The sequence below is a fragment of the Scyliorhinus canicula genome, chromosome 13 (assembly GCF_902713615.1).
Source record: "Scyliorhinus canicula chromosome 13, sScyCan1.1, whole genome shotgun sequence".
Classification (NCBI taxonomy): domain Eukaryota; kingdom Metazoa; phylum Chordata; class Chondrichthyes; order Carcharhiniformes; family Scyliorhinidae; genus Scyliorhinus; species Scyliorhinus canicula.
The window spans coordinates 10772915-10845003 of NC_052158.1; the positions used below are offsets into that span (position 1 = coordinate 10772915).

Here is a 72089-nt window from a genome sequence, read left to right on the forward strand (position 1 = left end):
TTGCTCCCATCCTGGTTGAGGACACCGGGCCCAGTTCTCCTCCGGAAGCACGTCCGGACACACAAAACAGACCCGCTAGTAGAGAGAGTGCTACTACTTCATTCAAACCCCCAATACGCCTTCATTGAATATCCCGATGGCCGTCTGGACACTGTTTCCTTCCGGGACCTGGCGCCTGCAGGATCCAACCCCACCACCACCACCGCCGAGGTACCCCTCACACTACACCCCACCCAACTCCCCATGCCCTGCGCCCCTGTGCCTATAGGTTCCCTGCCCAGGCTCTGCGCCCCCGCACCTATAGGTTTCCTGCTCCCCCATCGCCCGTCGCACCAGTCAGGTATGAAGCTCGGACTGAATCACCCCCGGAGTCCACCATCGTACCCTCACCCACCATCACCACCCAGCCACCCAAAGAGGCTGCAACCCTGGTGCTCCGCCAATCCCAGAGGACGACTCAGCCACCGGACCGATTCAATTTGTAGACCCGTCACCCCTGCCGGACTTGATTTTTTTTTAACAGGGGTGAATTATATTGCATTGTAATTCACACTGTATTGCATTGCGTTGTATTATGTCCTTGTGGGCTCTGTATGTGAGCCGTTGCGCGGCTCTGCCCATAGGGGGAGATGAGGAGTTTGTACTGGGCTTCACCCTTAGCTCCGCCCATGGCTCCTCCCACTAACCGGAAGTATAAAGTGCTGCAGCCGTTAGCCTGCTCTCAGTTCCTCTGGTCGCAGGCTGGCTCCGTTGTAAGGCTATTAAAACCACAGTTTACTTCCAATCGTGTGTCTAGTGAATTGATGGTCACATCAGGTGGCAATACCAGAAACAACGGGAAAACCTTCCCAGCAAAGTCCCTCACCTGCAGGTAAAGCTTTCCACCTGCGAAAAACCCAAACTTCTCTGACAGCTCCTCCAGGCTCGCGAACCACCCTCCTCCCCCCCCCAAAAAAAAATCCTGATTCCATCCACCCCCTTATCCACCCAGCCCCGAAATCTGGCATCCAGTCTTGCTGGCTCAAACGTATGGTTATCAGAAACCACATCCTACCTAATTTTAAATTCTCTGAAATTGAGGCCAGATTTCCAACATTGCAACCACCACCGGATTACCCGAATACTTCCCTGGAGAGAATATCAGTGAGGCCATCACCAGTGCCGGCAGCCCTTTCCCCCTGCAACACCAAACAGCAACACCCCCAAATTAGCTCCCTTCTCCAACGGGGTAACTGAAAAACACTCACTCTTCCCCAGATTCGATTTATACCAAATTATACCAACACATCAAACTGCTTCAACAGCATTATGCCCTCCATTGCAGGGACCGAGCGCAAAACATACAGCAACAGATCATCAGTGTAGAGGGACACCCTATGTTCCATCCCCCCCTCACTATCCCCCTCCACTCACCCAAATTCCACAAGACGATGGGAAAAGGCTTTATCGCCAATGCAAATAAAAATGGGGACATAGGGCACCCCGGCCTAATTCTCCTATACAGCTGAAAATACTTTGAGCTCATATTATTCATGTAAACACCAGCCTTAGATTCCTTGTATAACAGTCTCACCCACAACACAAACTTGCACCCAATCCCAAACTGTTACAAAACCACAGATACTTCCACTCCACCCTCCACTCTACCCTATCGTAGGCCTTTTCCGCATCCAGCGCCACAATGACCTTCTGCTTCCCTCACCTCAGGCAGGATCATGTTCAACAGGCTCCACACCTTAGAAGGCAACCGTCTACCCATCACAAACTCTGTTTGATCCTCCCCAACTGCTCAGGAGGCTCTCCTCCAATCTGAGCACCAGCATCTTTGCCAGGATCTTTGCATCCACATTCAATAACACAGTGAAATGAAAATGAAATGAAAATCGCTTATTGTCACAAGTAGGCTTCAAATGAAGTTACTGTGAAAAGCCCCTAGTTGCCACATTCCGGCGCCTGTTCGGGGAGGCTGGTATGGGAATTAAACCGTGCTGCTGGCCTGCCTTGGTCTGCTTTAAAAGCCAGTGATTTAGCCCAGTGTGCTAAACCAGCAATCGGCCAATAGGACCCTCAATCCACCAGGTCCTTCTTCTTAAGAAGAAGCGAAAGGGATGCCTGCATCATCATCATCTCTGGGAGCGACCCCCTAGCTATTTCGTCCTCAAATGCAACAGCACCGGCCGGTCAGCAAACATTTTATAAAATTCCATCCTTCCATCCCGGTGCCTTCCCTGTCTGCATAGTTCCGATTGCCTTCTGAACTTCTTCCATCCCCCAGTGGCTCCTCTAGCCTTTCCTGATCCTCCTGCTCCAAACACTCCAACCCATCCCAAAACTCCACCATGGCCAACTCATCCTCTGATGGTTCCGACCTGTATAGCCTCCATAGTACGCCTCAAACGCCGCATTCATCTTCTCGAGCGCAGCCACCATCCCACCCTGTGTCCCGCACCCGAACAATCTCTCAGGAAGCTGCCTGCTGTCTCAACTCAACAGCCAAAAAGTGGCAGTCCTGCTCCCCATATTCATACATCACCCCCTTTGCACGCCGCAGTGGCGCATCTCCTTATTCTTCATCACCACATAAAACTGAGTCTGCGATGCCTCTCGACTAGACAATAGCTCCGGGGTGGGACCCTCCTCATAATTACTGTCAACCTTCAGAATCTCACCCACAAGCTGCTGCAGTTCCTCTCTCGCCTCCCTATCCAGCTGTGCCTTAGGTACAATTATCTCTCCTTCCACGACTGCCTTCAACACCTCCCATAACACCAATGGCGAGACATCCCTATTTTTATTAAACCTGACAAACTCCCATCACACCAACATTCCCCAACCAGCAGTCCCCACCCAAGACGGCACCAGCCCAACCCATCAGGTGGAACAAAAAACAACCCCAGTCACTATCAGCAAACTCGCCCTCCTTAACCCATAAATCCCACACCACTTCCTCTCAAAACCGTTCTTATCTCCCCCATTCACATCCCCACCCTTCACACCTCTTAGGCACACAATAACCTGCATAAACAGGATCAGCAGGCTGCAGCCCCTCCCCCACCTAGCTTCCATTTACTCGCAACTGCAGTTTGCGAGCAAGGTAGCCCCCTTCAGAGCCCCCCTTGCTCAAAAATCAACACTAAAACAATGGACCCTCCACACCCATTCTTCCAAATGTAATTTCCCCCTCCCCCATCCCAAATATGCATACCCACCCCTAACAACCACAACTTTAAAAAGGGGAGAGAAGCAACCTAATCCATCGAACAGTTCCCCAAACAATTTTCAAGTAACACTACCAAAGAAAATACAAGGTCTCAGTTACAACAAAGAAACCACAGACCACATAGCCCTCCCACATTGCCCCTTTACACGACAAGATCCCTCTTCCACCATTCTCAGTTCAGTCCAAAATCCTCTGCCTTTCGATTGAGATTTAATCTGTGGCTAACCCCGTGCAGTACCTGCCCCGAGAGTTTAATAGGGGGAATGTTTGCAGAGCTGCACTGTATCTAATCCTGTGCTGGCACAGGCCTGGAAGTGTGTGGTGCATTTCTAACTTATACCGGGTGTGTTTGATGGGGACAGGGTGGAGGAAGTTTTACTTCATATCTAAACCAATGTTGTACCTATTGTAGGAGTGTTTGTTGATGACAATGCAGAAGTAGCTTTACTCTGCATCTAACCTCATGCTTTATCTGTCCTTTTTTAAAAAAGTACAAATTTAGAGTACCCAATTCATTTTTTCCAATTAACGGGCAATTTAGCGTGTCCAATCCACCTACCAAGCACATCTTTGGGTTGTGGGGGCGAAACCCACGCAAACACGGGAAGAATGTGCAAACTCCACACAGACAGTAACCCAGAGCCGGTATCGAACCTGGGACCTTGCTGCCGTGAGGCAGCAGTGCTAACCACCGTGCTCCCTTGGTTTATCTATTTCTAACCTATACGAGGTATGTTTGATGGGGACATGGAAGTGGTAGCTTTACTCCGTATCTAACCCAGTGCTGTACTAATCCTGAGAGTGTTAGACTCAGAGCTTTACTCCGTATCAAAACTTTGTGGGATTGTTTCATAGTTTCATAGAATACAATGCAGATTGAAGCCATTGATCAAGTCTGCACTGATAGAGCACCCTACCGAGGCCGAATCCCACCAAACCTTTGGACACTAAGGGGCAATTTAGTATGTCCAATGCACCTAACCTGCACATCTTTGGTCTGTGGTAGGAAACCGGGGCACTCGGAGGAAATCCATGCAGAAATGGAGAGAACTTGCACACTCCACACAAATCATTGACCCAGGAATTGAATCTGGGTCTCTGGTGGTGTGAGGCAGCAATGCTAACCACTGTGCCACCATGGCACCCATTTGTTGATGGCAGCTTAGAGATAGCTCTACTCTTGCTTCCCCCTGTCCAGAGATTGGTTGATGGAGGTTGTGTTTACCACCACCACCAAACTGTAATAACCACTCCCAGGACATGACGCCAGTGAATCAAAATTAAGAGTGGGGATACTGCCTAAATGTTCCCATTCTTAAACTGAAGACACTGCAGCAAACTGTCGTACATCAGCTCAGGATAAATCTGGACATCTGTAACTTGGGTCTTTCAAGTTGCAGTCCGTCTGTTTCATGTCAGAATCATTGAGCCTTTAATTGAGGTGGAAAAAGAAACAACAGCAAATAATTATCAGATCAAAATACCGTGGATGCAGGAATCTGAAACAAAAACAGAAAATGTTGGACAATTCGGCAGGTTTGAAGGTATCTAGAAAGAGAAGGGAGCTAATGTTTCAAGCCTGGATGACTCTGACCACTTTCTCACTCTGCGTGACAGGCCATATGACCAATCCGCTTCCCCAGTCCCAAAACCCGCCTCCACAAACCTGCGTGACAGCTGTTATGACCAATCCGAATCGTCATTACCCAAAAGCCCGCCTTCCTCACTGTGAGTGACAGGTACTCCGACCAAACGGCTTCTCACTTCCCGGAAGCCAGCACCCTCACACTGTGTGACAAGACCACGGACCAATTCGCTTCTCCGTTTATCAGGAATTCGCCGCCCACGCTCTGAGTGACAGACAGTTCGGCCAATCCACCTTCTCATCCACAGGAAACCCGCCTCCCCTCGCTGAGTGACAGGCGCTTCGGCCAATCCGCTCCCCTAATGTCCGGAAACCCGCCTCCCTCACTCAGTGACGGACGCAAACAACATGTTGAGTTTCTGCCTCTTGGACTTAATGATGAACTGTGTAAACTTTGAGAAAAACTGTTTCTATTCCAGTGGTTCTCAGATTGTCTTGTTTTGTTTAAGGAATCATTTCACAAATTAACCATGTACCCTCCAATGTAAATTATAATTCTATTTAATAACCACAATATGAACAGGTTCCATTTACAGAGAATATTAATAATGTTTCAATAAACCGCTAATTACATACTAGTGATTTAAAGATTATTTCATTGATGTGGACAGTGATGAAACAGAGCAGACAAACCACAGGTAAATGATAGCGGCATGGTAGCACAGCAGTTAGCACTGTTGCTTCACAGCACCAGGGTCCTAGGTTCGATTCCCAGCTTCAGTCACTGTCTGTGCAGAGTCTACACGTTCTCCCTGTGTCTGCGTCGGTTTCCTCCAGGTGAACTGGTTTCCTCCCACAAGTCCGGAAAGACGTGCTGTTAGGTGAATTGAACATTCTGAATTCTTCCTCTGTGTACCCGAACAGGCGCCGGAATATGGTGGCTGGGGGCTTTTCACAGTAACTTCATTGCGGTGTTAATATAAGCATACTTGTGACAATAAATATTATTATAACTGTGACTCCACTAACATTCTAGTGCAGCGATTGAACTGCATTTCAACTGGCTAAACATTATCTGTTAATATCATACAAACCTCATCATTTCACATGTCATGTTCAATACAGACAGACTGTCAAATCAGTGTTCACAGCAGTGTCACATCATTTACATCCTTAATCTGTCTCAAGGCAGCTTCCTGTTTTAATGTAAAATAAAAACTCCCAGAAACACGTGTTTCCTGTCCTAGAATTGTATTACAGAGTATCCACTGGAACATGACATTTTGGGAAATATTTACAGACCTGTGCAAACCCAGTCCAGTTTGTCAGTGTTATTTAATCACACAAGAAAGTTACATTATTGAAACACGGTGAGAGTTTGAAGTGAGTCAAACTGACAGATTTATCACAATTACAAGAAACAAACCAACTGGAGATTAATATAAACAGAGAATGATGGAAATACTCAGCAGGCCAGGCAGCACGGTAGCATGGTGGTTAGCATAAATGCTTCACAGCTCCAGGGTCCCAGGTTCGGTTCCCGGCTGGGTCACTGTCTGTGCGGAGTCTGCACGTCCTCCCCGTGTGTGCGTGGGTTTCCTCCGGGTGCTCCGGTTTCCTCCCACAGTCCAAAGATGTGCGGGTTAGGTGGATTGTGAATGCTAAATTGCCCGTAGTGTCCTTAAAAGTAAGGTTGGGGGGGGGGGGGGTTGTTGGGTTACGGGTATAGGGTGGATACGTGGGTTTGAGTAGGGTGATCATTGCTCGGCACAACATCGAGGGCCGAAGGGCCTGTTCTGTGCTGTACTGTTCTATGTTCTATAACGGCACTTACTCACTGCCTGAGCCCAAACTGAAGACAGTGAGTATCACAGCAGCAGCTGGTCTCCCACCTCCCCTCCCCTCCCCTCCTACTGAAAGTCAATGTGAGACTCACCGCTGAAAACCATGACAGTGAAATGTCCATCACCGTGAAGAAGGGAGAGGATTCGGGAGGTTTGGGGTGGAAATATTGACAGCTGCTCAATGCAGAACTAACACTAACTCCTGGTAAGTTATATAAAACAACAGTTGAGATTTTTTCACTCAGCTTCCACTCCCTCTTGTGTTTCTCTCTCTCGCCCTCGAGAAAAATTATTTCTTGGACCCCTGAAAAGACTCCTTGGTCCCCAGTTGGAGAATCATGGAACTGATTCATCTGAAACACTGTGATGTAGCACCAAATTCCACCTATGGAGCAACATTATAGGCAGGAAAGTCACCGGCTTCCAGAATTTACAACTCATCCCATCCAGTAGGATCTCCTCCACAATTGAGCTTCTATTTGTTTCTTCTCTCTCCCTGTTTCTTTTCCCAAGTCCTACAGAGGTCCTGGCTGATTTTTCAGGTTCCCGTTCCGATACAGGGGTTATACCGGGAATGTTAATCTGATTTCTCCGTCCACACCATGAAACACTCCAGGCTGTCGAATGTTGTCTTCATGTCCAACCCCCACTTTGCATATGTTTCTGATTCTGTCTCTTTCGCTCTCCCACAATCTGTAGAAATTGGACCTCCTGGAAAGACTCCCCGGACCCCAGTTTGAGAATCACTGAACTGATTCATCTCAAACACGGTGATCTATCGCTACCTTCCGCCTGTGGAGCTACATTACAGGCAGGAAGGTCACCGGCTTCCTGCAGTTCACAGCTCATTCTACCCAGTAAGTTCCTCTCTACAATTGAGCTTCTATTTGTTTCTTCTCTCTTCCTCCTTCTTTCCCCCGGCCCTACAGAGGTCCTTGCTGATCTTTCCCATACAGGGTTTACACCCGGAATGTTAACCTGGTTTCTCTCTCCACACCTTTAAACACTCCAGGCTGTCAAATGTTTTGTTCATTTCCAACCCCTGGTTTGTGAGTGTTTCTGATTCTCCTGCCTGTTCCCTATTGATTTTGCTTCTATTTGATTTTGAATTTTCCTTTATACTTCCCTGGGTATTATTTAATTTTCCTGCCCATGGATTTTCTCCTTTGTCATTTCCTTGCCATTGGTGATCGATCTCACCCTAGTTCCTCTTCCCTGCCCCTCTTAATGTTCAATTTCCCACCTGGAGTCTCTGAGACCCTTAGTTTATTTCTGTCTGTGTTTTAATTCTCCATCGTCTCTGCGTTTTGATTATTCTCCATTATCTTGGGGATTTTAATCTATTTTCCAGGAGTCACTGGAAAAGTTACCGCGTGTTTGTTGCTCCTCACCGAGTAAGGAAACAAAAAACAAAATGACCAAAACATTATTGTCACTCAGCTGTAATCACCCTGAGCTCAGGAACCATTTGAACCATCCGCACCCCCTGTGACTGAGACCCACACCCAGCAGTTTACAGCTGGCAGGAGGCAGGGAGATGGTGTGAAATTATGGGATGGATCTGTTCGTGATCTTTAATCCCGCAGATTGTCAGTGCTGTGGAGTTTTTCCCATCGTTATTCAATCCTGGACTGAAGATGGGAAAGATTCTCTCAGTGAAAGTGTGGGTGAAAGTGTGGAGATGGGACATGTTGTCCGCATTGTAAAATGACACCTGTCCCCCCATATAGTCCAGGAAAACCCCGATTTTCCGGGGATTCACACTCGGGGTGAGGCGGGTATCAGAGGGGGATGTGGCAGCAAAATAACCAATTCCGGGAAACAGCCCCACAATCCAGAATCCGGACTCAGGGATCAGGGAGATTCTCCTTTTCCTGTCCACAGACTCTCGGGCCACTCCCAGAATCCACTGAGTCTTCCCCCCCACCCCCACCTCCCAATAATGTCTCCCTGATGTGAATCCCTCTGATCCCAGGACACATTCCCAGGGATTAAACCTCTCCGGGGTGTCAGGGAGCGGCTGCCGTTTGTCTCCGAGTCTCACACTGGTCCGGTGCACAGACAGGATGAGCCGGGGATTCGCTGTGTTCAGATCCAGAGTCAGGGAGGCTGGAGCTGGGGAAAAGTTAAAATAACACAGTCAGTGATTTAGAGAGGGAGGGGGAGGGAAGAGAGAGGGACTGGTAGAGAGGGAAGAAGTGGTAGGCAAGGAAGAGGATAGTGAGGGAGAGGTAATTTGGGAAGTTGGAGGGGTGAGGTTCAGATGAGAGAAACTAGAGTAGGGAGAGAGTAGGAACGGAGAGAAGGAGAATGGGTTCCTCACAAACCTCTTTCCTTCACCCAGCTTTCCCTCGCCCTCTCTCTGCTCCCCCTCCAGCACATGGGTCATCCCTTCGAGCTCACTGTATTGTTACTCTGTCTATTCACACTCTCCCCTACGCCTCCGAATCTCTTGCTCATCCATCCCCCGTTGTCACTCCCCTACGGTGGTTAGCACTGTTGTTTCACAGGTCCAGGGTCCCAGGTTCGATTCCCAGCTGAAGTCACCGTCTGTGCGGAGTCTGCACGTTCTCCCCGTGTCTGCATGTGTTTCCTCCGGGTGCTCCGGTTTCTTCCCACAAGTCCAAAGATGTACATGGATTGGCCATGCAAAATTGCCCTTAATGTCCAAAAAGGTTAGGCAGGGTTACTGGGTTACAGGGATAGGGTGGGTGTGGGAGGAGTCGAGCATGAAGGGACAGTTTAAAAATGAGGGATCTGACATTTGAGACTGAGATGATGAGAATTTGTTTGCTGTCAGAGGGTTGTTAGTGTTTGGGATTCTCTTTCCCAGTGAGCAGTGGTGACTGGGTCATGAAATATCTTCATTCAGATCAGCCATGATCTTACTGAATGGTGGAGCGGGCTCGAGGGGCCGAATGGCCTCCTCCTGCTCCTAATTCTTGTGTTCTTGTAATGTAATTTCTGTCTGGTATCTTACAGGTTCGGATTGTGTACAACCTGTGCAGTGACATCGAAATGCTGCTCAGCAGAAATATCACTTCCCACCCGATCTCTCTCCAGCTTTTTCTCTCCTTCCCTTTGTTCCCCCTCCCTCTATCCACAATCTTGTCTTTCCCCTACAGCTCTCCTTCTCACAGTCTGTCTTCCCTCCCCTCTCTCACATTTCCTTTTCAAACTCTCATATTCTCTCTCTCATATTCTCTCTCTCCCATTGCCCTGCTATCTCACTGTGTCAATTCCCTGCCCCTCACTCACTCCCTGACTCATATCACTCCCTCTTCTCTCCATTTCCCCCCACCTGCATTTTCTCACTCCCCTTTTCCTCACACTCCCACACACTCATTCTACCTGTTTAACTTCCGCTCTCCTTACCTCTGCCCTTCCCACAATCTCTCTCTCCCTGCCATGCACTCACACTCTCTCCTCCTGCTCAACCTTATATCTTTCCCTTCCACTCTCGATCTCCTTTTCCCCTCCCACCCTCTCTCTCAGCCCCTTCCATCCCCTCTTCTAGCTATTAACCTGCTCCACCATTCACCATGGGGCTGGTTTAGCTCACTCAGCTAAATCGCTGGCTTTTAAAGCAGACCAAGCAGGCTAGCAGCACGGTTCGATTCCCGTACCAGCCTCCCCGGACAGGCGCCGGAATGTGGCTTTTCACAGTAACTTCATTGAAGCCTACTCGTGACAATAAGCGATTTTCATTTTTTTTTCATTCGGATCATGGCTGATCACAATGCGATTTCGACCCCACTTTCCTGACTATCTCCCCATGCAGGTCCAAAATTCATTCGGAACAAAATGGAATACTGGTCTTCATTATAAGAGGGATGGAGTATACAAGTATATGAAGTTTTGATCCAGCTGTACAGGACTTTGGTAAGAGTAAAGGTACAGCTTTGGGCTGCTTACTTAGGGAAGGGATACTTGCCTTCATAGTCTTTCAGCGAATGTTCACGAGGGAGTTTCCTGGGATGACGGAATTTGCTTATGAGGAAAGATTTAGCAGGTTAGATCTCACCTTAGGGCAGCATGGTAGTGTTGTGGTTAGCACTGCTCTCTCACGGCGCTGAGGTCTCAGGTTCAATCCCTGCTCTGGGTCACTGTCCGTGTGGAGTTTGCACATTCTCCCTATGTTTGCATGGGTTTCGCCCCCCACATCCCAAAGATGTGCAGCTTAGGTGGATTGGCCAAGTTAAATTGCCCCTTAATTGGAAAAAATGAATTGGGTACTCTAAATTTATTTTAAAAAGACTTCTCATCTTGACGTTAAGAAAAATAAGCTGGGCGGCACGGTGGCACAGTGGTTAGCATTGCTGCCTACGGCGCTGAGGACCCGGGTTCGAATCCCGGCCCTGGGTCACTGTCTGTGAGGAGTTTGCACATTCTCCCCGTGTCTGCGTGGGTTTCACCCCCACAACCCAAAGATGTGCAGGTTAGGTGGATTGGCCACGTTAAATTGCCCCTTAATTGGAAAAAATGAATTGGATATTCTAAATTTATAAAAAAAAACAAAGAAAAAAAAAAGAAAAATAAGCTGTGATCTTATTGAAATAGTTTTTAAGGAGTTTGACAGAGGAAATGCTGGAAGGATTTTTCCTCTTGTGGGGAATTTTGAACCCGTTTGCAAGTGAGGAGTCTGTCTTCTTTTAAATACAGAGATGAGGAGGAATTTATTCTCCCAGAAGGATGTTTGCCTTTGGAATTCACTTCCAGAGGGAGCAGTGGGAACTGGGCCATTGTATACAGTTGGGCTGAGGGTAGACAGAATTTGACCAACAAGGGAGTTCAGGGTTATCGAGAAGAGGCAAAAGGTGGAGTTAAGGCCACAGTCAGATGGGCAATGATCATTTTGAATGGGAAAGCAGAATCAATGGGAAAAATGACCTACTCCTATTTCTTCAGATCCTATGATCATCAAGCTATCCTAGTCCCTCACTGGAAGATCACTGGTTTTCTGCCCCCCAGCCCTCCCAACCCCACCCCCAAACCCAAAAAGGCCAACCAAGCATCTTTCCACACAATAAACCTGTGAAAGATTGTGGGGACTTTTCTCTGTAGTTCAACCCTCAGAATGGACTGGGCCTCTGAGCAAATTCACAGAATGAGCAGTGGCTTCACTAGTTCACTACCTGCTCCATCAATGGAGTCACTCAAAAAATCAACCTCACTCAATCCAAACTGCTATGTCACTATCCCTTTTCTAAATTTGATGTTGTCCTACTTTGTTGCAAACTCTGTGACTGTGTGAAAACTATGAATGTTTGTCTTCTCTGTCTTGTTTGAATCTTGAATACTTTGATAGGGTCCCCTGGTCTCCCTTTTCCAGTGCAGACTCACCTCCTGATGATTAAGGAGTCTAATTCTACATCCAATATTAGTTGCATTTTAATACATTATCCCCAAAGACACCATATCTTCCTGATATTACATTTTAAGAGCCGTCCCTGATGATTCCCTTATTTCCCCTTTCATTATGTTTTGCTGTTAGCATTTTTGATCCATGGATGCTTAATGAACATATACCTTTAAGTCAAGCAGCAGAAAGAAGGGGGAATTCAAGAAGTTGCAACATGTTATATGGTGCTGCTAGCTTTGGACAGCAAGACCCAGACTTCTCAGCACCCAAGAGATGGGTTGGGACTTGGTTCGATTGATTGGCTGGTGGTCAATGAATAGGCTATAAGGCTGTAATCTGCCTTGTAACAGGGGGTGATTAGGTCCTACACAAGTGGAATAATATTTGGAGACCCAAGGAGCTGGGTTGAATCCTGGACACTTGTGGGAAGGACCTGCTCTTCTCTCTCTCACACACACTCTCTCTTTCTCCAGAAAAGCTGTGAGTTGCTGTATTTCTGAAACTGCAGAGACCTGAATGACTCTACAGGCTGCAAACAGAGACCTGGGATGGGATTCTCCGACTCCCCGCCCGGTCGGAGAATCGGCGGAGGGTGGCGTGAATCCCACCTCACCGCTCCGACGCCGGCTGCCGATTTCTCCGGCGTCGGTTTTCGGATGTGGGCAGGGATCGCGCCGCACCGGTCAGGGGCCGTTAGCAGCAGCACCCCCTGGCAATTCTCCGGGCCCTGATGGGCCAAGCGGCCTCCCGTTTTCAACCAGTCCCACAAGCATGAAATAGATATGGTCCATCCTGGCGGGACCCAGCTTGGAGGGCAGCTACCGGAGACCTGGGGGGTGTGGGGGGATCTGGTCCCGGGGGGGGGGGGGGGGGGCACCGATCTGCGGGCAGGCCTGCACCATGGGGGCACTCTTTCCCTATGCGCCAGCCTCTGTAAGACACCGCCATGGCTGGCGCAGAGAAGAAACCTCCTACGCATGTGCAGGAAACATGCCGGCAGTCCTGCGCATGCAGCAACTCGCGGTGGCCCTTCGGTGCCGCTTGACGTGGCGCCAACTACTCCGGCACCGGTCTCGGCCCCGGAAGTGCGGAGGAGTCCGTAACTTCCGGGCGGCCCGACTGCGGAGTGGTTTTGCGCCGCTGTTGGAGCCGGTGTCAGGCCATCCCGCCAAGTGCGGGAGAATCCCGCCCCTGGATCTGGAAGCTTACCTGGAAGGAAGGTCTGCTCAAACTCAACCATCTGAAATAAACATTCTTTTCCTTGTAAGGGGGAATTGGTGCTCTATTCCTCTGGTTACACAGATCCCTTCACTGCTGTGACACACGGTGCTGATGGCTTCAATCACTCACCCAGAGGAACCCACAGAGAGTAAAATATGAGAATGGGATGGCTGCAGAGATTAATAACAGGAAATATGAAAATCTAATCCAGGACTTTGGAGACCTGTTTGTTCATTCCAAAGTGAATTTATAATCAGGAAAATTAATCTCAGCGTTTTACCTGGGTTAATTAAGTGCAGCATTTCTCTCCACGTTGTGTACTGTAACGGTCCGTTAAACTTTCCAATGGGTAGGGCGGCATCAGATACTGAGAGTGACAGCTCGGCATCACTTATCCTGTAAATAATAGTTGATGTCATAAATCATTGCTTGTTGGAAAACTTAAGAAATGCAAATAAGAAACTATTTGAATAATCTATCTGTCCCACCATTCCCAGAGTGAAAGCAAAATGTTAATTTTAGTTTGATAGCTGAGCAGGAGCAGAGAATGGAAAAACCCATGTCCAGAAAAAGATTCATAGTCTGATAACAGATTAGTTACCAAGGCATCACACACACTCAGAAGATATACACAATCCTCTGAGACTGAGCTGCTCTAATTTTGGCCTCTTGACTAGCTTTGATTTAAGTCACGCGGCTATTGGTGGCTGGGCCTTCAGATTTTGGGGCCCTAAACTCTGGAAATTCCCCCTAAAATCTTCCCCTCTCTTCTTTCTCCTTGAAGAAAGCTCTACAATTTTGCTCCGTCTTCTGTGTTAATACTTCTTTATATGGCTCGGTCTCAATAATTACTTTTTAAGTTCAAATGCTCCTGCGCATCACCTTGGGATTTTCTAATGTGTCAAAGGCATTATAAAAATACGAATTATTGTTGTTATGGTTGTTATCGGACATAGCAAGGTTGTATGAAAGTATAAAAATAGAACCCGGTTCTCCTTTAAGGCGAGGCTCTCTCAGATATAGAATATAGAGAAATATAGAGAAATACAGCACAGAACAGGCCCTTCGGCCCACGATGTTGTGCCGAACTTTTGTCCTAGGTTAATCATAGAATTTTGGACAGTAAGGGCAATTTATCATGGCCAATCCACCCAACCTGCACATCTTTGGACTGATGCTGTGAAGATGTTTGAATGACCCACATCTAGGGAATCTGGACCGTGTGACTCTCTCAGGGTCAGTGGGAAGGTCCCTACCTCACAGGGAGACTGCAGCTTGTAAATCATCACTGCGGGTCCTGGAACATGGTCCTGTTATTTACATGTCACCGTGTCACTTAATACAACATTGGAGAATAGCTATTGATCACTGTATTAAAACGTGTTATTACAATGAAAACACTCGTGTGGGAATCATAAACGAGTTATCGTCACCCGACTAATAGACCTTGGAAAATGTAATGGAACTATACGCAGGGGAGAAGTTCACTAAAATTCAAAATAACATAATTCTGAGTTATTCTTAAAAATGTCCTACCTTCTCTTCCGAGAAACTCCCACCTGAAATAAATAAATCACAACAGTGACGATGACAGTAACAGATTTCAGGACGAGGAAGACAGGATGGTGAAATGAACAGATACAGGGGCAGGTGTGATTTCACACGTGGATGTCAAGTGATGCATTTTGGAAGGACGAATGAGTGGAGACAAAATAAACGAAATATTACAATTTAAAATAAATATTGGAACAGAGAAATCTGTAGGATTGAGTTCACGAATATTAGCTAATTGTAAAAAGAGGGAAATTTATTTTGCCAATGAATTTTGATGGAACATGTTGACTGAAATGCTGGAGAAAACAGATTCATTGGTGATTTTCAGAAGGGATTTGGAGATATATTTGTGAACGGTACAATTGCCCACAATCAGGATAAAGAGCCGGGACAGTGGGACTAATCGGAGATCTCTTTCACTGACCCGGCACGACAAGATGGAGAGAATTGTTTCCTCCTGTGCTGTAGAATTGATATAATGAAGATGATCTTTGTGTCAGTTACTGGACTCAACATCAATCCCGCTCACAGACACAGTGACTCTCAGACCCACCGTATTAGACACACCCACAAAACTCACAACATGCGAATGGAACTGAATGACAATGTCAATTTCAGGAGAAAATTACACTAATGGAGCAAGGAAACAATTCCAAATAAGTGTCTAGATCGGGACAACTCATTTCCGGGAGGTTCCGTTATTCCTGAGATTCTACAATATGGAGACGGTTAGTTCAGTGACAATCTAGATATTCCCGGAAATGGGCACAATCTCAGTTTCATTCTGGCTTCATATTGTTCAGTAAATTCTATGTTAATTTCAATTTAATTTCACAGTTATCATCAGTTATTTTGTGACTGTGATGTTTCACTGAACTGACCCGCAATATATTCCCTCACCTTCAAAAATTCCAGCTCGTCTTTTTGCTCCATCTGTTTCTGCAACTTTGAGAGTTTCTCTTCAATTGAATTTAAATTCTCCTGAATCTCTCGAAGGTTTTTCTCCATTGGTTCTAGAATCCTCTCCTCTTCTTCCCTGAGATCTCTGAGTAAACGCTGCTCTTTCTCAGTGAGAATCTGGTGCATTTTACTGAACTCGGATGTGATGTGGGTCTGCAGACTGCTCGACTGTTCCTACCAAATGAAATGTGAAACATAATTGATGTCCCGCGATAAAGGGAACAAAACTAACCGAGATTCCAGAAAATCAGCACAGGGAGACCTTACCCTAACTTCAGAAATCTTCCCTTTCTGTTTCTGTTCCGTTTCTAGAACCGCCGATTTCTTCACAGTGAGAGAATCTAAGGAAGATTTCAGCTGATCCTGGAGTTGGAAGAAAAAAACAAGAAATTTGTTATAAATCCATGTTGGAATAAAATAATTTGTTGATAAAATATATCACCTTTTACCTTGTAGATTTCAACAGCTTCTTTAATCGGCAGAAAGTTGTGAGATTTGTGTTCCCGCGAATCTCTACAAATCAGACAGATCAATTTCTTGTCAGTTTCACAAAACAGCTTCAGTTCTTCCTGATGTTCTTCACAGTGAAGTTTACTTTCCCTCTCTTCCCGATTCAACTTCAATTTTCGTGCTTTCTCGGCCAGATTCCCCAAGGCCCGATTTATCCTGAGGTTTCTTTCCGGAAACTCCTCCCTACATTCCGGACAGGAGTTTATCTCCTTCTGTTCCCAACACTGGGAGATACAGGAGCGGCAGAAGTTGTGTCCACAATCCAGTATTACCGGGTCAGTGAAGTAATCGAGACAAATGGGACAAATTGCCTCCTCGGTCAAACTCTGGACCTGCTGCTTGAGAGCCATGTTCACACTCAGCACTTCCTGATTCAAACTGCTTTCAGTTTCGATGTTACTGCCGAACACCTCCAGTTCAATGATTTCTAGATTATCTACGAGTTTACGTTCTCGCGAATTTCTCACCGAAGAGATAAAGGATAACGGAGCTGAATAATTGAATTCTTTCAGGGGCCGGTTGGGTTCCAGGGAATGGTGACAGTGGAGAGAGAGAGCGAGAGAAACAGAGAAGGAGATGAGCCAGTGATGGGAGACATCAAGATTCAATTGAACTTTTCTCCAATCTTAATTCGCTGCCGATTACAACCCCTCTGGGGAAACGGTGTGAGATCCAGGTCCAAACATTGATTTGTGTGAATGTTTTCAGCCGCTCACATTTAAGCAAAAAAAAAATACCGTAAATGACAGGAAGTATTTAAAACAATGGATACAGGGAAGATATTTAGAAGTTTGTTTTTGTTTTCTAGAAAGGAAATCTTACGGATTTATATATATTTATGGACCCCTTTCGGGGATCCAGATCCAGATCTCTCCTCCAATATTTGGCGGACTTTCTTCACACAGAGAGTGATGAGAATGTGGAACCTGTTGTCACAGGGAGTGAGCACAGTAAGAAGTCTCACAACAGCAGGGGAAAGTCCAAAAGGTTTGTTTTGAATCACTGGCTTTTCGGAGCACTGCTCCTTCCTCAGGTGAATGAAAAGGTGGGTTCCTTTCACTCCTCACCTTCTGGCCTGGGCTTGCGAAATCCGACCAACTGTCCTGGCTTGAGACAATTCACATCTCTTTAACCTGTAATTATCCCTCTCTCCAGTCGCTCCATCTGGACCTTTAAAGCAAAAAGTGCAGAGGATACTGGAAGTCTGCAGAGGGATTTGGATAGGTTAAGTGAATGGGCTCGGGTCTGGCAGATGGAATACAATGTTGACAAATGTGAGGTTATCCATTTTGGTAGGAATAACAGCAAAAGGGATTATTATTTAAATGATAAAATCTTAGAACATGCTGCTGTGCAGAGAGACTTGGGTGTGCTCGTGCATGAGTCGCAAAAAGTTGGTTTACAGGTGCAACAGGTGATTAAGAATCGAATGGAATTTTGTCCTTCATTGCTAGAGGGATGGAGTTTAAGACTAGGGAGGTTATGCTGCAATTGTATAAGGTGTTAGTGAGGCCACACCTGGAGTATTGTGTTCAGTTTTGGTCTCCTTACTGGCGAAAGGACATACTGGCGCTGGAGGGTGTGCAGAGGAGATTCACTAGGTTAATCCCAGAGTTGATGGGGTTGGATTATGAGGAGAGGTTGAGTAGACTGGGACTGTACTCGTTGGAGTTTAGGATGAGGGGGGATCTCATAGAAACATATAAAATTATGAAGGGAATAGATAGGATTGATGCGGGAAGGTTGTTTCCACTGGCGGATGAAAGCAGAACTAGGGGACATAGCCTCAAAATAAGGGGAAGTAGATTTAGGACTGAGTTTAGGAGGAACTTCTTCACTCAAAGGTTTGTGAATCTATGGAATTCCTTGCCCAGTGAAGCAGTTGAGGCTCCTTCATCAAATCTTTTAAAGATAAAGATAGATAGTTTTTTGAAGAATGAACAGATTAAGGGTTATGGTGTTCGGGCCGGAAAGTGGAGCCGAGTCCACAAAAGATCAGCCATGATCTCATTGAATGGCGGGGCAGGCTCGAGGCGCCAGATGACCTACTCCTGCTCCTAGTTCTTATGTTCTTATGGAAAGATTTAATTGCCTGTAAAGACTCGCATTCAAAGTATCATCTTGCATCTTTGACTTTGTCTATATATATGTTTCTGGAACCCACCTCTTCATTCACCTGAGGAAGGAGCAGTGCTCTGAAAGCTAGTGATTCGAAACAAATCTGTTGGACTTTAACCTGGTGTTGGAAGACTTCTTACTGTGCTCACCCCAGTCCAACGCCCACATCTCCACATCATATATCTGACAGTATTGAACATTAGGTTTTATTGTTACTGCCTGGGTGTTAAACAGCTCCTGTGTGGAACACAGAAAGGACAATCTGGCCTGAGTTCACCAATGGCTTGTTTGCCACCATTACTGTTGTTAAATTCTCTGTTAGCTCAGCAATTATGACAATTATAGTGGTTTCCAGAGCGGATTTCAAAACCAGCTAACTACTATAGTATATATTAAATTAATGCCGAATGTTAATTCGTACATCCTTCCCATATTCTCCCGATAATCTTTACCACGAATAACCGTGGAACATCTCACCAAACAAGGATTGCATGAATAGAATTTCCGAATCTGGATGTTATCAGATACAAATCTAAGAATATATCACAATCCCTGTCTGATACAATACAGGAGGATGATATTCAGCCTATCGAGACTGGGGAATATGGATGCAGCTCAATTTATTGATATTAATTTCAACCAAAGGAAAATCGTAGAATCATCATAGAATCTCTGCAGTGCAGAAGGCGGCCATTCGGGCCATCGAGTCTGCACTGACTCTCTGTTTGATCATCCTACCAAGGCCCATTCCATTCACCTATCCTTTAGCCACTATAGGGCAATTGAACATTCACCATTCTGTGGGAAGGGTTTCCGAATGAAAATTCTGCATTAATTTAATAGAAGTGCAGCATTTAGCTGGCTTTGACTTTCTCTATGTAAACCAATATAATTGTCATCGCGACGTTGCTGTGCTAACAGAGGATTGAACAACAGATTGGCCAATCTACCAAACCTTCATACATTTGGTCTGTGGGAGGAAACCCACGCAGACAAGGGGAGAACGAGCAAACCCCTCACGCACAGTCATTCAAGGCCGGAATCGAACCCGGGTCCCTGGCGCGGTGAGGCACTGTGCCGTCTTCTGGAAAGTTTCTGTCATTTTCGACAATCCCCCTACCTGCTTCTGCACTTGTGAGTAATTCATTGCGGATGCAGTAAGTTTCTGGGATGTGTTGAGACTGTGTGTGAAGTCAAGTCTTTGATAGTTCCAAAGAGCACCGCTGCCACCTACTGGCAGAATGCCAGTGCTGCAGGAAATAATTCCCCGTTAAAAATGTGGAACTTGGATCTTCGAAGGTTAAAACGTTCTACGGACCGAATAACCACCTCCTGCGTTGTATCAGACTGGAGCTGTTATGCATTCTTACAGTTCTATCTGATTAGATCCAGATTCGCGATTCTATTCATTCAATCCCATTGTTTGGTGAGATGTTCTGACTAATAGTGAGAACGATTAACGTGGGAGAATGTCAAATTAACATTCACCATTCTGTGGGAAGGATTTCCGAATGAAAATTCTGCATTAATTTAATAGAAGTGCAGCATTTAGCTGGCTTTGAATTTCTCTATGTAAACCAATATAATTGTCATCGCGACATTGCTGTGCTAACAGAGGATTGAACAGTAATTGGTGGAGAACAAGTGATTGGTGAACTCAGGAACAGAACGTGATCACTGTCAGTCTGGGTATCGTGACTCTGGCTTGTACAAGTCAACTCGAATCTGCTGCACTCCTGCTTTGTCGGTTTATCTCAGTGTTAACGGATGTCTTTGTGTCTAAAATAACACCTACACATCTCTCTTTCAAACAGCCGCTTATGCGCAGCTGTGGGAATGTAGTGTTAGTTGTTCCTGACACGAATTAGGAATATTGACATTCTGCCCTTTCCAGACTTTTGGTCTCAGCATTGAATTCAGGATCTTCAGATTGTAACCACCGTCACCATCCTGCTGTAACATAGGACCATAGGAATTAGGAGCAGAAGTAGGCAATTCAGCCTTCGAGTCTGCTCCGCCATTCAATCATGGCTGATCGCTTCCTCGTCTCAAAGCCATCTTTAACCCTTTATTAAAAAAATCAGAAATATATCCATCTCTCTTGAAACCATTTAATGCTTTAGACTCCACCCCACTACGGGGCAGCAAATTCCACAAATTCACCATCCTCTGCCTCCTCACCTCAGTTTTAAATCTGTCACCACTCAAACTATATCTGCAACGTCTTGTTCTAGACTGTCACACAAGGGGGAACATTTGATCTATGTTTATTTTATCAATCACTTTTAGTATTTCATATACCTTGATCAGATCCCCTCTCATCCTTTTAAACTCCAGTGATATAGGCCCAAACTGTTTAATCTCTCCTCATACATCAACCCTTTCACCCCCAGAATCAATCTGGTAAACCTCCTCTGAACTGTCTCCAATGCCACCATACCCTTCCTCAAATAAGGTGACCAAAACTAGACACAATACTCCAGATGTGGTCTCACCAACACCCTATAGAATTGCAACAACACTTCTCTACTTTTATACTCCAGTTCCTTTGCAATAAACGCTAACATTCCATGCCTTTCTTATTACATGCTGTACCTGTATACAGACTTTCTGCGATTCATGCATAAAGACACCCAGATCGCTCTGCCCAGATGCATTTTGAATCTCCTTTCCTTTTAGATAATAACTTGCCTGACTATTTTTACGGCCAAAATGTATAACCTCACACTTATCCACATTAAACTCCATCTGCCAAATTTTCGCCCAATCTCCTAGTCTATCTATATTTGTCTGTAAAATCTGTATCTACTCTTCACTCTGCTTTCTGTCAGTCAGCCAATCCTCAATCCAATCTAATATTCTGTCCTCAGCCCCCTGCGATCTCACCTTCTGAATAAATCTTTTATGCAGAACCTTGTCAAATGCCTTCTGGAAGTTTAGATTTACCACATCCACAGGTTCCCCATTATCCACCTTGCTGGCTAAGCCCTCAAATAACCCAAGTAAATTTGTCAACATGACTTCACCTTCATAAAAACATGCTGACAATGGTAGATTGAACTTTGTCTTTCCAAATGTTCAGTCATCTCCTCCTTAATAATTGATTCCAACAACTTCCCCACCACAGAGGTCAAGCTAACCAGTCGAAAGTTTCTTCCTTTTGCCTCTCTCCCTTTTTGAATAGGGGAGTTACATTAGCCTGTTTCCAATCCACCGGAACTTTTCCAGTATCCAGAGAATTTTGAAATATCATAACCAATGCATCCACTATCTCTGCTGCCACTTCCTTTAATACCCTAGGCTGCAGGTCATCAGGTCCCGGAGACTTGTCTGCCTTTAGTCCCATTAGTTTATTCAATACCTTCTCCATAGTGATGGTTATTGCACTAAATTACGGTACGTTAACTGCAGTTCTCGGAAAAATGTTATTATCCTCTACCGTGAAGACAGAGGCAAAATATTGGTTCAGTCATTCCACCATCTCTATGTTCCCCATTATTACCTCACTAGTTTCGTCCTCTAAAGGGCCAACATTTATTTTATCAATTCTCTTCCTCTTATATACTATAGAAGCTTTTTGTATCAGTGTTTTTGTTTTCTGCAAGTTTCCTTTTCTTGTCCATCTTAGCTTTTTTGATTTTCTATCTTTAATAGCTCTTTGCTGACCCGAAAGTTCTCCCAATCCCCCAGTTTACCACTAGCTTTTGCAGTATAGTATGCCATAGTTTTTGCCTTTATGCCCTCCTTGACTTCCTTGTTTAGCCATGGAATGTTTTTTCCCTTTTACAATTCCTCTTCCTCTCAGGAATATACTTTAATTGAGGGGTGTTTAATATCTCCCTGAACATCCATCATTATTCCACTGTCCTACGCTCAATTATTTGTACTCAGTCTACTTAAGCCAACTCTTTACTTGGGCCTATATAATTACCACTGTCCAACACTAAAATCCAGAATGGCACTCCATCCTCTCTTGCTCAATCTGAGTTTAAAATTCTAGCATGCAAAATCACTCCTTCCAAGAGGATCCTTAACGACAAGACTATTTATCAACCCTTCTTCATTACATGATACTAAATCTAAAATACCCTACTCCCTGGTTGGCTCCATAACATATTGCTCTAAGAAACAATCCCTCATGAACTCTATGAAATTTCCCGAGTCTACCCTTGCCAATTTGATTAATCCAGTCAATATGCATATTAAAATTACCCATGATTACCCATTGTGCCCTTCTCACAATCCCTCATTATTTCTTCGTTTATACTATGCCCCACTTTGGAAGCATTGTTTGGGGGCCTGTAAATTACTCCTCCAAGGAGTTTTGTTTTGCCTTGTTTTTCTATTTCCACCCATATCTGTTCAATATCTTGGCCCTTAGTGCCATTATCATTTCTTAATACAACCTTGATGTCATTTTTAACCAATAAAGCAACACCACCTCCTGTTCCATTCTGTCTATCTTTTCAGAAAACTGTACCCTTGGACATTCAACTTCCAGTCCCGGTCCTGCTGTAACCACGTTTCAATGATCCCCACCAAATCATACCCATTTGTCTTTCTTTGTGCCATCAGCTCATTGGCCTTATTCTGAATACTGCGTGCATTTAGGTACAAGATTTTTAAATATGTCCTATGATTTGTCTTTCCCTTCCAGGATTTTCTTGTGCACTATGCTTTTCAGACATTCTGACCTCCTTCATTAATCTCTGATAACACTCTGCCTCATCCCCAACTTTCACTCCCCTTGTCACCTTACATTTTAATTTGTTATGTTTTCTTAGCCCTCCAGAGTAGTTAGTCTGGCTCTGGCTGTTCACTCTATTAACCTCTACATTCTCCTCACATGCTGACCTGCTGTTCTGGATCCCATTAACCATTATACTTCTTGTAGTTTTACCCTTCTCCCCCCCCCCCCCCCACCCTCCCGTCCCCCCATTTTTTAGCTTAAATTTCTTCTGACCACCCTATTAATCCTTTCCGCTAGAACACTGGTCGCAGATTGGTTCAGGTGGAGACCGATACTGTCCAAATACTGAAGCCAATGCCCCATGAAATGGAACGCCTCTTTCGTGCAGCACTCCTTTAGCCTCGTGTTTACTTACCTAATTTCATCATTTCTATGACAATTTGCACATGGCTTGGGTAGTAATCCAGAGATTCTAACCCTTGAGCACCTGTTCTTTAATTTTGTTCCTAGTTCCTGATAATCCCCAAACAGGTCCTCTTTCCTAGTCTTGTTCACATTGTTCGTCCCAATGTGGACCACAACAACTGGATCCTCCCTCTCCCACTCCAATATCTTTTCATGTTGGTTAGAAATGTCCATCACCCTGGCACCAGTCAGACAACATACCATGCGGGACTCTCAGTTATGCTTACAAAGGATGCTATATGTCCCCCTAATTAGAGAATACCCTGTGATGATATGCATAAAGCAATTCTGTACATAATATCAAACACGACCTCCGACCACCAGGTGGCAGTGTAAACCCACCACGTGACCCTGTGTCTGGGGCGTTGGGAGTAAGTCGGGTTGGTGGATAACGTATTTTGCAGTAGCTCTATAATAGTTAGTTAATTTTAGTAGTTTGTTATTTTATTTATTCTAGCTGTATTTCCCACACAGTTGATTCATAATAAAATATTTAAACTAGATGTTCTGTAGTGCATCATTCATATTGGCCAGTCTACAAAACATGACATTCCCAACAACTACCACTTGTCTTTTTGCTCCCCCACTTGAATGACCGCCTGTACCATGGTGCAGTGGTCAGCTAGCTCATCCTCCCTGGAGTCATTTTCAACAAATACCTCGCACCTATTAAACAAGGTCAAGAGCTGAGTCTCCTTTTCATGCCTGAACTTCAGATCCCGCTACCTGCCTCCCTCGCAGCTATACCCTCCTGTCCCTTACTACCGGCCGAATTCGAGGTAGTTACCCCGAGGCGTGTGATCTCCCTCAAACGACCCTTTAGTAAATTACATAAATTGCCTAGTTCTTTTTGATGGAATGATACAACTGCATCAAAGATCCCTTATAACCCCATACTCATCATTTAGCCTAAATAATTGTTGTGATAAACCATATTCGTTATTTCCCACTTTCAGTTCCGTTCCATCTTTGTTGTTGTGTTGTTATCAGAGGGTTTTACTGTGACGGATGGTGGTGCAGTTGTGAGTAATTCATTGCGGATGCAGTAATTTTCAGGGATATGTTGAGACTCTGTGTGAACTCAAGTCTTTCATTGTTACAAAGAGCACCACTGCCACCTGCTGACAGAATGTCGGTGCTGCGGGAAAGAATTCCCCATTAAAAACAAAGGGGGTTCACGTGATGTTAACGCGGGAACACCGGTGTCACGGCTTTGGCCCTAATCATATTTTAATCCTTTCATTTATCCCGATGCACAGCCAATAAGCACCTAATCCTGGAGTGAAAACTCCCTACTATGTCCCAGGAAGATTTCAGGTTGGCTTGAGACAAAATACGTAGTAAAGTGATGAAGATCTTGGATTGAAAGAAGAAGTTGGGGAGGAGCCGAGTCCTCAATATGGTGATTTGTTCAGTGAACCGACTTTCCACCAGACCCCAGTGAAATGAAGATAATGTTTGTGGGCAGCACGATGGTATCAGGAGTCCGACTAGGGACTTTTCACAGTAACTTCATTTAAAGCCTACTTGTGACAATAAACGATTTTCCTTTCATGTCATTTCAACCCAAAGATGTGCAGGCTCGGTGGATTGGCCACGCTAAATTGCCCCTTAATTGGAAAAAATGAATTGGGTACACTATATTTTTTTTTTAAAGGATGTTTGCCAGACCTCTTAACACCTTGGCTTCTCTGAACTCTGTGGATGACAATGATTTGGAGTCATAATCTGCAGTTCATCACTAATCCTGGATTTTAGCCCTTGTCGTACTGCTATTTATCATGTCGATAGGGGTGATCTGGTATATGCGCACTGAGGCGGATTTCGCCTGCCATCCTTTGAAAACCAGGGCTATCCGTTTGTTTATAATGGAATACATCCCTCAGCGTGTTCCTTTAATGTCCTTGTTGTGTCAGGTTTGCAAGGTGGCATGTGGGACAATCTGCATTGCTTCCGTTCCTGTGTTAAAATTAAATCCTATTGCTGTAATATCCTTAAAGAGGATGAGGGTGTTCTGGAGTGCGCTGCGTAGGGTGGCTAGCACTAGGGCTGTGCAATATTGATCTGTTTATTCTTCTGATAATCCTTGCATTTATTGTGGTGCTACATACTATATGGTATCCTTTACACTTGGCTAACGAGTAGCGGCACTGTGGGGTGGGTGGGTGGTTTGGGGCAGAGGTTGGGGTAGGGACACAATCCTCACAGCTGGCGAGAAAGGCCCATGGAACTATTGGTGTTACAGAGTTTTTATCCCGTATTTTTATTATTTGGGGGTCAGAGATTCCGACAGACTCTGTAAAGGTGCAGACAGAGCGCATATCCTGGTAAAATAGACTGTTTTGCATCAATAGTGCCCCTGGTGTAGCTGGAGATGGGGGGAGTATGTTTTGGCGCCTGCCCAAGCATGGCGGGAGAATCTATGGCTGTCCAGCCTTCTCTATACCTGTGTCAGTATTTTTCATTCTCCTTGGCTGAATACGCAATGGCAGCCGCTCCGTTGAAAATCGTGGAATGAGGGGCTACAATTGTTTAAATGGATTGCATCCCTCAGTGCGCTCCTTTGATGGAGCGGGGCAGATTTAGCCTCAGAATACCGCGCAGTCTTCTTTGCTTCAAGCCTAAAACACAGATTGAATCCTACTTGTTTACCAGCGGTGTGGGGTGGGTATAGGGGTCTACCGACTTTATCTTTGGCCCCGTGTCAAAATTAAGTCCTGATGGAAGGGTTTGAGAAGTTAAACTGGCAGTATGGGACAATATGCTTTGCCTATGACTGGTGGTGGGTCTCTGTTCTCTTGGAGAGTACGCTGTGTAAAGTTCCATAGTCCCCAAGGATCACAGGTTACTCTCCCCTTTTGAGAGAGAGCGCTGACGACTGGGGGTTATTGAAGCTGAGGGTCATCACACTTCAGACCAATGGCAAGGGTGCGAAGGTAGGGCCTTCATGATTAATCTGCGCGCTGTGCAGCATGTTTGACACTTATCCTATTAAAATGAGGGAGGAATGTGTCGTTTCTTAAATAGGAGAGGGTTGACAAAGCTTTGTATCGAGGGAAGAGTTGGGGGCACCTCAAATTGAAAGGGGCCGTGATTGATGTGCCTCCCTAACGCCTTTTGGGCAACTACGTTTGCAGAGCCGGAGCGAGTATTTTGCTTTGGATCCTGCGAGAAGTTGGACTCCGGACTGTCTGACTTACTCCTAGAAAGTTTCCTTAAGTTACGTGGTTCTATCTCCAGTACGCTGTCAGCGTGCATCGTTATCCTATGTACTCATGGCTTTATCTTGTTGTTTCCCCCAATCCCTCAAACATCCTTTCATTTTTTGTACCTTTGGAGGCGCTGTTTGTAATGAATAGTAAATAATCCGAACCAATCAGCTTGGTTCTTTCTTGTCTCTTTCTGTATATGTGGAAAATGATGACGCCGCACTAAACCAATCCTTGAGGATTGGTTTGTAAAATGGGGAAAAATTGTCAATAAAAACATATAAACAAGTAACGGCCCAAGAAGTGAAGACTGTCTTTGAAGGTGCACAGGCATGATGGACCGAATGGTTTCCTGTGCTGGATCGCCAGTGATTCTTCGGTATTCTGCCTTTGATTCCACCTTCTCAAAACTGATATAATTCAATCTCTTTGTTTATCTGTTCCATGAACATCATTGGGAAGATTAACTGGAAAATACACACTGAAATCAACTATTAATTAGAACATAAACACGCAGTGTGGTTGTCAATCAATGTGTAAATTTACAGACTAAACTGTAGCATTTAACTGGCTTTGATTTCAGCTACAAGAATGAGCTTAAATCAAGTTGGTGTTGTTCAAACAGGATGATTTAAGTTCAGCAATATGAAAGCAAATCACTGCGGATGTTGGAAATCGGAAATTAAAACAGAAAGTGCTGTAACACTCAGCAGGTTTGGCAGCATCTATGCCTCTTCTGCAGAGTTCAATGATTGGAGAACTCAGGAAATAAACAGGATCAACCTCTGGCTTGAACAAGTAAATTCCGATCCGCTTCACTCCTGGTTTGTCTGTTATCCAGTGAATACCGCAATGGGGTTCACTCAGCCGGGCAAAATTATCTGACAGTCAACTCACTCATCAGACTGACTCCTGCTAAAGCCCGATTCCTTTGCTCCAACATTGGTGGCTGTGCCTTCAGCTGTCCCGGTCCCAAGGCCAGGATTCCACCTAAACCGCCTGGCCTCTCTCCATTCCTTTCAGATTCTCTTTAAATATTAAGATTGGCAAAGCATTTGGACACCTGGTAAATAGGTTATTTCTGTTGCTCATTATCAAATCTTGACAGTTATTTAATGATTGTTCTGATGAGAAAACAGGTTGTCTTTAATGGTCGCCTGTTGGGCCGTAAAACAGCCGCCTGACAACTAAACTTGGTGATAATTTGGAGATGTTTCCTGTGTGTTTCGGGCAGGAATGATGTGAACAGAGGAAGAAGAAGATGAAGAGCACAATGTAATGTTACAGTGTGGGTGTCAATCAGTGTGTGTAATGTTTGAATGGAGCTGGTGAATCAGTGGGACTCAGGATGACAGAATGTGGTGAGAAACCTGAATCAGCTGAATTTGGGACATTGTCACTTTCTAAAGCTCGGGGCTCCGAGACCTTTCCCGCGCTCCCCTCCCCCCACTCGCGCGCGCGCTTCCCACCACGTGATGCTGTGCTGAGTACGCACCCTCCCCAGACGCTGCCTGATCCTCCAATCAGGGCCGCGCTTCTTCCCGCGCTCTCTCTGTCTTCGGCCGCTCGTGCTCTGAGGTTGGGCTGGCAGGTCAGCGCGCTGCCGATCTTTGCGCTCTGGGAAAATTCCTCTGCTCCTCTTTACCGTGGGATCTGAAAGATCCACTTGAAGCAGACTCACCGGAAGGACTGAGATGGTGGGAGGCAGAGAGGAACAGGAGTGGGCCATTCAGCCCCTAAAATCACTTCCACCTTTAAAGTAAATCATGGTTGAATTTATTCCAACTCCATTTACCCACCTTCGCCTCCTAACGATTGATACTCTGGGAAGCTCCAATTGTTCCAGTATCCACAGGCTGCGGTTGGTTACTTCACTAAAGGTCGAGATGACCTGCGATCTTTAATCTGAAACATTAATTCTATTTGTCTCCACAGATGATGCCTGACCTGCTGAGTATTTCCAGCAGTTTTGTTATTTCAGATTTCCAGCTCCCGCAGTATTTTACTCTTCTTCCTGTGTTATGGAATTGTCTGGTAGGAACCAGCCACAACAGGAAATCCATCGCATCATCTCCCCAATCCTGCTGGTCAGAGAAACATTCCAGAAAGAGGTGGGAAACTGCCTGGGTTCCAGGGGTCGGTGTCAGTTGTGGTTCAGTGGCAGCGCCCTTATCGCTGAGTGAGAAGAAAGTGGGATCGATTCCACTCCACACTTCAGCACATAACCGGAATTGGAGGGATCTCACTGACCTCAAATCAGCTCAGCAACCCCAGGAGCTGTGAAAGAAACTTTGTTCTTTGCTTCCTCGCAGATAAAACCAAATCTCACATTCACCTTCCCTCTAAAGATTTTCTCTGTGTTATATAGAATCGTAGAATTTCCAGTGCAGAAGGGGGTCAATCGGCCCATAGAGCGTACACGGCTCCTGAAAGAGCACCCTACCTGAGCCCACACTTCCACCCCATCCCTGGAACCCAGTAACCCAACCTAACCTTTAGACACTATGGACAACTTAGTATGACAAATCCACCTCATATGATGTATTTCCCTGAACCAAAACTGTGACTACACATCAAACCTACTCACTGGTCCTTCATGCATTTTGGAATGTCCCAAAGTGGTGAAAGGCACTATATAAATGCAAATATTTCTGACTCATAAATAAGATCGAAGGTCACAGGTTCAGTCCCTCTGAACATCTTCTCTGTTCCTGTAATCTAAAATATCTCCTTGACATTTATTGTACTTTATGGTTTAATATGAGCGGCTGCTGTCATAAACACAATTCAGTTTCTGGACCTAGATCTCACACCGAGTTTTCCAGAGCTTTTGTTATTGGCAGTGAGTTTAGGCTGCAAATAAAATGTAACGGGATCTCGATCCAACCCATCTCTGCCTTCTCCCTCTCTCTGTTGGTCTCTCCACTGTCAACATTTCTTGATCCCGATGAGACAACCATTGAACTGGAACAGCAGACAGAGAGATCTGCAGTGCTGCAACCAAAGAGGAGTTGAATTGGGCACCTTCGGAAGGCTGCTGCCCTAGACTCGGCATGAATGCTCAAGCCGTCAGGAGTTGCCGTCAATGCCAGATTCACTAGTCTCATTGACAAGACAGCCCCGAACGTCACCATGCTCCATCCGCGATCCATGCTCTCAAGACCAACCGCAACATCGTCATCAAACCAGCAGACAAAGGAGAGGTCAGCGTCATCCTTAACAGAACAGACTACTGAAAAGTGTACCAACAACTCAACAACCAGGAACACTACAGACAGTTCCTCGCAGGTCCGACCAAGGAACTCATCCGCCAACTCAACAGACTGAACAAGACCTTGGATCCAGACCTTCAGAGCACCTGACATGTTCTCATCCCACATACGCCCCGCATTGGAGAACTCTACTACTTCCCGAAAATACACAAGACCAATGCACCAGGCCATCCTATCGTATCAGGCAATGGGACCCTGTACGAGAACCTCTCTGGCTACATTGAGGGCATCTTGAAACCCATCATACCAGGAACCCCCAGCTTCTGACGGGCAACACGATGGACTACTTATAGAAACTCAACATCCATGGACCAGTTGAACCAAAACATTCCTCGTCACAATGGACTTCTCGGCACTCACATCATCCCCCATGACGACGGAATTGCTGCAACAGCCTCAGTACTCAACACCGCCAACTGTCAATCTCCAGACGCAATTCTACAACTCATCTGCATCATCTTGGATCACAACGTCTTCACCTTCGACAAATTCTTCATCCAGATATACAAACAGCCATGGGACCAAATTTGCACCTCAATACACCAACATCTTCATGCAACTTACAGCACCAGGTTAAAGGCCAATAGGTTTGTTTTGAATCACTAGCTTTCGGAGCACTGCTCCTTCCTCACCTCAAACCCAGCTACCTTGCTCAGTGACAAACAACATGTTGAGTTTCTGCTTCTTGGATTTAATACTGAACTGTGCAAACTTTGAGAAAAACTGTTTCTATTCCAGTGGTTCTCAGATTAATTGGTTTGAAGAATCATTTTACAAATGTAATTGGACCCCCGACACCACCATGCTGCCCACCAACATTATCTGTTCATGTCATACAGTTCACATATCATGTTCAATGCAGACAGACTGTCAAATCCGTGTTCACAGCAGTGTCACAGCATTTACATCTTTAAACTGTCTCGAGGAAAGTCCTGTTTTAATGTAAAATAAAAACTCCCAGAAACAAGAGTTTGCTTCCCTCCAATTTTATTACAGATTACCCACTGGAACATAACATTCTGGACAATATTTACAGACCTGTACAAACTCAGTCCAGTTTGTCAGTGTTATTAAATCACATAAGGAAGTTACATTATTGAAACACAGTGAGAGTTTGAAGTGAGTCTAACTGACTCCACTAACATTCTAGCGCAGCGACTGAACTGTATTTCAACTGGCTAAACATTACCTGGTAATATACACACTCCATCATTTCACATGTCATGTTCAATACAGACAGACGGTCAAATCAGTGTTCACAGCAGTGTCACATAATTTACATCCTTAATCTGTAATTTACATCCTTAATCTGTCACAAGGCCTCTTCCTGTTTTAATGTAAAATAAAAACTCCCAGAAACACGTGTTTCTTCCCCTAAAATTGTATTACAGAGTATCTACTGGAACATGACATTTTGGGCAATATTTACAGACCTGTACAAACCCAGTCCAGTTTGTCAGTGTTATTTAATCACACAAGGAAGTTACATTATTAAAACACGGTGAGAGTTTGAAGTGAGTCAAACTGACAGATTTATCATGATTACAAGAAGCAAACCAATTGGAGATTAATATAAACAGAGAATGATGGAAATACTCTGCAGGCCGGGCAGCTCGATAACGGCACTTACCCACTGCCTGAGCCCAAACTGAAGACAGCGAGTATCACAGCAGCAGCTGGTCTCCCACCTCCCCTCCCCTCCCCTCCTACTGAAAGTCAATGTGAGACTCACCGCTGAAAACCATGACAGTGAAATGTCCATCACCGTGAAGAAGGGAGAGGATTCGGGAGGTTTGGGATGGAAATATTGACAGCTGCTCAATGCAGAACTAACACTAACTCCTGGGAACTTATACAAAGTGTAACAGTTGAGATTTTTTCAATGCTCTCTCTCTCTTGTCTCTCGCTCTCCCTCACACAATCTGAAGAAATTGGACCTCCTGAAGAGACCCCAGTTTGAGAATCACTGAACTGATTCATCTCAAACACGGTGATCTATCGCCACCTTCCGACTGTGGAGCAACATTACAGGCAGGAAGGTCACCGGCTTCCTGCAGTTCACAGCTCATTCTACCCAGTAAGTTCCTCTCTTACAATTGAGCTTCTATTTGTTTCTTCTCTCTCCCTCCTTCTTTCCCCCAGCCCCACAGAGGTCCTTGCTGATCTTTCAGTTCCTAGTTCCCATACAGGGTTTATACCAGGAATGTTAACCTGGTTTCTCTCTTCACACCTTTAAACACTCCAGGCTGTCAAATGTTTTGTTCATTTCCAACTCCTGGTTTGTGAGTGTTTCTGATTCTCCTGCCTGTTCCCTGTTGATTTTGCTTCTATTTGAAAAATGAAATGAAATGAAAATCGCTTATTGTCACGAGTAGGCTTCAATGATGTTACTGTGAAAAGCCCCTAGTCGCCACATTGCGGCGCCTGATTTCTAATTTGTACTACCTGGGTATTATTTAATTTTCCTGCCCTTGGATTTTCTCCTTTGTCATTTCATTGCCATTGGTGATCAATCTCATCCTAGTTCCTCTTCCCTGCCCCTCTTAACGTCCAACTTCCAACCTGGAGTCTGAGATCCTTAGTTTATTTCTGTCTGTGTTTGAATTCTCCATCGTCTCTGCGCTTTGCTTATTCTCCATTATCTTGGGGGTTTTAATCTATTTTACAGGAGTCACTGGAAAGGTTACCGCGTGTTTGTTGCTCCTCACCGAGTAAGGAAACAAAAACCAAACTCACCAAAACATTATTGTCACTCAGCTGTAATCACCCTGAGCTCAGGAACCATTTGAACCATCCGCACCCCCTGTGACTGAGACCCACACACCCAGCAGTTTACAGCTGGCAGGAGGCAGGGAGATGGTGTGAAATTATGGGATGGATCTGTTAGTGATCTTTAATCCCGCAGATTGTCAGCGGGGCCGAGTTTTTCCCGTCGTTATTCCATCCCGGACTGAAGAATGGAAAGATTCTCTCAGTGAAAGTGTGGGTGAAAGTGTGGAGATGGGACATGTTGTCCGCATTGTAAAACGACACCTGTCCCCCCTCATAGTCCAGGAAAACCCCGATCTTCCCGGGATTCACACCCGGGTTGAGGGGGATATCAGATGGGGAAGCGGCGGCAAAATACCCTCTTCCAGGACTCAGCCTCACAATCCAGAATCCAGTCTCAGGGATCAGGGGGATTCCACTTTTCCTGTCCACAGACTCTCGGGCCACTCCCAGACCCCATCGAGTCCTCTGCCCCACATCCACCTCCCAGTAATGTCTCCCTGATGTGTATGCCTCTGATCCCAGGACACAGAGGCAGGAATCAAATCTCTTTGGGGTGTAAGGAAGTGGCTGCCATTTATCTCTGGATCTTACGTTGGTCCGGTCCTCAGACAGGATGAGCCAGGGATTTGCTGTGTCCGGATCCACAGTCAGAGAGGCTGGAGCTGGGGGAAAAGTTAAAATAACACAGTCAGTGATTTAGAGAGTGGGTGAGAGGTGAGAGAGAGGGAGGGGTAGATAGCAGAAGGATAGGTTAGGTAGAGCTTGGAGAGGGAGAGGTCAAGTGGGGGAGAGAGGTCAAAGTAGTAGAGCCAGAAAGTGGATAAAGGAAGTGAGTAGGTATCGAGGAAGAGTGAAAGAGAGGTAGAGAGGGGCGATGGAGAGCTGGATTGAGAGTTTGGAAGCAGTAGCGAGAGCAGGACTGTGACAGGGAATGTAGTAGCATGTGAGAGATCGAGGTGGAGGAGTAGAGGGAGCAGGGTAGCAGGGAGAGGGTGGGGGTGAAAGAGAGAGCTGAGGGATAAATGCAAAAGTTAGAGCACCTGAAAAAGAGAAAGATGGAAGGTTAGCAACAGTAGGAGGGAGAGATAATGAGGCAGGGGATGAAAATGCAGGAGGGGGAAGGGAGAGAACGTGAGGAGGGCAGGATTGGGGGAGAGGGGGGAGTACAGCGGAATGATGAAGGAAGAGTGAAGGAGACAAATGGGAGAAAGTGTGTGAAGGTGGAAGGGGCTGAGGGAGAGTGGGAGGAAAGAAGGTAGACAGTGGGAGGGAAAATGTTAGATTAAGCAAGAAGGAAGAGCATAAGTGCTTGGCAGGGAGAGGGAAAGAGATTGGGGGAAGGGCAGATGTAACCAGACCAGGTTATACAGAGAGAGAGCATGTGTTGGTGTAACAGAGGGTGAGGAAAAGGGGAAAGAGAATGTACGGTTGGAGGGAAGGAAAGGGGAAAAGAGGGAGTAATGTCAGTCAGGAAGACAGTGAGGGATAGGAAGTGTAGGGAGTGGACACAGTGAGAAAGCAGGGCAGTAAGAGAGAGAGAATGTGAGATGGATTAGAAATTGTGAGGAGAGGGAAGGGAAAGATAATGTTGTAGTTGAGGGAACAGAGGGGAAGGAAAGAAAGAATTGGAGAGAGCACAGCAGGGGTGGGGGTGAGGAGTGATGTTTCAATGTCACTGCACAGGTTGTACACAATCCGAGCCTGTAAAATACCAGACAGAAATTACATTACAAGAACACAAGAATTAAGAGGAGGAGGCCATTCAGCCCCTTGAGCCTGCTCCACCATTCAGTAAGATCATGGCTGATCTGATTGAATATATTTCCTGACCCAGTCACCTCAGTGTTTTATATGTTTCAATAAGATCACCTCTCATTCTCCTAAACCCCAATGGGTGTTGGCCCAACCTGCTCAACCTTTCATCATAAGATAACCCCTTCACCCCAGGAATCAGGCGAGTGAACCATCTCTGAACTGCTTCTCATGTAATTGTATAATATAACAAATAAGGAGACCAAAATGGTACACAGCACTCCCGATGTGGCCTCGCCTAAGGCCCTGTACAGCTGTTGCATCATTTTTATAGTTGATTCTCCTTGCAATAAGCATCTCATTTACTTTCCTGATCGCTTGCTGTACCTGCTGACAAACCTTTTATGATTCATGTACCAGGACACCCAGATCCCTTTGTACCATACAGTTCTACAGTTCCTCTTCGCACAATGCCAGACCAGATCCCCAAATTCATAACATTCCTGAACAATAACCAGCAAATGTGGTTATGATATGGTTAAGGACCATTATATTTTTTGTTGGTAGATCTAGTAAGAGAATAAAATCATAAGATTCCATGGTTTGAAACAAACAAAATAATTTGCTATTCAAGAGTCAACCAAAGGTAGAGGAGTCTAGAACTAGAGGGCATAGGTTAAAGGTGAGGGGGGGGGGGGCGGTTGGGGGGGGGGGGGGGGGGAAGAGATACAAAAGAGACCAGAGGGGAAATGTTTTCCACACACAGGGTGGTGAGCATCTGGAATGAGCTGCCAGATGCAGTGGTAGAGGTGGGTACAATTTTTTTCCTTTAAGAAACAGACAGTTAGATGGGCAGGGTGGGTATAGAGGGACATGGGCTAAATGCAGGCAAGTGGGACTAGCTTAGTGATAGATACTGGGCAACATGGACAAGCTGGGCCAAAGGGCCTGTTTCCATGCTGTAAGCATCTATGACTCTACAGTGAACAGTCAGTACAATCTATCTTATATTCACATATGAGTTAACAGGAAAACTGTGGCAAAAACTGTGTTAATAGCAGACCAAGGTGGAGAACATGACCTTTCTCAATATGGAGAATGTCTGCAGAATGCTGAGGTGCAGAGAGATTTAGGTGTTCTTGTTCATGAGCCATAAATGTTAAGATATAGCTGCAGCATGTAACCAAGGCCAAAGAAAAGAGCAATTGAACATAAAAGTAAGGATCCTATGCTTCAGTTATACAGGGAATTGGTGAGACTCCACTTTGAATACTGTGTGCAATTTTAGTCTCCTGATTTAAGCAAGGATGCAAATGCATTTGGGGCGATCTAAAGGAGGTTTACTAGTTTGACACCTTCAACAAGTGGTTTGTCTTGGGAGTATAGTTGGAAAGGTTGGGCTTGTTGCCACTGGAGTTAAGAAGAGTGAGGGGTGGCTTGATTGAAGTGCAAAATGGTAATGGTTCCTGAATGGTAATGACAGGGTGGACATTTAAAAGCTGTTTCCACTTGTGGGTGAGTCTGGAACTAGGGGGCAATGTTTGAAAATTAGGGGTCACCTGATAGGTCAGTCATGACGAGAAATTGTTGCTCTGAGATGGACGTGAGACTCTCTGCCTCAGAAGGTAGTGGAATCAGGGTCACTGAATATTTTTATGGTGGAGGTAGATTGATTATCTTTCCCAACAAGAATTTAAGGTTATCGGGGATAGATGGGAATCTGGAACTGAAGACTCACAGGTCAGCTGTGATCTTATTGAATGATGGAACAGGGTTTAATAATCAACTTCTGCTCCTATTTCAAATGTTTATAAGTTTGTTTGTTCATTAACCCGCCTAAATGTCAATGATTACAATCAAAAATATTCCAGAAATCATGGTGGTCAAAAGATATGTATTAACGAGGAACTGCAAGATATTAGTACTGTATTTAGAAGAAGTGTCAGAGGCATTAATGGGACTTGAAGTAAATACATCCCCCATACTTAATATATCTTTGCTAATGATCTGCATCTGCTCATGATCTACATCCCAGAGCGTTGATAGAGGAGGAATTGTTCCTGCAGGTTGGAAGGTGCAAATGTAACCATAATATTTATGAAAGGAGGGAGAGGGAAAAGGGGGAAATCAGACCTGTTGGCCCAACATCAGTCCTAGGGGATTATAGACTCTATTAGAAAGGGCGTGATAAGATGACATAGAATGGTAGATTTGGGCAGGGTCAACATAGATTGGAAATCATAAACTGTCGGAATATTTGAAGGATTTAATTGGCAGAATAGGTAATCTGCAATTGGTGGATGTGCTGTATTTAGATTTTCAGAAAGCTTTTGATAAGCCACGCAAGAGGTCAGTAAACAAAATGAGAGCACATGAAATTTGGTGGAATATACTGGCATGGATTGAGAACTAGTTAACGGACAGATAGTAGGAACAAATGGATCAGGTGAGCAGGCTGTTGCCAGTGAGGTAAAACAAGGATCAGTGTTTGCAGCCCAGTTATTCACAATCTATGTCAATGATTTGGATGTGGGGATCAAGTGCAATATTTCCAAGTTTGTAGATGAGACAAAATTAGGTGGAAGTGTGAATTGTGAGGATGTTGCAAAGGTGCTTCAAGGGGATTTGGGAGGCTAAACTAGTGGGCATATGTGGCCGATGAAATTTAATGTGGGGAATTGAGGTTATCCAGTTTGGAAAGTAAAACAGAAATAGAGAATTTCTGAAATGATGAGAGGCTGGGGAGTGTTGAACTTCAAAGGGACCTGGCTGTCCTTGCTCATGCGTCACTGAAAGCTAACATGCAGGTACAGCAAGATATTAGCAAGGCAAATGGTATGCTGGTTCTTATTAAAAGAGGATTTGAGTACAGGAGTAAAGATATTTTACTGAAATTATATCAAACCTTGGTGAGGCCATACCTGTGTGCAGGTTTAAATTTCTCAAGTAAGGAATGATATACTTACCATAGACTGAGTTCAACAAAGTTTCACTGAATTAATTCCTGGAATGGAGGCATTGTCCTACGAGGAAAAAACTAAATCGACAGGGCATTTAGTCTTTGGAGGGGTGATCTTTTTAAAATGTAGCAAATTCCCAACGGTCTTCACAGGGTAAATACAAGAAAGATCTTTGCATGGTTGGAGTGTGTAGAATCACTTTCCCCTTACCACTTTCAATCTCTCGCTCCTCCAATACTCTTTGTCCCCTGCTCCCCTATTCCATTCTCCCCATGCACTCTCCATTCTCTGCATTCATTCTCTCTCCTCTGTTCCTGCTTTTGGGAATAAGGGGCAGGTTATTTAGGACTGGTATGAGGAGGAATTTCTTCTCTCAGAGTGTGGTGAATCTTTAGAATTCTCTGCCTCAGAGGCTGTGGAGGCGAAGTCATTGACTATGTTCAAGACAGAGATAGAGAGATTTCTACATATTAAATAATGGAAATGGGGATAGTGCAGGAAAATGGTGTTGAAGAAGATTAGCCACAATCTCACTGAATAGAGGAGCGAGCACAAAGGGCTGAATGGTCTACTTCTGTTGACAGCAGTTCTACTCCATCAGCTAAACACAATCAGTCCCAGCTCCTCAGCTGAGCTGCTGCCAACAACTGCTGCCCCCAACTCCTTAAACTTAAAACAACTGAACACAAACTGTTATTCACTGACCCCGGCTTGGGTCATTGCCTGTGCGGAGTCTGCACATTCTCCCCGTGTCTGCGTGAGTTTCCTCCGGGTGCTCCGGGTTCCTCCCACAAGTCCCGAAAGACGTGCTTGTTAGGTGAATTGGACATTTTGAATTCTCCCTCTGTGTAGCCGAACAGGCGCCGGAATGTGGCGACTAGGGGCTTTTCACAGTGACTTCACTGCAGTGTTAATGTAAGCCTACTTGTGACAGTAATAAAACATTATTATTGAACTGGGGGGCAGCACGGTGGCGCAGCGGTTAGCACTGCTGCCTCATGGCGCCGAGGTCTCAGGTAACGGAGCATCCCGCCGGGTGGGGTGAAGCAGAAATGCGGCGGGGCGGAGAATCCAGCCCAGTGAATATCGACTCTACCTGTTCCCCATATTATCTGTAAAACTGTGATCAAGCCAGCCCTTAACCTTTTCAATCCCAGAGAATATAACTCCAACCTGTGTCATTTCATCCAGTAAAAACTAAATTCAATTACATAACAACCCAAGGTGGGAGTTTGTTTCCTGCTTTCTGGATTGCCATCACCATCACCACTACCCTAACATAGCTGGCAAGGCCAGCCTTGTATGAGGGGGCTGCAAGAACAGAAGGACCTGGTGGGGGGGGCAGCTTCACAAACCTTTGAAGCTGTCACGGTACGTTCATCAGATCATCGAGTAACGGTGAGAGACATTTGAAATGCAGACATTGGGTACAATAACTTTAAACTTTTAGGGCAGCACGGTGGCACAGTGGTTAGCCCTGCTGCCTCACAGCGCCGAGGTCCCAGATTTGATCCCGTCTCTGGGTCACTGAGTGAGCTCGCGGGCACAGCCCATGTGTGAGATGGGGAGAAGAGCTGCGGATCCTGGGCAGAAGGTGGGGGTGGTGGGGTGGGGAAGGAGAAGAGGGCAGAGGAATGGGAGGGGAAGAGAGAAAACTGCAGAGGAAGGGAAGGTTGTTGTGAGCAAACTGGGAGGGCAGAGAGAATCGGGGAGCAAGAAGGGAAAGGAAAAGAGGATTGAGGGGAAGGGACTAAATAGGATGGAGGTGGAGAGTGAGCAGGGGTGTGAGAAGGTGGTGGTGAGCTGTGTTGTTGAACTGCTGCAGTCCATAAGGTATAGGTACACCTACTGTACTGTTAGGGAGGAAGTTCCAGTATTTTGACCCAGTGACAGTGAAAGAATGGCGATATATTTACAATAATAATTATTGCTTATTGTCACAAGTAGGCTTCAATGAAGTTACTGTGAAAAGCCCCTAGTCACCACATTCTGGCACCTGTTCAGGGAGGCCGGTACGGGAATTGAACCCACGCATTGTTCTGCATTACAAGCCAGCTGTTTAGCCCACTAAACCAGCCCCCAGTCTGCAGAGTATGTGGCTTAAAGGGGAACGTCCAAGGCTTCTTAGGCAGCACCCTCCAAACCCATGATCGCTACCATCTCGGAGGACAAGAGCAGCAATACCTGGACATACCACCAGGTGGTGGCATGTCCAGGTACTGCTGCTCTTGTCCTCTGAGATGTTAGAGATCATGGATTTGGAAGGTGCTGCCTAAGAAGCCTTGGTGAGTTTCTGCAGTGCGTCTTACTGATGTTGCTACCACTGTTCATCAGTCGTGTTGGGATTGAATGTGACAGAGGTAGCAATCAAGTGGGTACTCTAAATTTAAAACAAAAGTGGGGGGGGGGGGCGTCAAGAGATGTAATGGAGAGATAGAACTGGGTGCCATCTGAAAACTCCCTGTTTTGGCGGGTGAGGTTACTAGGTGGCAACAAGTAGATCAGAGAAAGTAGACCATCAAGCATAAAGGTTTGAGACTCGGTCTTTGAGACTGTGTATGGAGGTGAGAAGTGAAACTATTGCTGGTGATACTCTGACTGTGATAGATTCGACAAGTGTGGAACCAAATAAAGACAGAGCCGCAGAGTCGGACAATAGAGGAGATTGTTTGGAGGAGAATGGTGGTGTTGACCATGTCAATGTTTGCAGAGAGGTTCAGAGGGATGAGGAGGGATAATGGATTATACTCGTTATGTGTGTCATTTATTGGATCAATTCTGGGCTGTGATCGGGATGAAAATCTGGTTGCTGTGGTTCAAACATCCATGTGCAGGAAAATTGGACATTTATTTCAGAAGTGCTCATTTCTGGAAGACTTTGTAGAGAATGTAAGGTCAGAGATCAATTATAAGTACAGGGGGATCGAGATTGGGGATTTTGAAAAGGGGCTTAAAAATCTGAGAAGGAATTTAACAGGAGGTGACAGCACAGGAACAAGATTGGAGAGAGAATACAGCCCTGTCTGACTCCAGATTTAACTGGAAAGCTTTTCAGTTTCAAAACATTGATTGAAATTGTGGTATTGTTGCTTGTACAGAGCAGTTGGATCCATTTGCAGATTTACTCCTCAAATTTCATTTAGGAGATAATATCAATCCACTTTGAAGGATATTGGTCATTTGGGTGTGTGATATTCTGTTAAAGGCCTTCTCCTGGTCCAAGCTGATGAGGCAGGTGTCTACATTCTGTCCCACATATAGGTGATTGTATCCCTGAGGAGCACAAGGCTATCAGAGATCTTCCTTCCGGATACAGCAGAGGTCTGATCAAAGTAGATCACCAACTCTAGAGCAGACGTGACTCGATTGATGACCTTAGCCTAAATTCTGTTGTCCATGTTAAGCAGTGAAATGTCACCAATTTTGAATTCCTCTCTCTGCTTCCACTTGTAGGTGAAGGTGATGATGCCTTTTCTCATGGAATCTGAAATCTTGTCAGTCAGAAGCACACTCACACACTCCCAGCCGACCTGGACTGATCGAGTCCCACAGAGTCAAACACAACTGACCTGGTGAACTGTCATTTCCCTTCAAGGAGCTGGCACCTGTTGTCAGCTCGCCTGGAGTTGGTGGTTTTCTGTGCACTTTTGCTGTCCTTATCTGAGGAAGGATGTTCTTGCTATGGAGGGAGTGCAGCAAAGGTTTACCAGGCTCATTCCTGCGATAGCAGGACCGTCATATGAGGAGAGGCAAAGTCAGTTAGGATTATATTCATTGGAGTTTTGAAGAGCGAGAGGGGATTTCATAGAAACTTATATGGTAGCATTGTGGATAGCACAATCGCTTCACAGCTCCAGGGTCCCAGGTTCGATTCCCCGCTGGGTCACTGTCTGTGCGGAGCCTGCACATCCTCCCCGTGTGTGCGTGGGTTTCCTCTGGGTGCTCCGGTTTCCTCCCACAGTCCAAAGATGTGCAGGTTAGGTGGATTGGCCATGATAAATTGCCCTTAGTGTCCAAAATTGCCTTTAGTGTTGGGTGGGGTTACTGGGTTATGGGGATGTAGTGGAGGGTGGAGATAGGGTTGACCTTGGGTAGGGTGCTCTTTCCAGGAGCCGGTGCTGACTCGATGGGCCGAATAGCCTCCTTCTGCACTGTAAATTCTATATAAAATTCTTCAGCATTAGGTAGGGTAGATTCAGAATAAATGTTCCTGATGGTGGGCGAGTCCTGAACTAGGGGTCATAGTTTGAGGGTAAGGGGGTCAAGCTTTTTGGACTGAGGTGAGGAGAAATCTCTTCACTCAGAGAGTGATGAATCTGTGGAATTCGCTACCACAGAGAGTAGTTGAGGCGAGAATGTTGTGTAATTTCAAGAAGGAATTGGATATAGCTCTTGGGGGTAAAGGGATCAAGGGATATGGGGGGAGGCAGGAACTTGATGATCAGCCATGATCTTAAAGAAAGGTAGAGCAGGCTCGAAGGCTGAATGACCTCCTCCTGCTTCTAAATCCTATGTTCCAGACTCTCCTGCGTACTGTCATCTACGATCGGAGGACAGCGATGCCATGCTGTCTGTGGGCTTTGTGTCAAATAATCTGGCACAAAAGGATTTGCTGAACATCAGTATATCAGACTGATGATGTCACTGAATCAGTTTCTTCCTTCAGGCTGTTGATCACAGAGGTCTGTCCCTGTGATTGTCTCTCTGTAACCTTTGGAATATGAAAAGTAGGTGGACTTGGGAATGGATGATTAATCTTGGGAGGTCTCTGCAGCAAAGAATGATTCATGATGACCCCTCAGACCTTCCTTGTTATCATCCAGAATCATCAGGAGCAGTTTCTACATACTTTTCTGGAGTCAGGACATTTCCTTCTGTCTGTCTGTCTCTCTCTCTCTCTCTCTTTTACCTTCTGAACACCTTGGTTATAACCTGCCTGGATCCTATTGACTGAGGACAATTGGCTACCCCATGTTCCTTGAGGAATACGAGCTCCCCCAATGAGGTGGGGGGGGGGGGATTCTGGAGAGGGAACCCAGTGATGAACTGCTGGTACTTTATACACAGTGTTTTAAATAAAATTACTTTCTGTTTGACTCTACAAACTTGTTCTAGATTCTTCATGGTCCTCACAAAAACTTTTAAGGAAAAGCAACCCCTTCATATTTCCTTTGACTGCTTCCCACCAGGCATCTTGGGTTTCCTAGGCACCCACCTTTTTGCAATCCTGTTTGAGATCCTTGATGTTTCCTGGAGAATTGTGACAAATTGCTTTGTCTGTCTTGGGCCAAATTAGGTGATGAAGCAATAGGTAGGAAAGCGAGTTATGAGGGTGATTCAAAGAGTTTGTAAAGGGATATGAAGAGGTTAAGTATGCGAGAAAAATTGGCATCTAGGGTTTAATGTGGGAAAATGTGATGTTGTCCACTGTGTCAGGAAGAATTGAAAAGTAGAATATTACTTAAGTGCAGAGAAATTTCAGAATGCTGGAGTACAGGGGGAACCTGTACATTAATCACAAAAGGTAAGAACAAGAACACAAAAATTAGTCCATGGGTAGGCCATTTCTTTCCACGAACCTGCTATACCATTCAATAGGATTGCGGCTGATCTTATTGTGGCCTCAACTCCACCCAATCGCCCCGTGCAGGTACAAAAGTCATTAGGAAACCAGATGGAATACTGGTCTTTATTATAAGGCTGTACAGGACATTAGTGAGAGTAAAAGTACTGTTTTGGGCTGCTTACAAGTTATACTTGCCTTCCTAGTTTTTCAGCGAATGTTCATGAGGGCGATTCCTGAGATGAAGGAAGTTTCTTATGAGGAACGATTTGGCAGGTTAGACTTATATTCTTGATGTTTTGGAAAATGAAAGATGATCTTGTTGAAATATTTCTGCTGGAGTTTGACTGGGGAAGTGCTGGGAAGGATGTTTATTCTTGTGGGGGAATTTCGAACCTGTGGCCATAGTTTATAAATAAGGAGTCTGTCTTCCTTCAAAAACAGAGATGAGGAGGAATTTCCTCTCCCAGAAAGATGTTAGCCTTTGGAACTCACTTTCAGAGGGAGCAGTGGAAACTGGGCCATAGCATCCAGTCGGGCTGAGTAAGATAGATTTTTGACCAACAAGGCAGTTCAGGGTTATCGAGAAGAGGCAAAGGTAGGGTTAAGGCCACAGTCAGTGCGCCACGGTCATATCGAATGGGAAAGCAGAATCGAGGGGAGGAATGGCACATTCCATGTCCTATTTCTGAGGATCCTATAATCAAGCTATCCCATCCCTCACTGAAAGATCACCTCACTTTCCTCTTCACAACCCCCCACTCCCCCACCTATTCCCCAACACTCTGGAAAGAACCATTGAACACTCTTTCACACTATAAACCTGTGAAGATTTGCCCAGAGACATTACTCTGTACCTCAATGTGCAGAATGGATTGGGCCGCTGATCAAATTAATAGTGAGCAGGGAATTCACTGGTTCATTAACTGATCCATCAATGAGGTCACTCAAAAAATCAACATCAGCCAATCCAAACTGCTGTGTCACCCTCCCTTTTCGAAATTTGATGTTACCCTACTTTCTTGCAAACAGTGACTTGTGTGAAAACTATGAATGTTCATCTTCTCTGTACTTTTGAATCATGAATAGAACACAGAACAGACAGTGCAGAAGGAGGCCATTCCCAGCCATCGAGTCTGCACCGACCCACTTAAGCCCTCACTTCCACCCTATTCCCGTAACGCAATAACCCCTCCTAACCTTTTTGGTCACTAAGGACAATTTATCATGGCCAATCTACCTAACCTGCACATCTTTGCACTGTGGGAGGAAACCGAAGCACCGGGAGGAAACCCACGCAGACACAGGGAGAACGTGCAGACTCTGCACAGACAGTGACACAGCAGGGAATTGAACCTGGGACCCTGGCACTGTGAAGCCACAGTGCTATCCACTTGTGCTACCGTGCTGCCCACCAGTTTGGTAGGATCCCCTGGTGTCCTTCCTTTTTCAGTGCAGACTCACCTCCTCACGATTAAGGAGTCTAATTCCACCTGCCATATTAGCTGCCTTTTAACACATTCTCTTCAATATTCCCAGATCTTCCTGATAATTCATTTTAAGGGTCCTTCATGAAGGGTCCTTCCTGATTCCCTTATTTCCCCTTTCTATATTTGTGGCAAAATCATTTTTGATCCATGGATGCTCAATGGACATATATCTTTCAGTCATGCAGCAGAGAGAAGGAAGAATTCAAAACGTTGCAAAAAATTATATGGTGCTGCTAGCTTTGGACAGCAAGACCCAGACTACTCAGCACCCAAGAGTTGGGATGGAACACGATGCGATTGATTGGCTTGTGGCCAACAAATTGATCAAAATGTCTTATTCTGCCTGGCAACAGGTGGTGATTGGATCCTACTCGAGTGGAATGATTTTCAGAGACCCATGGAGCTCGGTATGAATCCTGAACACTCAGGGGAACTAACTCCTCTCCTCTCTCACGCGCGCTCTCTCGCTCTCTGTTCAGAAAAGCTGTGATTTTCTGCATTTCTGAACTGATCCGAATGAGTCCACAGTGAAAACCATTACTCTGCAAATGGAGACCTGGAGCTGACAGCTCACTTTGAAGGAAAATCTGCTTAAAGGATAACTATCTGTAACAAAGATTGTTTTTCCTCTTATTATTATTTTCCCCCTCTCCTCTTTATATAGAGGGTGGAGGCACATCAAAGTGGGGGAGTAAGAATTAGATAATAGTTACCCTGTTGTATTTGCTGCATATTTCATAATAGCTCTTATTCCAAATTAAAAGTAATTGTGTTTAAATTTACAAGCCTGGTGACTGTAATAATTGGGCAATCAATGGCCAAAGACTTTGGGTATTTTACTAAGAATTATTGGTTACTTAAATTGAGTTGCAACTCTGGGTCAAGTGGGGCTGGGATTGACCGTGCACTAGCCCAGGATGTCATGACAACATTGTTAAAAGGTTTCACAAAATGTCAAAAGCAGATTGCCCAGACTCAAGATATTGGGTTTCCCATTCAGAGATTGGTCCTCTATTTCTCTTGTTATACGATCCCTTTACTACTTTAACACACAGCACAGATGGTTTTAAACACTTTTACAGAGGAATCCACAAAAAGTAACATACGAGAATGGAGAGGCTCCAGGGATTAATAGCCAGAAATGTGAAAATCTAATCCGGGACCTTGGAGACTCGTTTCTCCATTCCCAAGTGGATTTATAATCAGAAAAATTTATATCCGAGTTTTACCTGGATTAATGGAGTTTATCATTTCTCTCCACATTGTGTACTGTAACGGGCCATTAAACTTTTTAATGGGTAGGGCGGCAGCAGATACTGAGAGTGACGGATCGGCATCACTCATCCTGTAAATATTAAACAGTTCGTCAGAAATCATTCCTTGTTAGAAAATGTAATTTATGTGAGAAATTATTTGAATTATCAACCTCTCCCACCATTCCCATCTATTAGCACTCTTCACATGAGTGAAAGTAAAATGTTTTATAACTGAGCAAAAGATAACTTGGAAATGAAGGAGCAGAGACAGGAAACACCCATGTCCAAAAAAAGATTCATAGTCTGATAACAGATTAGTTACCAATACATCACCCACATTGGGAAGATACACACAATCCTCACTGAGCTGCTCTAATTCTGGCCTCTTGACTATCTTTGCTCGGCTATTGGTGGCAAGGCCTTCAGATGTCGGTGCCACAATCTCTGGAAATTCTTCCCTAATAGTCGTGCTCTCTCTATTTCTAATTTTCCTTTAAGACAAGGTCTAAAATCTTGTTCAGTCATCTGTGTTAATATCTCTTTATGTGGCTCGGTCTCAAGTTTTTTGTTTTCTAAGTTCTAATGCTCCTGTTCAGCACTTTGGGACTTTTAAAATGTTTAAGGCGCTATAAAAATACAAGTTGTTGTTGTGGTTGTTATTGGGACAGAGCAAGATTGTATTATAGTATAAAAATAGAACCCAGTTCTCCTTTAAGGTGAGACTCTCTAAGACCTGTCAGGTGCTGCGAAGGTGTTTGAATAACCCACACCTTGGAAACATGGACCGTGTGACTCTCTCAGGGTCAGTCAGAAGGTCACTACCTCACAGGCAGATTGCAGCTTGTGGGTCCTGGAATATGGCTGTGTTATTTAGATGTCACCGTGTCAATTAATACAATATTAGAGTACATTTATTGATCACTGTATTAAAAGATATTACAATGAAAACACTCGTCTGGGAATCACGAAATGAGTTATTGTCACCCAACTACTAAATCTTTAAAATGTAATTTGGAACTGTAAGCAGGAGGGAAATTCACAAAAATCCAAAATAACACAATTCTGAGTTATTTAAAAAAATAATCAAACTCTGCAGAGTTTGAGTAAAGAGCATGTCCTACCTTCTCTTCCGAGAAACTCCCACCTGAAATAAATAAATCACAAACAATGAGGATGATAGTAACAGATTTGAGGAGGAGATAAACAGGATGGTGAAATGAACAGATACAGGGGCAGATGTGATTTCACACAGACGTGGAAAGTGAAAGTGGAAGGAAGAATGTGAAGAGACCAAATAAACCAATAGCATAATTAGTTTTATTTATTTCATTTTTTTAAAATTTAGAGCACCCAATTCATTTTTTTCCAATTAAGGGGCAATTTAGCGTGACAAATCCACCTACCCAGCACGTCTTTGGGTTCTGGGGGCGAAACCCACGCAAACACGGGGAGAATTTGCAAACTCCACATGGAAAATGACCCCGAGCCAGGATCGAACCTGGGACCTTGGCACTGTGAGGTAGAGTGCTAACCATTGCTCCACCGTGCTGCCCTTAAATACCATAAATTAAAAGAGATAAAAGAACAGAGAGATCTGGCGGATTCAGTTCACAAATATTCAAGATCACTGTTAAAAAAAGGAGGAAAAATTATTTTACCAGTGAAATTTAATGATTGGAATGTGTTGACTGAAATTCTGGAGAAAACACATCCATTGGTAATTTTCAAAAGGGATTTGGAGATATATTCATAAATGAAACAATTTCCCCCACATGGTAAAGAGCTGGGACAGTGGGACTAATTGGAGATCTCTTTCACTGACCCGGCACAGACAAGATGGAGAGAATTGTTTCCCCCTGTGCTGTAGAATTGATGATATTATTAAGTGATCTTTGTGTCAGATACTGGAGTCAACATCAACCCGCTTCACAGACACAGTGTGCTGGATTCTCCTTTTCTGAGACTAAGTGTTGATGCCAACACTGAATTCATGGACTTTCATGACAGAAATACAGGCGCCACATCTGGAACGATTCTGTGACTATTAAGGGGCTAGCACTGGTGCCGTGTGGAACACAATTGATTCCAATGAAAAATGGTGTAGGATTTGCTGAGTCCGAGATTGACATTCGGGAGGCTGACAAGCTGCAACCGCACATACACATTCCACTCCCCACACCAAATTATCCCAGCCAAAAAGATGGCACTGGTTATGCTCGAGCCCGCCCTCACAGCGAGGGGTCGGCTGCGGCCAGAATGCACCTGGGCGGGGGAGTGGGGGGGGGGGGGGAGACTGGGAGACACCTATATGACCCATGGCATAAGTTCAAAGTGGGCTATTAGTGGTGTGCGCAGCTGCATGGCTGCCTTGCCAGCGGCAAAGGTGTTCTGTGCCCGTCCACGATGCCGGTTTCTGGATTTTTAAAAGCACAAGTGAACAGCGCTATCGGGATCTCGCCTCATCGGAAATGGAGAATTGTAGCGGCTCCGGAGAATAGCGAGTCAGGCCTGTTCATGATATACAAACGGTGTCTAATGTATGTGTGTTCCGGAACACATTGATGCTGCTGTCGAGGTGCTGGAGAATTGCGATTTGGCGTCAATTCGGCCGCAATTTTGGCATTGGAACAGATTCTCCACCCAATCACCTTTCCCGAATTTGACGTCGGCTAACAGAGAATCCCGCCCACTGACTCTCACACCCACATATTAGACACACCCACTCACTCCAGCATGGAAATGGACCCGAATTACGACGTCAATTGCAGGAGAAAATTACACTAATGGAGCAAAGGAAATAATTGCAAACAAGTGTCCAGATCGGGACAACTCATTCACAAGAGGTTCCGGTACTCCTGAGATTCTACAGACAGTGTGGGAGCGGGTAGTTCAACAGCAGAAACTTTCAGAAATAGACACAATTCGGTTTAATTCAGGCTTCAGTAAATTCGATATTCATTTCAGTTATGTTAGGACATTCACTGAACTGACCCGCAATATATTCCCTCACCTTCAGAAATTTCAGCTCGTCTTTTTGCTCCATCTGTTTCTGCAACATTGAGATATTCTTCTCAATAGAATTTAAATTCCTCCGAATCTCTCGAAGGTTTTTCTTCAATGGTTCTAGAATCATCTCCTCTTGTTCTCTGAGATCTCGGAGTAAACGCTGCTTTTTGTCATTGAGAATCTGGTGCATTTTACTGAACTCGGATGTGATGTGGGTCTGCAGACTCCTCGACTGTTCCTACCAAATGAAATGTGAAACATAATTAATGTCTCCCGATAAAGGGAACAAAACTAACCGAGATCCCAGAAAATCAGCACAGGGAGACCTTACCCTAACTTCAGAAATCTTCCCTTTCTGTTTCTGTTCCGTTTGTAGAACCGCCGATTTATTTACTTTGAGAGAATCTAAAGAAGATTTCAGCTGAATCTGGAAAAATGGAAGAAATTTGTTGGAACAACATATTGCAATCAATTAATTAGCTGATAAAATATATCACCTTTTACCTTGTAGATTTCAACAGCTTCATTAATCGGCAGAAAGTTGTGAGATTTGTGTTCCCGCGAATCTCTACAAATCAGACAGATCAATTTCTTGTCAGTTTCACAAAACAGCTTCAGTTCTTCCTCATGTTTCTCACAGTGAAGTTTACTTTTCTTCTCTTTCGGATCCAGCTTTAAATTTCGAGCTTTCTCGGCCAGAATCCCCAAGGCCCGATTTATCATGAGTTTTCTTTCCGGAAACTCCTGTCGACATTCCGGGCAGGAGTTTCTCTGATTCTTTTCCCAACACTGGGAGATACAGGAGCGGCAGAAGTTGTGTCCACAACCCAGTATCACCGGATCAGTGAAAAAATCGAGACAAATGGGACAAATTGTCTCCTCAATCCAACTCTCTGCTTCTTGTCTGGAAGCCATCAGCACTTCCTGATTCAACCCGATTTCAGTTTCGATCTGTCAGACACGCCCAGTCCGGTGATTTCCAAATTGTCCGGTGATTTCCAAATTATCCACAACTCGCGACTTCTCCCGGAAGAGATGAGACAGTGCCGTCTGAAGGACTAACGGAGCGCAATAATTGAACTCTTTCGGGGGCGGGCTGGGCTCCAGGGAATGTTGACAGAAGAGAGACAGGGGGAGGAGGCGGGGATGGGCGGGATGGAGATTCTATTATTCAGTCTGAACTCGCTGCTGATTACAATCCCTTTGGGAAACTCGGTGTCAGATCCAGATCCTGGAACTAATGGTGTCAGCCGCTCACATTAAAGCAAAAAGTAGCATAACTGCCAAGAAGCTATTTCACACAACAGGTTCAGGGAAGATATTTGGAGGGTTCAACCTGTGAAGTTTGTTTTTTTAGAAAGATAAACTTGCGGATTTATATATATTTATGGGTCCAACCCGGGACTCTGACCCAGGGAAACATCAACAGATGAAGGAAGATTTGAAGTGGAATCTCTCCTTCAAGATTCGGCGGACTTAAAAAAAAATATGTTTGGTCAAAATATCGTCAATTTTACAACATACAGAAAGGACGAACAAATTTAAATAATAGTTATAAAACTATCCCAGTCCCCAGACCCACCTTTCCCTGATTTATCCAACCCCCTCCCCTCTATTTGCTGACGACAACCAGCTCATTGAAGGCATCCAGCTCGAGTAGGACCCCTCCTTCCATTCCCTAATGGTGGGCTGATTGTTCTCCAACTGCAGGAACTCTGCCAAGTCCCCCAGCCATGCCTCAGCTGTAAGTGGCACTAATGCCCTCCACCCAAACAAGACCCACCACCAGGCTATCAGAGAGGTGAAAGCCAAGACGTCACAGCCTTCTTCCCCTCCTGCACACCCACCAAATCCGACCTCCAGCGATCACCACCCTGGGGCACGGCTCTACTCCAAACCCCAGACCCTCCGATCACCACCCTGGGACACGGCTCTACTCTCACCCGGAGAATCTCCGATCACCGCCCTGGGGCACGGCTCTACTCTCACCCCCAGAACCTCCGATCACCACCCTGGGGCACGGCTCTACTCACCCCCAGAACCTCCGATCACCACCCTGGGGCACGGCTCTACTCCAACCCCCAGAATCTCCGATCACCACCCTGGGGCACGGCTCTACTCTCACCCCCAGAATCTCCGATCACCGCCCTGGGGCACGGCTCTACACTCACCCGGAGAATCTCCGATCACCACCCTGGGGCACGGCTCTACTCTCACCCCCAGAACCTCCGATCACCACCCTGAGACACGGCTCTACTCTCACCCCCAGAATCTCCGATCACCACCCTGGGGCACGGCTCTACTCTCACCCCCAGAACCTCCGATCACCACCCTGAGACACAGCTCTACTCTCACCCCCAGAATCTCCGATCAGCACCCTGGGGCACGGCTCTACTCTCACCCCGAGAACCTCCGATCACCACCCTGGGGCACGGCTCTACTCTCACCCCCAGAATCTCCGATCAGCAACCTGGGGCACGGCTCTACTCTCACCCCCAGAATCTCCGATCAGCAACCTGGGGCACGGCTCTACTCCAACCCCCAGAATCTCCGATCACCACCCTGGGGCACGGCTCTACTCCAACCCACAGAATCTCCGATCACCACCCTGGGGCACGGCTCTATTCTCACCCCCCAGAACCTCCGATCACCACCCTGGGGCACGGCTCTACTCTCACCCCCAGAACCTCCGATCACCACCCTGAGGCACGGCTCTAATCTCACCCCCAGAACCTCCGATCACCACCATGCGGCACGGCTCTACTCTCACCCCCAGAATCTCCGATCACCACCCTGGGGCACGGCTCTACTCTCACCCCCAGAATCTCCGATCACCACCCTGTGGCACGGCTCTACTCTCACCCCGAGAACCTCCGATCACCACCCTGGGGCACGGCTCTACTCTCACCCCCAGAATCTCCGATCACCACCCTGGGGTACGGCTCTACTCTCACCCCCAGAATCTCCGATCACCACCCTGGGGCACGGCTCTACTCTCACCCCCAGAATCTCCGATCACCACCCTGGGGCACGGCTCTACTCTCACCCCCAGAATCTCCGATCAGCACCCTGGGGCACGGCTCTACTCTCACCCCCAGAATCTCCGATCACCGCCCTGGGGCACGGCTCTACTCTCACCCCCAGAACCTCCAATCACCACCTTGGGGCACGGCACTACTCTCACCCCCAGAATCTCCGATCACCACCCTGTGGCACGGCTCTACTCACACCCCCATAACCTCCGATCACCACCCTGGGGCACGGCTCTACTCTCACCCCCAGAATCTCCGATCACCACCATGGGGCACGGCTCTACTCTCACCCCCAGAACCTCTGATCACCACCTTGGGGCACGGCTCTACTCTCACCCCCAGAATCTCCGATCACCGCCCTGGGGCACGGCTCTACTCTCACCCCGAGAATCTCCGATCACCACCCTGGGACACGGCTCTACTCTCACCCCCAGAACCTCCGATCACCACCCTGGGGCACGGCTCTACTCTCACCCCCAGAATCTCCGATCACCACCATGGGGCACGGCTCTACTATCACCCCCAGAATCTCCGATCAGCACCCTGGGGCACGGCTCTACTCCAACCACCAGAATCTCCGATCACCACCCTGGGGCACGGCTCTACTCCAACCCACAGAATCTCCGATCACCACCCTGGGGCACGGCTCTATTCTCACCCCCAGAACCTCCGATCACCACCCTGGGGCACGGCTCTACTCTCACCCCCAGAACCTCCGATCACCACCCTGAGACACAGCTCTACTCTCACCCCCAGAATCTCCGATCAGCACCCTGGGGCACGGCTCTACTTTCACCCCGAGAACCTCCGATCACCACCCTGGGGCACGGCTCTACTCTCACCCCCAGAATCTCCGATCAGCAACCTGGGGCACGGCTCTACTCCAACCCCCAGAATCTCCGATCACCACCCTGGGGCACGGCTCTACTCCAACCCACAGAATCTCCGATCACCACCCTGGGGCACGGCTCTATTCTCACCCCCAGAACCTCCGATCACCACCCTGGGGCACGGCTCTACTCTCACCCCCAGAACCTCCGATCACCACCCTGAGGCACGGCTCTACTCTCACCCCCAGAACCTCCGATCACCACCATGCGGCACGGCTCTACTCTCACCCCCAGAATCTCCGATCACCACCCTGGGGCACGGCTCTACTCTCACCCCCAGAATCTCCGATCAGCACCCTGTGGCACGGCTCTACTCTCACCCCGAGAACCTCCGATCACCACCCTGGGGCACGGCTCTACTCTCACCCCCAGAATCTCCGATCACCACCCTGGGGCACGGCTCTACTCTCACCCCCAGAATCTCCGATCACCACCCTGGGGCACGGCTCTACTCTCACCCCCAGAATCTCCGATCACCACCCTGGGGCACGGCTCTACTCTCACCCCCAGAATCTCCGATCACCACCCTGGGGCACGGCTCTACTCTCACCCCCAGAATCTCCGATCAGCACCCTGGGGCACGGCTCTACTCTCACCCCCAGAATCTCCGATCACCGCCCTGGGGCACGGCTCTACTCTCACCCCCAGAACCTCCAATCACCACCTTGGGGCACGGCTCTACTCTCACCCCCAGAATCTCCGATCACCACCCTGGGGCACGGCTCTACTCACACCCCCATAACCTCCGATCACCACCCTGGGGCACGGCTCTACTCTCACCCCCAGAATCTCCGATCACCACCATGGGGCACGGCTCTACTCTCACCCCCAGAACCTCTGATCACCACCTTGGGGCACGGCTCTACTCTCACCCCCAGAATCTCCGATCACCGCCCTGGGGCACGGCTCTACTCTCACCCCCAGAATCTCCGATCACCACCCTGGGACACGGCTCTACTCTCACCCCCAGAACCTCCGATCACCACCCTGGGGCACGGCTCTACTCTCACCCCCAGAATCTCCGATCACCACCATGGGGCACGGCTCTACTATCACCCCCAGAATCTCCGATCAGCACCCTGGGGCACGGCTCTACTCTCACCCCCCGAATCTCCTATCACCACCATGGGGCACGGCTCTACTCTCACCCCCAGAACCTCCGATCACCACCCTGGGGCACGGCTCTACTCTCACCCCCAGAACCTCCGATCACCACCCTGAGACACAGCTCTACTCTCACCCCCAGAATCTCCGATCAGCACCCTGGGGCACGGCTCTACTCTCACCCCGAGAACCTCCGATCACCACCCTGGGGCACGGCTCTACTCTCACCCCCAGAATCTCCGATCAGCAACCTGGGGCACGGCTCTACTCCAACCCCCAGAATCTCCGATCACCACCCTGGGGCACGGCTCTACTCCAACCCACAGAATCTCCGATCACCACCCTGGGGCACGGCTCTATTCTCACCCCCAGAACCTCCGATCACCACCCTGGGGCACGGCTCTACTCTCACCCCCAGAACCTCCGATCACCACCCTGAGGCACGGCTCTCCTCTCACCCCAGAACCTCCGATCACCACCATGCGGCACGGCTCTACTCTCACCCCCAGAATCTCCGATCACCACCCTGGGGCACGGCTCTACTCTCACCCCCAGAATCTCCGATCAGCACCCTGTGGCACGGCTCTACTCTCACCCCGAGAACCTCCGATCACCACCCTGGGGCACGGCTCTACTCTCACCCCCAGAATCTCCGATCACCACCCTGGGGCACGGCTCTACTCTCACCCCCAGAATCTCCGATCACCACCCTGGGGCACGGCTCTACTCTCACCCCCAGAATCTCCGATCACCACCCTGGGGCACGGCTCTACTCTCACCCCCAGAATCTTCGATCACCACCCTGGGGCACGGCTCTACTCTCACCCCCAGAATCTCCGATCACCGCCCTGGGCCACGGCTCTACTCTCACCCCCAGAACCTCCAATCACCACCTTGGGGCACGGCTCTACTCTCACCCCCAGAATCTCCGATCACCACCCTGGGGCACGGCTCTACTCACACCCCCATAACCTCCGATCACCACCCTGGGGCACGGCTCTACTCTCACCCCCAGAATCTCCGATCACCACCATGGGGCACGGCTCTACTCTCACCCCCAGAACCTCTGATCACCACCTTGGGGCACGGCTCTACTCTCACCCCCAGAATCTCCGATCACCGCCCTGGGGCACGGCTCTACTCTCACCCCGAGAATCTCCGATCACCACCCTGGGACACGGCTCTACTCTCACCCCCAGAACCTCCGATCACCACCCTGGGGCACGGCTCTACTCTCACCCCCAGAATCTCCGATCACCACCATGGGGCACGGCTCTACTATCACCCCCAGAATCTCCGATCAGCACCCTGGGGCACGGCTCTACTCTCACCCCCCGAATCTCCTATCACCACCATGGGGCACGGCTCTACTCTCACCCCCAGAATCTCCGATCACCACCCTGGGGCACGGCTCTACTCTCACCCCCAGATTCTCCGATCACCACCCTGGGGCACAGCTCTACTCACCCCCAGAATCTCCGATCACCACCCTGGGGCACGGCTCTACTCACCCCGAGAACCTCCGATCACCACCCTGGGACACGGCTCTACTCTCACCCCCAGAATCTCCGATCACCACCCTGGGGCACGGCTCTACTCACCCCGAGAACCTCCGATCACCACCCTGGGACACGGCTCTACTCACCCCGAGAACCTCCAACATTGTTTTAAAGAAGGAAGCTCAGAACTAAACCAAGTTAGGACAGGACCAAAACATATGGAAGGAGGTGTTAGCATTATGGTAATGTAACTAAACCTGCAAGCTAAAGACCAAAACTAATGCTCTAGGGACAGGGTTTCAAATCCCACTGGAGCTGCTTGAATTTATGTCTGGCACAGTGGCTAGCACTGTTGCTTCACAGCTCCAGGATCCTTGATTTGATTCCTGGCTTGGGTCCCTGTGTGGAGTTTGCACTTCCTTCCCGTGAGTGAGTAGGTTTCCTCTGGGTGCTAAGGTTACCTCCCACAGTCCAAAGATTTGCAGGTTAGGTGGATTGGCCATGCTAAATTGCCCCTTAGCGCCCAAAATATTAGGTGTCATGGGGATAGGGTGGAGGTGGGGACTTAAGTCCAGTGCAGACTCAATGGGTTGAATGGCCTCCTTCTGCACTGTTAATTCTATGACAATATAGGGTGGAAATCTCCATTTGGGAGACTGTTGACACCGGGACTGAATCCGTGAACTTTTATGACTTCTCCAGTCCCGGAGCAATTCATGATCCCCAGCACTGATGCCATGTGGAACTTCAGTGATTCCAATGAAAAATGGTGTTCAATTTGCTGGGGTCAAGATTGCCACTCAAGCTGCAACGGCATATTAGCACTTCACTCCCCCCATACACTCATTCCCGGCTGGCTCATTGTCTGTGCAGAGTCTGCACGTTTCTCCCCGTGTCTGCATGGGTTTCCTCCGGATGCTCCGGTTTCCTCCCACAGTCCAAAGATGTGCAGGTTAGGTGGATCGGCCATGCTAAATTGCTCTTAGTGTCCAAAAAAGTGAGGCGGGGTTACTGGGTTACAGGGATAGGGTGGAGGTGTGGGCTTAGGTAGGATGCTCTTTACAAGAACTGGTCAGACTCGATGGGCAGAATGGCCTCCTTCTGCACTGTAAATTCTTTGATTCCATGTGAGTGAGTTGGAGATAAATCTCTAGCTGGTGCTGCATCAAGATATCAGTTGTTCTTGAATTTCTAGATGACACTGAGTTTGGAAGGTGCTGCCTAAGGAGCCTTGGTGAGTTTCTGTAGTGCATCTTGTAGACGGTACATCAGGCTGGTGGAGGGATTGAATGTTTGTGGAAAGGATGCCTATAAAACAGGCTGCTTTGTCCTGGATGCTGTCGAGTATCTTGTGTTGTTGGAGCTGCACTCATCCAGACAAGTGGGAAGTATTCCATCACACTCCTGACTTGTGCCTTGTAGATGGTAGACAGATAGAACATAGAACAGTACAGCACAGAACAGGCCCTTCGGCCCTCAATGTTGTGCCGAGCCATGATCACCCTACTCAACCCACGTATCCACCCTATACCCGTAACCCAACAACCCCCCCCCCCCTAACCTTACTTTTATTAGGACACTACGGGCAATTTAGCATGGCCAATCCACCTAACCCGCACATCTTTGGACTGTGGGAGGAAACCGGAGCACCCGGAGGAAACCCACGCACACAGGGGGAGGACATGCAGACTCCACACAGACAGTGACCCAGCCGGGAATCGAACCTGGGACCCTGGAGCTGTGAAGCATTTATGCTAACCACCATGCTACCCTGCTGCCCCTATTTGGAAGGCAGGAGACAAGTTACTCACCGTAGGATTCCAGGCCTTTGACCTGTTCTTGTAGCTACAGTATTTATATGGCTAGTCCAGTTCTGGTCACAGGTAAGCCCCAGTATGTTTATATTGGTGGTTTCAGCTATGTCATTAAATCTCAAATGGCAACGGTTAGATCTTCTCCTGTTGGAGATGGTCATTGTCAGGCACTTGTGCAGCACAAAATGTTATCCAAGCTTGGATGTTGTCCTGGTTTTGTTGCATTTGGACATGGACTGTTTTAGTCTCTGATGAGACGCAAAAGATGATGAACATTGTGCACCCATTGCGCAGATCCGTGAACATCCCCATTTCTGAACTTATGATGGAAGTGAGGTTATTGGTGAAGCAGCTAAAGATGGTTAGGCCTTCGACACTACCTTACGGAAACCCTGCTGCAGTGATATTCTAGAGCTGAGATGATTGACCTCCAACCACCGCAACCATCTTCCTTTGTGCCAGGTATGACTCCAATCAGTGAAGGTTTTCCCCACTGACACCCATTGACTTCAGTTTTGCTCGGCCAAACTCGGTCAAATGCTGCTTTGATGTCAAGGAGAGTCACTCTTACCTCCGCTCTCGAGCAACACTGTAATCAGTGGGAATCGGAGGAAATCTCTCGCTAGTTGGAGTCATACCTCGCACACATGAAGATGTTTGTGGTTGCTGGAGGCCAGTTATCTCAACTCCAGGACATCACTGCAGGAGTTCCTCAGGGTTCTATATTGTCCCAGGTTCATCCCGCCAAAGTGAATTACTTTGCACTTCTATGCATTGAATTCCTTCTGCCACATGTCTGCACACTCCATCAACTTGTCTATGTTCTTTTGACGTTCGACACTATCCTCTTCACAGTTCACTTTGCTTCCAAATCTCATATCATCTGAAAATGTTGCTGTTGTGCCCTGTACACAAAGGTCTTTAACACGTTAGGAAGAGGAAATATCCCAATACTGTCCCACCCTGCCCTGCCCCTCCGCACTGAAAACTAGCCAGTGAGTGCTCCTCTCCACTTCCCATCACTCAGACACTTCCATATTTGTGTTGCAACTGCTCATTTTATTGCATGAGCTATAAGTTGGCTCACACCCCTGCTGTGTGACACCGTATCAAATGCAAGTCCATGTGCAGCACATCAGAAGCATTATCCTCATAAATCTATGTTACCTCAAAAAAAACTTCAGCAATTAGTGAAACAGCCAACAATCCCATGATGGCTTTTCTTAATTTACCTGCATTTGGTTATTCTTGAGTGGTAAATGGCTGCCTCATTTCCCCCTGTCAAGGCAGGCCTTCCAGGTTTAGGGAATTTCCGGAATAAAGCAGACATTCCTGGAAATACTCCTTGACTCTTCTGGGGAGAGAAACTGTTAACATTTCTGGTTGATGATCTTGTTGATGAAGTTCTTCATCAGTATGCCGGAGATGACCAAATCTAAAATGGAAACAGCTTTTTCCCAATTGTTCTCATTGCTGGTTATTCCAGTGTAAGTTTTCCGAGGAACAATGTAAGAAGCTGGACAGGAGGGTAACAGGAGAAATACAATTCAAACATATATCAAATACATTTAATTCAAAGGCCATTAAATAAGGGTGCGGTGCCTAATGTAGCAACTACCCGAGTGAATTATTACATCAACATGGCAAAGCCGTGTGGCAACTTCAGCCACTAAATAATCTGCAGACCATCAAAATGAAACTGACCAATAATCAATGTCAGTCATATTAACAGATTATGACTGAAAATTTCTCATTGTTGTTGCCGGGTGGCTCATAGAATGAACAAATCAAAGGTTGGATCTCCTTTGGGTTGTACCAGTCTTGGGTGGGTGGGGGGGGGGGGGGGGGGGGGGGTGTCATAGTACCACTGCAGTTATTTGAATGCTTAATTTGGGAATTAATTTTGCGCTTCTGGATAATGAGGTAGAAATACGACCGCGTGGGCAGCACGGTGGCATAGTGGGTTAGCACTGTGGCCTCACGGCGCCGAGGTCCCAGGTTCGATCCTGGCTCTGGGTCACTGTCCGTGTGCAGTTTGCACATTCTCCCCTTGTTTTCGTGGGTTTCACAGCCACAACCCAAAGATGTGCAGGATAGGTGGATTGGCCACGCTAAATTGCCCCTTAATTGGAAAAAATGAATCGGGTACTCTAAATTTATTTTTAAAAATAAATACGACCGCATTTTACCTGTTTTATTGGTTTAAACAGTTGCAACGAGAACTAACATCTGATGCCTATCTGAATCTTTACGACAACCCAGAGTTCTAGTTGACATTTACCTTTACAACACATTCAAAAACAGATCATTTGGTCATTATCACATTGCTGTTTGTGAGGCATTCCTGTATGCAAATTATTGGTGGTGGTTTCCCACATTTCAGAAGATGCGATAGTTCAATATACTTAATTCACTGTAAATGCTTTGGGATGTAAGGCTGTGAACAATGATGGACATTAATATAAATACATTTTTCTTTATATTTTCATTTACATTCAATCAGCTTCATGTTTTAAAATTGTAATTGTGTTTCAGGGTTTGACTTTAAATGATTTATTCTGAGGAATTCAACAGAAATCAAAATGTATCTTTGTGACTGAACGTTGAAACTGTGTTATTTTTGTGTTGCCTCCATATATCCTTGCTGATCTGTTAGGGGCTGGTTTAGCACAGTGGGCTACTAGCTGGCCTGTAGAGCAGACCAAGGCCAGCAGTGCGGGTTCAATTCCCATACCAGCCTCCCCGAATAGGTGCCATAATGTGGTGACTAGGGGTTTTTGACAGTAACTTCATTTGAAGCCAGCTTGTGACAGTAAGCAATTTTCATTTGTAGCCACCTAAGATGGACACTGGGCTAACAAAATGGAGAACTGCTAAGACTGTAGGGAGAAAACAGTTTTAGCCAGGACAAGCAGTCTGCAAAGGCTAATTAGCATTCTGCACGTAACAAAACTAGTTTATGGCCAGGTGGAAGATCTCAACCAAAGGTGTAAATAGCAAAACGCTTTGCATAGTAATGAGGCAATCCAGATCTGGGCACACACAATAGCAACATTTGGGTTTGAATGGATACTTTGAGTGGACGCCCAGACGAAACGGCACCAGAAGTATCCATCACAAAAGACCCTAGAGACCGCCCCACCCATCGAGAAGAGACCCTCAGATTGGGGGATTTGTAAGACATCGATTGGGAAATGATCCAATCGATACATGGCAGGTAAAGGCCCGCCCCGAAAAGGCACGGACATTGGGGGCCCTATAAAGATAGACCCCGCACATGGTTCTGTCTGTTTTTGTGCTCCGGCTTGGACTGCTGTTTTGACTCCGGCCCAGATCTGCTGTTGTATCCTGACTCCGACTCCAGCCGTTGATTCTATCTTCCATCACCAGCCGTTGAGCACCAGCCATCGTTCAGTAAGTGCCAAAGCGACGCTCGCTACGTGAACCCGGCATTGCCTATACATTAATCGACTAGTAACGAACAGAAGGTGCAGCCCAGAAAGGAACGGAGGCCTTGTCCCCTGACCTTGCTGGTTCCTACTTAGATAAGTATTTAGTCGTTTAATAGTAGGAATAGGTATTAGTCGTTAGCGTATGCATGCGTATTTATTATATTTGTATAATAAATATTGATCGTTTGAACTTACTGATCGGTGTATAGTTTTATTACTTTGAACCTGACCTTGAAATACTTGTGAGGTGTCTATATACGGCACCTGGCGACTCCGAGCTGAAAATACACACACAGAGCTGTAGCAGTGTTAAGCACACGGCCTTTAAACGGAGGCGTGTTAATACACTCCAATAAATGTGTAATACACTCAAGTAAAACGTGCAACACATTTCATTAAGTTTTATTTTTAATTACCCGATGATTCATCGTTGAAAAATATTGATGACAGTGATTACATTTTATTCAGCACAGTTGAGACTTGACATGGTACAATATCCAAGCAGTAGTTACAATGCATAATTGAGAATTACATTAGATCGTTTATGCATTAGGTTAAGGTTGTGGCAACACGGGCCTGCACCCCTGGCCTGAACCCCTGGCCTGAACCCCTGGCCTGCACCCCTGGCCTGCACCCCTGGCCTGCGCCCCTGGCCTGCGCCCCTGGCCTGAACCCCTGGCCTGCGCCCCTGGCCTGCGCCCCTGGCCTGCGCCCCTAGCCTGCGCCCCTGGCCTGCACCCCTGGCCTGCACCCCTGGCCTGAACCCCTGGCCTGAACCCCTGGCCTGAACCCCTGGCCTGCACCCCTGGCCTGAACCCCTGGCCTGCGACCCTGGCCTGAGACCCTGGCCTGAGACCCTGGCCTGCGACCCTGGCCTGAACCCCTGGCCTGCACCCCTGGCCTGAACCCTTGGCCTGCACCCCTGGCCTGAACCCTTGGCCTGAACTTCTGACTCACCCTCCAAACGTCACCTGAAATTTTCTAATCTTTGATAAGAAGGAGTCTCCCCTCTTTTCATAACTCTTTCTATGATTCAAAGCAACTTAATTGACCTATAGCCAACACCTTGTTGTCCCTTATCAGGGTACCACTTACACAAAGGCTCAGGATTTGGCCCAATGATCCCTAATATCATTGATTTGCCTGTTGTTCAAGCTGTTCTTGACGCAGCTGAGGCAATACAAAGGTGTGTGTTTTACATGGTAGACATGTATTGCACTTGATGGTCCAATGATTCCTTCCAGAGCCAACTTCCTTGTTTTCAAAGATATTTTATTCCAAACACAATCAATGACATCAATTCTACATCTAGTCAAAACATAGTATATAGTTTGTACATTTTTCCCTTTTAGTCCTCTTTCTCACCCTCTCCCGCAACCTCCCCCCCAAGATGAACAGCTCCACAAATATTGCAATTAATGGCCTCCACCATACCTAGAAGCCCTCTTCCTATCCCCTGAAGGTGAATTTGACCGTCACCAGCCTGAGAAATGTATATAAATCCCCCAGCCACGCTGCAACCCCCATTGGTGTACCTGACCTCCAATTCAAAAGAATCCATCGCTGGGCAATCAGATAGGCAAAGGCTTTGATGTCGGCCTCCTTTCCCTCCTGTAAATCTGGCACCTCCGACACCTCAAAGGTCAACACCATAGGTTCCGGCCTCATCTCAACCCTACTACCCTCAATAGGGTCCTGAACAACGCCTCTCAATAGCTCTCCATCCCCTCACACCCCCAGAATACGCGGAGACAACTTCCTTATTCTGCCGTGAACCAGGGCACCAGTGCTTCCTTACTCCAGATCATGATTCAGTTCAGGTACCCAGCCCACATTCCCATGGCAATGCAGCTGCCTCTGCTGGCTGTTTATTTTATGTATCTGCAGTTGTACAGTCATTATGCACAGAAGGAGGCCATTCAGCCCATTGATTCCAGGCAGCCTCCTCTTGGAGCAATTCTCAATCAGTCTCATTCCTCACCTCTATCCCACAGGTTTTGTAGTTTTAAGGTTTTGGGGTTTTCACGTCCTGGGCATCCTTATTTCCCTCAAATGCCCATTCAATTTCTGTTTGAAATCATTAATCGTCTCCACTTCCACTACTCTCGTAGACAACAGGTTCCAAGGTCATTGCCACACACCGTAAGTGAGATTTCCTCACGTCATCGCCCCACTCCCTATCCTGTATCTCTTTCCCAATATTTAAATCTGAGTCCCGTAGTCCTTGTACCATGACTATGTTTTTCAAATATCATTACTTCATACCCTTCTCCCTCTTTCTTTTCGAATGGAGAACAACCCCACCTTCTCCAAACTCACCTGCTCGCTCAAATCCTTCACCACTAGAACCATTCTGGACTATTTATTCTCCGTCCAGTCACATCTTTCCTGAAGTGCAGGGATCAGAACTGAATACAATGCTCTAGCTCTGGTCTAACTTTCCATTTCATTGGACATTTTTAAAAATTAATTTACCGGATGCGGGTGTTGCTGGCTAGGCCAGCATTTATTGCCCATCCTGGTTGCCCTTCAGAAGATGCTGGTGAATTGCCTTCTTGAATCACTGCAGCCCATGAGGTGTAGGTACACCCACTGTGCTGTCAGGGAGCGGGTTCCAGGACTTTGCCCCAGCAACAGTGAAGGAACAGCGATATATTTCCAAGTCAGGATGGTGAGTGACTTGGAGGGGAACCTCCAGATGGTGGGGTTCCCAGGCACCTGCTGCTCTTGTCCTTCTGGGTGGTAGTGGTCATAGGTTTGGACGGTACTGCCTAAGGAACCTTGGTTATTTACTTTAGTGCATCTTGTAGATGGTACACACGGCTGATACTGTTCGACAGCGATGGAGTGTTTGAATATTTGTGGAAGGGGGAGCAATCCAGCAGGCATCTTTGTCCTGGATGGTGTTGAGTTTTTGAGTGTTTTGGAGCTGCACTCATCCTGGCAAGTGGAAAGTATTCCATTACAGTCCTGTGGATGGTGGACAGGCTTTGGGGGAGGTCAGGAAATGAGTTACTTGTGCAAGATTCCTACCTTTGACCTGCCCTGGTAGCCACAGTATTAATATGGTTAGTCCAGTTCAGGTTCTGACCAATGGTAATTCCAGGGTGTTGATTGTGGGGGATTCAGCGATGGTAATGCCATTGAATGTCAATGTACGGTGGTTAGATCCTCTCATTTTGGAGATGGTCATTGCCTGACACTATGGTTAGCTATATATGAACGGGTATATTTTATAATTACACGTTTATCCTAATAACCAACAATAGAAATATTCAGATGACTCTCTACCATAACACCATGATCACAGAAATAAATGTATTGGTCGCATCTCTCCGCAGTGCTCGGACCCCAACTGTTCACATTATATATTAACAGACACATAGGGCGCGATTCTCCGCAAATGCGGCAAGTCGTAAAGGCTGCCGTGAAACTGGCCATATTTCGCAGCAGCCTCCACGCCCCCTCCCGGGACCCGATTCTACCCCCCGGGCGGGGCTAGCAGCGGGGCCCCGTGAAGCACGGCATCGCGGCCTTAGCGACCGTCGCTACGTCCGCGCGCCAAGCGTCACGCCAGCTGACACGCACGATGACGTCAGCTGCGCATGCGCGGATTGGACGGCTCCAACCCGCGCATGCGCGTGACGTCATCTCCCTCGGCCGCCCTGCGGACTGATCCTGCGGGGCGGCGGAGGGAGAAAGAGTGCGTCCATTACGGACGCACTGCCCGCGATCGGTGGGCACGGATCGCGGGCTCATGCCCCCCTTGGCACGGCCGTGGTACTGCCGTGCCAATCGGGGCCCTGGATGTCCAGAACGGGCATGTTGCGGCCGTTTTTACGACGGCAGCAAGCAGGTGTGTTTGCTGCCGTAAAAACGGCCGTAAAGGACTGGGAACTCAGCCCATTGGCCTGGGCAGAATCGCTGTTCGCTGTAAAAAACGGTGAGCAGCAATTCGTGTCGTGGGGCGGCCATGGGGGAGAATAGCGGGAGGGCGTGAAAAATGTTGGGGACGCCCTTCCGCTATTCTCCGACCCATTGTGGGCAGCGGAGAATCGCGCCCATAGAATTTACAGTGCAGAAGGAGGCCATCTGGTCCATCGGGTCTGCATTGGCCCTTGGGAAGAGCACCCTACTTAAGCCCACATCTCCACCCCATCCCTGTAATCCCACCTAACCTTTTTGGTCACTAAGGGCAATTTAGCATGGCCAATCCACCTAACCTGCACATCGTTGGACTGTGGGAGGAATCCATGGACACAGGGTAGTTGGCTGATCTGTAGCTCAGTGGGAATAGGGTCAATGTAGCAGGAGCTGGGTCTCATGGACAAGATGAGCTCTGAGACGGCCTGAGGGGAGATGGGAGGGAAACTAGAGAAAGATGTGGGTTCAGGGCTCGGAAAAGGATGAAACTTAGAGACAGTTTGGTCGGGTGGACTGTGCGAAGAATCCGGAGCACCCGGAAGAAACCCACGCAGACACGGGAAGAAAGTGCAACTCCACATAGCCTGTCGCCCAAGACTAGAATTGACCCAGGACCCTGGAGCTGTGAGGCAGCAGTGCTAACCACTACGCCACTGTGCGGATTTGGACGAGGGAACTAAATATAGTATCTCCAAATTTGCACTTTTGCTTTTTCTTTGAGATTTAAGAAATAACCAATTCTACCAAATCTTTCAGAAATATTGTCTGATAACAGCATTTGGAAGCAAATGTGTTGTACAGATTCATGCCAAACATAGTCATCTCCCGCCATCTTCTGGTTGTGGAGCAACATTAAGGCATGAGGGTCACCAGCTTCCAGCAATTCACAACTCATTGTCAATGTATTTCTTCAACCACCCACCTGAAGCACCCCTCGGGAGACGTTGTGGAATTATGGGATGGTTCTGCTTGGGACCTTTAATCCCGCAGATTGTCAGCGGTGCAGAGTTTTTCCTGTCGTCGTTCAATCCCGGACCGAAGAAGGGAAAGATTCTCTCAGTGAAAGTGTGGGTGAAAGTGTGGAGATGGGACATGTTGTCCGCATTGTAAAATGACACCTGTCCCCCCTCATAGTCCAGGAAAACTCCGATCTTCCCGGGATTCACACTCAGGGTGAGGGGGGTCTCAAAGGGGTAAGTGGAAACAACATAGTTCCAACCGTCTTTCAGCCGCATTGTCCAGTATCCCGCCTCAGGGCTCGGCTCGGTTTTCCCTTTCCTGTTCACAGACTCTCGGGCAACCCCGAGCCGCCACCAAGTCTTCTCCCCCACCTCCACCTCCCAGTAATGTCTCCCTGATGTGAATCCCTCTGACCCAAGAACAAAGGTCCAATAATCAAACCTTTCTGGGTTGTTGGGGAGCTTCCGCAGTTCGTCTTTGAATCTCACACTGGTCCGGTCCTCAGACAGGAAGAGCCAGGGACTTGCTGTGTTCGGATCCAGAGTCAGAGAGGCTGGAGCTGGGGGAAAGTGAAAATAACACAGTCAGTGCCTGTCAACCTATAATCTGTGACCTCCTGTTCTAAATTGCTTCACAAGGGGGAACATTTTGTCTACGTTTACTTTATCAATCCATTTAGTATTTAATGTACCTCATCCTTCTAAACTCCAGTGAGTATAGGCCCAAACTGTTTAACCTCTCCTCATATGTCAACTCTTTCATCCAGGAATCAACCTGGTGAACCTCTTCTGAACTGCCTCCAATGCCACCATATCGTTCCTCAAATAAGGAGAGCAAAACTGGACACAATACTCCAGATGTGGTCTCACCAACACCCGATACAATTGTGACACCATTCCCTACTTTTATACTCCAATCCTTTTGCAATAAACACAAACATTCCATTTGCCTATTTAATTACATGCTGTACCTGCATACTCACCTTCTGCGATTCATGAACAAAGCCACCCAGATCCCTCTGCCCAGAAGCATTTTGAATCTGCTTTCCAATTAGATAATAATTTGCCTCTCTATTTTTCCGGCCAAAATGGATAACCTGACACTTATCCACATTAAACTCCAACATCCGAATTTTGGCCCAATCTCTTAGCCTATCTATATCTGTCTGTAAAACATTTATCTCCTCTTGACAGTCTGCTTTCCCACCTATTTTAGTATCATCCGCAAATTTTGCTCGGTTAGGCTCTGTCCCTGCTTGCACATCATTTAAATAAATTGTAAACAGTTGAGGTCCCAGGACTGACCCCTGCGATACCCCACAAGTTACAGTTCTCCAGCCAGAGAAGGATCCATTTATCCCAAACCTCTGCTTTCTGTCAGAGAGCGAATCCTCAATCCAATCTAGTATTCTACCCCAATCCCCTGCAATCTTACCTTCTGGATCAGTCTTTTATTCAGTAACGTCAAACCTTCTGGAAGTCTAGATGTACCACATGCACACGTTCCCCATTATCCACCTTGCTGGTTACATCCTCAAATAACTCAAGCAAGTTTGTCAAGCATGACTTCCCCATCATAAAACCATGCTGACAATGGTGGATTGAGCTTTGTCTTTCCAAATGTTCAGTCACCTTCTCCTTAAATGATTGATTCCAGCAACAACCCCACAACAGAGGTCAAGCTAACGGCACTATAATTTCCTACTTTTTGCCTCTCTCCCTTTTTGAAAAGGGGCATCACATTAGCGTGTTTCCAATCCCCCAGGACCTTTCCACAATCCAAGGAATTCTGAAATATCATAACTAATGCGTCTACTGGGATGATTCGACCAAACAATATCTAAGTGCATTTGTGGTGGGATGGGGTGAAAGTGTGCAAATCATAGAATCCCAACAGTGTCGAAGGAGGCCATTTGGTCCAGCGAGTCTGCATCTAAATCACTAATATATACTGTGAATAGCTGGGGTCCCAGGATTGATCCCAGATGGACCCCACTAGTCACTGCCTGCCATTTAGAAAAATAACTGTTTATTCCTATTCTTTGTTTCCTGTCTGCCAACCAGTTTTCTATCCATCTCAATAAATTACCTCCAATCCCATGCAATTTAATTTTACACACTAATCTCTCACGTTGGACTTTGTTGAAAGCGTTCTGAAAATCCAAATAAACCACATCCATTAGCCTCCCCCCACTCATCAAATCTTCTGGTTACTTCTTCGAAGAATTCCAGTCGATTGGTCAAACGTGATTTATTTTACTTTCATAAATCCATATTGACTCTGTCCGACCATTCCCCTGTTTCCCAAGTGCTCTGCTATAAAATCTTTGATAATGGGCTCCAGTATTTTCTCCTCCACCACGTCAGGCTGACTGGTCTATAATCCCTATTTACATTAGCTATCCTGCAATCTGTAGCAACTGTTTCAGAGCCTATAGATTCTTACGGGGCTGGTTTAGCACACTGGGCTACATCGCTGGCTTTTAAAGCAGACTAAGGCAGGCCAGCAGCACGGTTCAATTCTCGTACCAGCCTCCCTGAACAGGCGCCGGAATGTGGCGACTAGGGGCTTTTCACAGTAACTTCATTGAAGCCTACTCGTAACAAAAAGCGATTTTCATTTCATTTCATTACATTTGGAAGGTGAATACCAATGCATCCACTATTTTAAAACCACTTCCTTAATAATATGTGACATAGATTATCAGGTCCTGGGAATGCATTGGCCTTCAATCCTAACACTTTCCCCTCAGTGGAAGGAGGCAGAGGGCAGAGGCAGAGGTGAACAAAGGTGTTTTTGTGACTAGAAGGCTATGTCCACAGGGATTGGTTCTGGGTTGCTTGCTGTGGTGTACATTAATGATCGAGATGTGAAAGTAAGGGGTATGACCAGTAACTTCTCAGATGATGGTGTAGTAAGTAGTGAGGAGATTACAGGACAATATCTACAGGCTGGTCAGATTGACAGCATAGTGGAAAAAATAATTTATCACTGAAAGGTGTGAGGTGAGTATTCTGGAGGACTGACAAAGCAAGGGAAGGATGCTGGGAAGTATAGAGGAAGAGAGGGATCTTGGAGGTGCATGTCCAAGGATCCGTGAAGGCAGCAGGGCAGGAAGATAAAGTGGTTAAGAAGACATATTTGATTTGATTTGATTAATATTGTCACACGTATTAGTATACAGTGAAAAGTATTGTTTCTTGCATGCTATACAATGCATACCGTACATAGGGAAGGAAGGAGAGACTGCAGAATATAATGTTACAGTCATAGCTAGGGTGTAGAGAAAAGATCAACATAGAGTATATAGGATACTTGCTTTATTAGCAGAGGCATAGAATATGCAGGGAGGTTATGATGGAACTATATAAAATTCTGATTAGACCACAGCTGGAGTACTGTGTGCAGTTCTGGTCATCACATTATAGGAAGGATGTGATTGCAGTAGAAAGGATGCAGGGGCTGTTCCCCAGGATTGTGTGTGGGCTGGAACATTTTAGTGATGAAGAGAAGCGGGTTAGGCTGCGGTTGTTCTCCTTAGAGCAGAGAAGGCTGAGGAGGTGTACAAAATTATGAGGGACATAGATAGAGTAAGCAGGAAGGTACTTATAGCCTTAGTAGACACTAACTTACGACGACTATGGCAGGGCCTACACAAGATTACAGACTACAAAGCAAGGCTAGGTGGAATAGTGGGGCTGGAGCATCTCTACCCGATGAACTGAACAAACTCTATGTCCGCTTTGAACAGTCAGCCAATGTATCAGTGCCACCCGCCCCAACAGCCCTGCACACACCCATGCCCACTATTACAGATTTCAGAGGTAAGAGCTGCCTTCTTGAAAGTGAATCTGCGGAAAGCGACGGGAGTCCCTGGGCGAGTACTCAGAGCCTGCGCTGACCAGCTGGTGAGTGCATTCGCAGATATCTTCAACACCTCACTCCGCTCTGAGGTCCTATCTGCTTCAAGAAGACCACCATAATACCAGTACCAAAGAAGAACAAGGTAACCTGCCTCAACGACTACCGACCGGTGGCACTGACGTCTGTTATCATGAAATAGCTTTAAGTTCCTGGGGGTCACCATCACCAACAGTCTGTCCTGGTCCACTCACATTGATGCAACAGTCAAGAAAGCCCAACAACATCTCTACTTCCTACGGAAGCTAAAGAAATTTGGCATGTCTGTATCGACTCTCACAAACCTCTGCAGACAGAGCGCATCCTATCTGGCTGCATCACAGCCTGGTGTGGGAACTGCTCGGCCCAAGATCACAAGAGATTGCAGAGTGTGGTGAACTCAGTCCAACGCATCACACAAGCTTGCCACCCCTACATTGATTCTGTCTACACCTCGCGCTGCCTCAGGAAGGTAGACATCATTATCAGAGACCCTTCCCACCCAGGCATTGCCTTCTTCCAGACCCTTCCATCAGGCAGAAGGTACAGAAGTCTGAAGACCCGCACATCTGGACATAGGAACAGCTTCTTCCCCACAGCTACTAGACTCCTCAACGACTCCCCCTTGGACTGATCTTTTCCATGTCAGAACGCTACAGGTATTCGCGATGCTCTTGCTTATTTATTTGCTTTGTTTGGCCCCTTGTTCTGCACTGTAACCAATCACCGTCGATGTACCATTTGTCAATGTTCGCTGTTGATTATTCTTTTTGTCCACTATGTAAGTACTGTGTATGTTCCCTCGACTGCAGAAAAATACTTTTCACTGTACTTTGATACATGTGACAATAAATCAAATTAAATTAAATCAAGGAGGGGTCAATAACCAAGGTGCACAGATTTAAGGTAAGGGGCAGGGGATTTATGAAAAAACGTTTCACCCAGAGGGTGGTTGGAATCTGGAACTCACTGCCTGAAAGGGTAATCGAGGTCGAACCCCCACATTGTTTAAGAAGCATTGAGGTGAACATTTGAAACGTCATAGCGTACAATGCTATGGACCAAGTTGTTGAAAATGGGCTTATGACAGATAGGTGCTTGATGGCTGGTACAGACATGAACGGCCAAAGGGCCCCTTAAACTCATTAACTCGATGATATCTCCTTAAAGAAGGATGTGGATGTTGTCGCACAGGCTGCATACAATCTGACCTCTGGTTATACAGGTCCCTTCACTGCTTTGACACACGGTGCTGATGGCTTCAAACACTCACCCAGAAGACCTACAGAAAGCAAAATGCGGAGATTCCCCAAGGATTAACAACAGGGCAAGCAATGTGAGTATTTAAACTGGATAAAAGTAAATTACTGTGGATGCTGGAATCTGAAACAAAAGAGAAAATGCTGGAAAATCTCAGCAGGTCTGGCAGCAACTGTAGGAAGAGAAAAGAGCTAGAGACTGGTGGGGGAGCTGTTGAGTGTGGATAAGAGGTACGCGGAGGTACGCGGAGGCCCCGGAGGAGGGATTGCTGGGGGAGCGGCGTAGCTTGCAGGCCAAGTTTGATTTATTGACCACCAGAAAGGCGGAGACACAGTGGAGGAAGGCGCAGGGAGCGGTCTATGAGTATGGAGAGAAGGCGAGCAGGATGCTGGCGCACCAGCTGCGTAAGCGGGACGTGGCTAGAGAGATTGGTGGAGTGAAGGATAGGGGTGGGAATGTGGTGCGGCAGGGGGCAGAGGTCAATGAGGTCTTTAGGGACTTCTATAGGGAACTGTACCGGTCGGAGCTGCCGGCGGTGGGAGGGGGAATGGAGAGTTTTTTGGACAGGCTCCGCTTTCCAAGGGTGCAGGAGGAGCAGGTGGAGGGACTGGGGGCGCTGTTCGAGCTGGAGGAGCTGGTAAGTGGGATTGGCCACATGCAGTCGGTGAAGGCGCCGGGACCGGATGAGTTCCCGGTTGAATATTATAAGAAATACACGGACCTGCTGGGCCCCCGGTTGGTTAGGACCTTCAACGAGGCATGGGAGGGGGGGTGTTTTGCCCCCGACGATGTCTCGGGCGCTGATTTCCCTGATCCTGAAGCGTGATAAGGACCCCTTGCAGTGCGGATCATACAGGCCAATTTCACTGCTGAATGTAGACGCCAAGTTGCTGGCGAAGGTCTTGGCCACTAGAATAGAGGACTGGGTGCCAGGGGTGGTACATGAAGATCAGACGGGTTTTGTGAAGGGGAGGCAGCTGAACACTAACGTGCAAAGGCTGCTAAATGTGATAATGATGCCGGCAGCAGAAGTAGAGGCGGAGATTGTGGTGGCATTGGATGCGGAGAAGGCCTTTGACAGGGTTGAGTGGGGGTACTTGTGGGAGGTGTTGGAGAGGTTCGGGTTTGGGGTGGGGTTTATTAAATGGGTAAGGTTGCTGTACGAGGCCCCGATGGCGAGTATAGCGACAAATGGGAGGAGGTCCGAGTACTTCAGGCTCCACCGTGGGACGAGGCAGGGGTGCCCCCTGTCCCCCTTGCTTTTTGCACTGGCAATAGAGCCTCTTGCTATGGCTCTCAGGGAGTCGGGGAGGTGGAGGGGTTTGGTGCGAGGTGGGGAGGAGCACCAAGTGTCTCTGTATGCGGACGACTTGCTGTTGTATATAGCAGACCCGGTGGGGGAATGCCGGAGGTGATGGAGATTCTTGCTGAGTTTGGGAGTTTCT

General features: G+C 46.8%; 3 protein-coding genes across 3 annotated transcripts in view; all 3 read right to left on the minus strand.

The window, feature by feature from the left end:
• Positions 1–6649: 6649 nt before the first annotated feature.
• Positions 6650–19521, minus strand: LOC119976475 (zinc-binding protein A33-like). The gene is made up of 8 exons (XM_038817014.1): positions 19495–19521; positions 18796–18884; positions 16196–16718; positions 16014–16109; positions 15687–15920; positions 14769–14791; positions 13513–13628; positions 6650–8764 (listed from the first exon to the last, which is right to left on the minus strand). Exons 1-8 carry the CDS (start codon positions 19519–19521, stop codon positions 8163–8165), a joined length of 1710 nt encoding a protein of 569 aa, XP_038672942.1. The 3' UTR covers positions 6650–8162.
• Positions 19522–30980: 11459 nt separating this feature from the next.
• On the minus strand, positions 30981–49776 carry LOC119975737 (nuclear factor 7, brain-like). The gene is made up of 6 exons (XM_038815565.1): positions 49314–49776; positions 49141–49236; positions 48814–49047; positions 46925–46947; positions 45777–45892; positions 30981–33444 (listed from the first exon to the last, which is right to left on the minus strand). Exons 1-6 carry the CDS (start codon positions 49722–49724, stop codon positions 32894–32896), a joined length of 1431 nt encoding a protein of 476 aa, XP_038671493.1. The 5' UTR covers positions 49725–49776; the 3' UTR covers positions 30981–32893.
• A 15212-nt stretch (positions 49777–64988) lies between these two features.
• The window catches only part of LOC119975728 (zinc-binding protein A33-like), a 16894-nt gene continuing 9793 nt past the window's right edge, over positions 64989–72089 (minus strand). The window contains exon 6 of the mRNA XM_038815554.1: positions 64989–66043. Within this exon, the coding sequence (XP_038671482.1) occupies positions 65409–66043 (635 nt within the window). The 3' untranslated portion in view covers positions 64989–65408. The remainder of the gene's footprint in view (positions 66044–72089) is intronic.

Coding starts and splice junctions, on each gene's coding strand:
- LOC119976475 (XM_038817014.1), bottom strand. CDS start 19,521: ATGAATTACTCACAAGTGCAGAAGCAG. Junction 14,792..15,686: donor ACGAGCTGGAATTTTTGAAG/GTGAGGGAATAT, acceptor TATTTATTTCAG/GTGGGAGTTTCTCGGAAGAG. Junction 8,765..13,512: donor GCTGCACTTAATTAACCCAG/GTAAAACGCTGA, acceptor ACTTTTCCCCAG/CTCCAGCCTCCCTGACTCTG.
- LOC119975737 (XM_038815565.1), bottom strand. CDS start 49,724: ATGGCTTCCAGACAAGAAGCAGAGAGTTGGATTGAGGAGACAATTTGT. Junction 49,237..49,313: donor AAGCTGTTGAAATCTACAAG/GTAAAAGGTGAT, acceptor CCATTTTTCCAG/ATTCAGCTGAAATCTTCTTT. Junction 45,893..46,924: donor GGAGTTTCTCGGAAGAGAAG/GTAGGACATGCT, acceptor TAATATTTACAG/GATGAGTGATGCCGATCCGT.